This window comes from Chenopodium quinoa, unplaced genomic scaffold, assembly GCF_001683475.1.
Source record: "Chenopodium quinoa cultivar QQ74 unplaced genomic scaffold, ASM168347v1, whole genome shotgun sequence".
NCBI classification, from domain to species: domain Eukaryota; kingdom Viridiplantae; phylum Streptophyta; class Magnoliopsida; order Caryophyllales; family Amaranthaceae; genus Chenopodium; species Chenopodium quinoa.
Genome location: NW_018743199.1, coordinates 1,349,134 through 1,421,222, shown reverse-complemented (window position 1 = coordinate 1,421,222; position 72,089 = coordinate 1,349,134). Strand labels below are relative to the sequence as shown.

Below are 72,089 nucleotides of genomic sequence, written 5' to 3'. Positions count from 1 at the left end.
ACTGATCGGGCCCCCTCTATCACTGAACCGAGGCATAGAGAAGTTCATCTAGACTCTTCCCACTTCCAAATTGAGGTTGTTGCTCTGTATCAGAGGCAGAAGCCTTGGTGGAAGAAGAGAGATCCCTGGTTTCAGCTGCTGGACGAAGAAGCTGAAGCTGCCCGTACGGCCGAAGAGGTTGCACGGGTTATTGAAGCTTGTGAAGGAGGAGAAGGGTCCTCCAGGGCTGCTGAAGAAGAAGCTGCAGCTAGGGCAGCTGAAGAAGACGAGGCTTTGCTGAAGACCTCGGTGAGCTTTTAGACTTAATTTTGTCTGCTTTTATTGTTGTTTTTGTTTGTTTTGTTTTGTTTTTTTTTGTACTCACATTCTTCCTCCCCCCTGTCTTTTACAGTCCGAAGAGAGTAACAGACACAGAGAAGGGAAAGCCCCTGTTCGTCCCGAAGACCAGATACAAGAAGAGTCTTCAGACTCAGACATGGACGAGCAACCGCTTCAGTAAAGGCGCCGAAGAATGGCCATCATCGGCCCACATGACTTTCAGCGGAGGCCGATGACCATCGACGTCAAAATAAGGGAACCCGAGGAAGGCAATGGATCACCGAGGGTTCCCCGACCACCACCTCAATCACCTCCAAAGACCCCTCCGCCACCTCCCGAGATGGAGGTGGATCAGAAAACTCCCGAACCTAAGGGAGGGGTCCAAGAAGAAGTTCAAGAGAGTGCTGCTGAGCACAAGAATGAGGATGCCGTGATGCCCAGTGCTGAGGGTTTCACGGCAGACATTGCAAGAGAGGTTGAGGCCTTCGTCCTCACCCCTGAAGAAGAAGAAGAAGTCATAATAATTGACTCTTCTGAGAAGAAGGAGGATGCTGAGCCATCCAAAGTTAAAGAAGCTCCATCGTCATCCTTTCCTTCCTTCCAGACTCTGCAATCTGGAGAAATGGGTTTCTCGGCCCCCCGAATTCCAATCCCAGATCACATCTGGGACCTCATATGGGGTCAGAACCGAGAAGGTGCTGCAGCCTACTTCGGCGATTTTGCTGGCATGTCCGAAGTAGATAGGGCAAGAATCTGGTCGCTGAAGGCCACTGCTGGGATGGGCGAATCCAGCAGATCAGTTCCTGACCCAGCCAGGTCTAACCAACTGCTGATGATGCAGGTGATTTTCCTTACCTTTATCTCCTTTAAAATTCAGCTCTTCAATTATCATTATTATTATTATTATTTTTTATTTTAACTTGTGCTCCTGTTTTCAGTTCGTGCACAATCAGACTCTCACTGTAGAGCTGATAGATACCCTACAAGATAAGGTGGACGCTGCCGAGCACGACAAAAAGGTAGCCAAAGAGGAGTTAAAGCTTGCTAAGCTGAAGCAAGCAGCAGCTGAAGAGAAGCAGCAGAAGGGTGAAGAATATGAGAAAAAAGCTGCTGAAACCCTCAAAACCTTCTGCGATGCTATGGAGAAGGAAGTTTTTCCCCCACTGATGGAAGGGGAAAAATTCCTCCAAGAGCACATGGGAGTGGACATCTCCAAATTCAAGGCTACCATTGAGAGCCGAATCCAAGAAGGAGCTGCTGCACAAGCTGAAGTGCAGCAACAACTAAAAGCTCTTGAAGCCACCAGAATGGCTGCTGAAGAGATGCTCCAAGCTAGGGATGTCCAACTCTCAGAGGCTGCTGCTGCTGCTGAATCTTAGAGAGCTAAGCTCCAAGAAGCTGAGGATCAGCTGATGGCCAAAAAGGAAGAAGTGGCCCAGGCTCAGACAGAGGCTTCCCAAGTTCAGCAGGAGCTGAATGAGCTGAAAGGTTCCTCCTCCAAGCTCGCCGATGAGCTGAAGAAATCCAAGGAAGACTTGGAGGAGACATAGAAGAAGTTGGCTGATGCTGAGGCTCTACTCAAAGTCCGTGTCTATACCCAAGAAGAATATGAAATGGGTTTCAGAAACGGGTTCAGAGTGTGCCGAAGAGTCTGCCTTCATGCTGAGCCGAAGTTGGACTGGTCCAAATGTGCTGAATGGGTCCACGATCCCGAAGACCCTCATATGAAGTATGCAACTCCAGTCGAAGCTGAAATCCTTAAGGCCGAGGAAGCCGAAGAAGAAGCTGAGAGAATGGAGTTGGAGGCTGAACAGAGGGAAAGGGAGGCTCGGCAGAGTGCAAAGCCTGCTTCTTCTGCTGCTGGGGCTGAGACCACCATGGGGCCCAACAATGCTGACCAGTCTGATCCTCGGGCTGAAGCATAGGAACTCGGGCAGTCGTCTTCAGAATCTTGCGGTTCATCATGCGCTCAACATTAGACTTGTCGCTTTCTGAATTTTTTGCCTTGTTTGTTTTTTTGCTTCAGCTTGCCTTGTCGTACAAAACAGTTTATTTTTTTTTGCTTCTGTACGTATTTCGGCAGCTATTATTTTCCGCTTGTGGGCGGCTGCCGATATAGTCTTTTAACTTATTTGAACTTGTAGCTCAATTTCTGAGCATGAATTATTAATTTGATGTTCTTTTCTTCAGCTGCTTTGTTTTTGAATGCTTTACTGTTTCTTCAATTCTGCTGAACATAAACTTGCACTGGTTAAGGCAATATCCCAGAATTGTCCATGGACTCATATCCCACAATTTCTTTATTTCTTAAAAATGGGTATTCGAAACACAGGGCCAACTGAAGGCAATGCTTCGGATAATGGCTTTCTGGGATACAAGGCTCAGTTAAAGCAATATCCCAGAATTGTCCATGGACTCATGCCTTTGGAGAACAAATCTTACTGAAGCTTGACTTCAGCTGAAAGACTAGAGTTCTTTAAAAAGACGAGTTTGTCAGCAATCTGAAACCCAGTTACCCGAAGGCGAAGGTTTCAGACGAGGCTGAATAAACAATTTCCAACAGTTGCTGTTATCCTTGATTTTCTGTCCATCATTGAAAAATGGATATCCGAAACACAGGGCCAACTGAAGGCAATGTTTCGGATAATGGCTTTCTGGGATACAAGGCTCAGTTAAGGCAATATCCCAGAATTGTCCATGGACTCATGTCTTTGGAGAACAAGTCTTACTAAAGTTTGACTTCAGCTGAAAGACCAGTGTTCTTTAAAAAGACGAGTTTTGTCAGCAATCTGAAACCCAGTTACCCGAAGGCGAACGTTTCAGACGAGGCTGAATAAAAAACCCTTAAAGAGTAGATAGAACCGAGAAAACTTTGAAAGGATAAAAAGTTGCAAATGTACTTACAAAGATTGTTCTGCCCCGAAGGGTTTACACATGATATTTTTTCAGTACATCAGCGTTCCAGTGATTTTTCAACTCAGTTCCATCCAACTGCCGAAGTCGGTATGTCCCTGGCTGAAGCTCATCACAGATTTCATAAGGCCCTTCCCATGCAGCTGAGAGTTTCCCATGGATTCGGCCTTTCTGAACTGCAGCAGCATTCCGAAGGACAAGGTCTCCAATTTTAAGAGGCCTTGCATGGACCCTTCGGTTATAAAATTTGCTGATTCTCTGCTTATAAGCAGCCATTCTGTCTCGGGCTGAGTCTCTTACTTCGTCGAGGAAATCGAGCGATTCCCTCATCAGTCGCTCATTCTCAGCCGAGAAGTGGTGCACTCGTAGGCTCTCAGAGCCAATTTCCACTGGAAGAACGGCTTCGGCACCATACACCAGTTCAAAAGGTGAATAACCCGTTGCCTCTTTTTCAGTTGTCCGAAGGGACCAAAGGGTTCCAGGGAGCTCCTCCAGCCACTTGGACTTTTGATCTTCCACCCTCTTTTTGAGGGCATTCAGGATATGTTTATTTGCAGCTTCAGCTTATCCGTTACTTTGCGGGTGGCATACCGCTGAATATGCCAGTTTGATGCCGAACTGAATTGTATACCGCTTCAGTGGTAAGTTATTAAATTGCCTCCCATGATCGAAGACAAATACTCTTGGGATGCCAAAACGAGTGATGATATTCTGCCAGATAAATTTTTTGACAGTTTGCTCTGTAATGTTCGAGGCTGCTTCGGCCTCGATCCATTTACTGAAGTAGTCAACACCAACTATCAGCCATTTTTTCTGGTACACAGCCTCTGGAAATGGTCCTAGTATATCCAGTCCCCATTGGGCAAACGGGAGTGGATTAAGGATCGGCTGAAGATCCCTTGCTGGCTGGTGGATAACTGGAGCGTATTTTTGACATTTTTCGCATTTCCGGACCAGCTCCTTAGCATCTGCGATCATGGTGGGCCAGTAGTATCCAGCCCTCAATGCCTTGTGGGCTAAGGTCCTTCCCCCAATGTGGTTCCCACAGATGCCGAGGTGAATCTCCCGTAGGATATAATCTGCATCTGTTGGTCCCACGCATTTCAGCAATGGGGCTGAGAAGGACTTTTTCAGAAGTTCCCCCCTGAAGACAATGAACCTTGAGCTGGTTCTCTTCATCTTGGAGGCCAAAGCTTTATCTTCGGGAGTTTCTCCCCGAAGTTTGAAAGCTAGGATGGGGTCCATCCAACTAGGCTCTGGGTAAGCGCAGCACACTTCAGGTGCTTCGTCGACACTTCTCTCTCGACGCACTTCTACATATACAGATCTGTTCAGCTCGGTAAGAGCTGAACTGGCAAGTTTGGAGAGTGCATCGGCTTGAGTATTCTGACCCCTTGGGATCAGCTGAACCTCAAAAGTTTTTAGCTTTGCAATGACTGATTTGGTCTTGGCAAGATAAGCTATCATGGAGGGCTCTTTGGCCTCGTAGCTGCCGCTAATCTGATATGCAACTAGCTGAGAGTCTGTTTTCAGGCAGACATGATCGGCTTTCAGGGAGATGCACAATTCTAGGCCGGCGATTGCTGCCTCATATTCGGCTTCGTTGTTCGAGGCTTTAAAAGAAAATTTTAGTGCATACTCGAAGGTTTTGCCTTCAGGAGAAGTTATCACTACTCCTGCCCCCGAACCGTTTTCGGTGGAAGATCCATCCGTAAACACGGTCCAGACTTTCTTTTCATCGTCCAACACTTCTTGGTATGAGCATTCGGCCAAGAAATCCGCTAGAGCTTGAGCCTTAATGGCAGCCCTCGGACGGTAGCTGATGCTGAATTCGGTGAGCTCGAAAGCCCACTTGGCTAGCCTACCAGATTTTTCAACCTTGCCGAGAACTTTTTCCAACGGCTGATCAGTTAAGACCACTATCTGATGACAATCAAAATAGGGCCTCAGCTTCCGAGCAGCTACTACTACCGCAAAAGCGACTTTCTCGAGTAGAGGGTAGCGAGTCTCGGCATCCGTCAGTGTATGACTGACAAAGTAGATCGGTTGCTGACTTTTGCTTTCTTCCTTCAGCAGTACTGCACTGATGGTGGCTGGGCTAACGGCCACATACAGGTGTAAAGTTTCTCCTTCTGCTGGGCTAGCCAGCGTCGGGAGTTGAGCCAGATGCTCCCGAAGCTGTTTAAAGGCTTCTTTTTGCTCTACCTCCCAAACGAGCTCTTTTGTTTTCGGGAGTTTCAGGGCTTTGAAGAAAGGTAACCCCTTATCCGAAGCTCTGGAAATGAACCTCGAGAGGGCTGTCATTCTTCCGGTGAGCCGCTGAACATCCCGCTTTGTTTTCGGCTCAGGAATGTCGAGCGCTGCTTTGACTTTGGAGGGATTGGCATCAATTCCCCTCTTGCTGACTATGAACCCAAGAAATTTCCCTGACTTCACGCCGAAGACACACTTCTTCGGATTCAGCTTCATTTGATGCTTTCTTAAGGTGGCGAAAGTTTCAGCCGGGTCTTTAACATGGTCCTCAGATTTTTTTCTTTTGACGATCGAATCGTCGACATAGACTTCCATGTTTCGTCCCTTTTGATCGGCGAAAACTTGATCCACCAGCCTTTGATAGGTTGCCCCCACATTTTTCAATCCGAAGGGCATCATTTTGTAATTGTACACCCCAGCGTTCGTGACGAATGCCGTCTTTGCTCGATCGTCGGGGTGCATAAAGATCTGATGATACCCCGAGAATGCGTCCATAAAACTAAGCAAGGCATGGCCACTTGTCGAATCGACTAGTTGATCGATCCTCGACAAGGGATAGAAATCCTTCGGACAAGCCTTATTTAGGTCCGTGAAGTCAACGCACATCCTCCAGGTACCATTGGCCTTCTGAACCATCACCACATTTGCCAGCCATTCTGGATATTGGCAAGACTCGATGAAGCCTGCCTCCAGCAATTTTTTAACCTCGGCTGCGATGTCTCGGTTCTTATTAGCGGAGTAATTCCGCTTCTTTTGCTTAATTGGTCGACACGTTGGGTCAACATTAAGCTTATGGGAGATGAGGTCTGGACTTATCCCGGGCATATCAGCTGCCGAGAAAGCGAACACATCTCTGTTGTCCCAAAGGAGTTGAATAAGTTCACAACGGGTGTTCGGATCAAGGTCCATCCCGATTGTTACACATTTCTCAACATCTCCTTCGGCCAACCGAATTGTTTCAGTCTGTTGGTCCATATCCATTGTTGATGGACTTGACTCTTCAGAATCTGGCCTGCTGCCTATGTCAGCAGGTGTCCCAGTCTTTTTGTTCTTCGGCTGGCTCTCTGAATCTTTCGGTTCAGCTGAAGAGCTAGCTTTTTCCCTTACTAGCCCTTTTTCTCTGGGCACAGATCCTTGGGCCGAAGCACTTAGGCCTTTCGGCTTTTTTATGTTTGGCTCTCTTTCTTTTTCTTTCTCCTCCTCATCCTTGTCGTCATCTGGGCGACTACTGGATGGCTTGAGGTAGTTGCACCTTCGGGCGTCCCTTTGGTTGCCCTGTATCCTTTCGGGGAAGCCAGCGTCTGAGACGTAAATCATCAGCTGATGATAAGTTGAGACGACCCCTTGGATCTCATGAATTATGGGTTTCCCCAAAATCACGTTGTACACTGAAGGAGCGTCAATGACTAAAAAATCAATCATGACATTCCTGGCTGCCTCATCGCACCCGATGGTGACAGGGAGTGTCACCTTCCCATCTGGGTAAGTTGAAGCCCCATTGAACCCGGATACCGGGTAGGGTACCGGCGTAAGGTGCTTGGGCTTCAGCTTGATTTGATTGTAGGCCTTTCGGAACAGAATGTTCGCTCCGCTGCCACCGTCAACAAGGACCTTACTGACGTCGTGGTTGGCCACCGTGGCGATGATCACCAACGGATCCTCGTGAGGGAACGTTACCCCCCGGCAGTCGGCGGCTGTGAACGTCATGTTCGGCACCGGCGACTGGGGAGGCTGAATGTCAGCGTTGTTCACCTGGTGGGTCAGAGCCCTAAGGTGTCGCTTATGCTCCCTCCGAGAGCATATTCCTCCCGAGATAACATTAATCGGAGAGAATTTTCCCTCTGGCTTTTTACTGTTCTTCCGGGGGAAGTCGAGGTCTTGCCGAGAGTCCTTTGCTGACTTCTCGGACTCCTTTTTCTCGCGGTGATCCGCGATGTACTTTTTCAAGTACCTCTTCCGGACCATGTCCTCTATCTGGTCCTTCAGTTGGATACACTCCTCAGTGTTATGTCCCGGAGATTCGTGGAACTCGCACCACTGATTTTTATTTTTTCGCTGATACCACTCTGGGAGTGGTCTCGGCTTTCGGTAACTCTGCTCCTCCTTCGTCACGCTGTAAATTTTGGCGCGTGGAAGAGAGAGCGGAGTGTAGGACTCATATCTGCCTGTATATGAGGCAGATTTTTCCTTCTTTGGGTCGCTGGCCGAAGATTGCTCCGAGGCCTTTGCCTTTCCCTTTGCCTTATGGCCTTGGCCTTCAGACAAGGGTATTTGTTTTTGCTTCCCTCCCCCAAATTGAGGTTGGGTTTTTGCTTTGTTCCACTCTTCGGCTCGGATGAACTTATCCGAGGCATTCAGAGCTTCCTCCAAGGTCTGCGGGGTATGCATGACCATGAAGTCTAGGAACTTCCCGGGCTGAAGGCCATTCTGCATTGCAAAAACGGCTAGCCCCTGGTCCAGCTGAGAGACGTTGGATGACTCGTTGCTGAAACGGGTCAGATAGTCTCGGAGGCTTTCGGTTTCCCCCTGTTGCAGACTCATGAGTTCTGCAGTAGTCTTCTCTCGGCGGTTTGCCGTGGAAAACTTGCTCCTAAATTTGGAGGACAGATCATCCCACCCTGTTATAGAGCCTTGCTTTACTCCCTTGGAGATCCATGCTTGCACGACCCCCTTGAGAGTGGTTGGGAAATATTTGCACCAAGTCGCTTCGGATCTGGGGCAAAGATGCATATGAGCCTCATACGAGGCAATGTGGTCCTTCGGATCTGAATTTCCATCATATGTGATGTGCGACGGTATTTTAACCGTGGGCACGTGCTCTTCCAGTATCCATTGCTCGAATGGCGAACTGGCGGGTAGCATAACGGCCTTGCCCTTGTTCCTGGCCGAAGGGACCGCGCTCCGCCCTCTTAGAGAGGTAGGAGTGGTTTTCGTCCCTGGCTGGGAAGTCTGGGCCTCGGCCGCAGGGAACGAGAGGCGACTGTGCACGCTCGGTTCCTTGCCGCCGAGTCGGTCGAGGACGCTTCGGCGAACAGTCTCAGGTTGTTCTCGGTGAGCATATTCTGGCCGAGAAGCTGAACTGCTGCTCTTATGCGTTTCTGGTCGGGAGGTTGAGGATCCTTTGAAGAATTGAGGGTTCTTTTTCCTCTCTCTTTCAGTTTTCCAGGTATCCTCTTCCCACTCTTCCAGTTCCCGGAAGGAAGGAAGCTTCCCACCATCATGGTCTAGCTTCCTCCGTTGATGCCGGGTATGCGGAGGTGTTCGATCACGAGGTGGCGGCATATTTTGTGCCCTCATTGCCTCCATGAGCACTGCCAGCGCTCTTGCCACCTCCTCCGAGCTGGGCCCCATCAAAGGGGTCCTCGGCTGAGTGTGGGAATGAGAGCGCACAGTCGATGGTTGGCTTTGGGGCACTGAATGTGTCCTATGATCGGACTGACCCCTGCTAGACCGAGAGTGACTCGGCCTATGATGAGAGTTACGAATTACGGGTGAAAGAGAATCCTCCCTGTATGATCCTCCCCCCGAGCTGGCACCCTTGGGAGAGTTCCGGCCCGGTGAGGGTGATGGTGTGGGGGTTTTAGGCTTTTCGCCTGCTCCTTGACGGAGGCCTTTGCTCTTGCGGTTCTTTGCCATTGATACTAAGATAATTGCAAGATGATTTTGGTTAGAAACTTGGCTTAAAGATTTTTGAAAGTCTTCCCCACAGACGGCGCCAAATTGTTTCGGGTGAAAACAATGGGACCTTGTCGAAGGTCCGATGAAGTGGAGAAGACTGGATTCGGTCCAAGTGATGTTGGGCCGAAGGTTTCCTGCACAGTAACACACGTAAACTAGCCTCGGGGGTGTTGCCGAGGAAGGCCCCTCCGATGCTAAAGTCAGTACAGTGTGTAGAAAGAGAACACTATGCAAGAGAATTAATTGCTTGAGGCTCTGCTTGAATGAATGTACAAATGTAATATTGATGACTTTTATACCTTTGCATATATGGAGAAGTTGGGCCTTAGCCCAATTGGCTTGCCTTGAGGACTGATCTTTGACTTTAGCACAATTGGAGAGGTGAACCTTGACCTTGGGTTTTTAATTGGATCATTCAGTGACTAGGCCCAATTGGACTAAATTGGACCCAAACAGTACATATGAAGTAATGTTGATATTTTCATTTTAAATTAATACTCCGTAGTTACACTTGTTTGTTTTGTTTGTCGGTGATTAATGGAACATGAAACTATTACTCGTATTTCATTTAGGTGAGCAAATCGAAGTATTAAAACATTTTGTAAACTTTTGCTTCTTACAATATGTAGGTAAGTCATTGATTCACCTAGTTTATCTTTGATTAATATAATTTCCTATGAGAAGTAATAAACAATAATTGGCTTATTGCCAATATCTTTTGACTAATATACATAGTATTTTACTATTTTCTTATGAAAAAAAAAAAAAAAAAAAAAAAACCTTCATGTGCATTACAAAGTTGTGAGTTACGAGAATAACTTCCTACATCAAACTAAACATGCATTAAATAGGCATCATCAAGCTTCCTTCAAATATATAGACATTCTTTGGACCACCCCTCTTATCTTCAATATCTCTAGAAATGGGAGTTGATTTGATATTATTGATGTCTCAATATCTAGATTTTCATATAAGAATTGGATTGGAGCCGAATCCATCTATATTTATTGATTTGGATTTAAATCCTACCTTTTAAATTCAAAGCAAGTTCATATCCGACTTGTATTTTCTTTTCACTACTTTATTTTAGATTTGGAGTAATTATAAATGTTGTGCATAAGTCCATAACTTGACTAAGTAGTTCAGTTTAGCCCAAAATACTGAATTGAACCATAAACTAGACTACAAAAATTTTAAGAAAGTAGACCTAATTGAAATCTCACAACCATACCAATTCATCTCTTATAATTCTTGTCATTAATACCGATTATAAATTGAACAAGCCAAAGAAAACACTGAACCCCTCAAATCACATGGTGTTGTTGAATGTTGACTTATTACCTAGAATTAGATAAAAGTGACCTGGTAGCTCCTTTCCCCAAGTCTTGGGGCGTGAAATACAGACTTTGCTATTTTTAAGATGGACCTATTTTGGAAGACGTGACAATTATCTGGACCATGTTATTATTTATTAGCCCAAAGACGAACATTAAACAACATACGTACATAAGCTGAATATATAATGGGCTAACCCATTATAAAATGAGGTTTATGGTCCAATCATGTTATCAGATACTTCGTATATTCTGCTATATGATAATATTGGGCTTCTGCCTTATGAGGAGTTAAACTACAAATGACCTTCGCTGTTCTATGAAAGTCTTTTTAAAAGAAAAAATTAGCAAGGTAATATCCATAACAAATGTTAGTTATTAGTGAAATTTTTATCGGGTTTATCTTTATATAGATAGGGAGTAATAGACTAATTAGTAGATTAATAGTAGCATGCATTCATGTAATTTACCGACTACGGAGTAGGACAAATTAGTTCATATTGAGTACTCGTAGTAAATTATCCATCGTTAAATTGTTTCAACCTATTTTAGATTAAATAGTTTTAAATGAAAGAAAAGTTAGTGAGTTTAAACACACTCCCAAATTCAACTAATACGAACACGACCTTTGTTTATTGTTATTCAAATTAAATAGAAATGGCTATACAAAATATTAATATCCACCGTCTTATAACTCTTACAGTTATTAGACTATCTTGTAGGTAGGTTGAAAGAAGTTAGAGAGGGAGGGGTGTTACACGCTTGGTTGCTTACAAAAGTGGTCTTATGATGGTTAGACAGTCTTACGATCTTATACAAATGTACCTTAGGCAGTGGAAAATACTCTGTATTAGTAGTTGCTTGCTAGCTTAAACAACTAGATCAGTGATACAATCTTTAGATTTGTCAAAACCAACTTGAATTATACTAACTTTTACTCCTCCATTCCTCCTCATCCTAATCAATGCATAATAGTAATATACTAATATAATGTCAACTTGTTTGCTTGTTGTATATAGTCAACCAATCAAGAAAAAGAAATAAAGATAATGATTTTGCTCGATCATACAACAAGGGCGTTGCGATACTCAAGATAAAAGACATGAATTACGAAGAGGATTGTATAACCCACTAATAATGAGACCAGTTTACCCTTTTCTCTCAAAGTTGTTGTTAATTAACCCAACACCCATTAACTAAATAATCGTCGATGTGGTTTAACTGATTACTTACATTATCCTTCGGAAATGACCAGGTACGTTTGCTCATTAATTTGTAAACATTATGTTTGATCAGGTATTGATTTTGTAGACAAGATCTCTACCCTAATTAATGGGTACATCATGTTAGTCCAATGTTTAATAGACTTTTGTCACAATGAATGAATACAAGATAAAAAAAAATTAGAGTTCAATGGCTGAACTTTGAGCTCCTAATCAGGTTGAAGTTTTGACTCGTATCTGGCAAACTTGATAGTTAGGGTACTTAGTTGAAATCATTCATGTATATTCTAAGGGCGTGTTCGACAAAATACAGCTATGAAGGTAGTTGTCTATGTAGTTGTTAGCTGTCAACTAGCTATTAGATGTGAAGATAGATAATTTAGGTAAAAGTGTTCGGTAAAGTAGCGGTTAACCAGCTATTACATATAAAAATCAATATTTTATTTTTTAAACTATAGATTAATTTTTCAACAGCTACCTCTAATTTGAAAAGTTACAAAAAGCAAATATTTATAACTTTTCATAAAAGCTACTCCCTTTGTGTTTTAATAATTGTTACAGTTTGACCAAATACGCATGTCGAGTCACTACTTTGACCATTAATTTATCTAATCACGTGTTAATAAAATTATAGGAAAATCCATTTTATGAAAGTATACATTACAACGAATCCAACAATATGTAAATAGTAATAAAAGTCAAACTATAACACTTATTAAAATAAGGGGGGAGTATCTCAAACCACTAAAAGCTACCAAAAGTTAATCAAAACAGATAGATTTTTTATTTTTTATGTTTGTAGTCATATTCATGAATCCTAATGCTACATTGCCAATCATTCCAGGTTTATGTTCATGAAGTTTTTCATATTTTTCAATGTTACAAGAGTTTTCATTTCAAATTATGACATATACATAAGAGTAATGTATAGAAAATTTACATTATTGTAGCGGAGGTTTTTTTTTTTTTGGTCAAAAAAATCCTCCAGTGGCTCAATTTCGAATTGGAGAATGTAGATTCTCTTTCTTCTCTCTAGAGTCTCTCCTTCCATGTACGAGGATTCACAAGTGAAGAGTTTCTGAATGAAAATAGCCAGTTTAGCCTCAAGATAACTCTTTATTTTGGTTTTACAAGTGTTCGGTCCAACTCACAAGTAAGCAGTGACCAAATGTTTATCACAAAATAATTTTAATTTTGTAAATCCAAAAGCTTATTTTATGAACCATAAAACCATTTCACAAAAATTAAAACGAAAATTCGCAAGAATAGGAATCAGATGGTATAAAATCGGGATGCCCATATTGTCGTAAATAAGGCTTGGGGCGAACACCCAATTCGCAATAAGATATGCGAAAAATGACCACTCATCATATCCCGTTAACTGCCTGAAGGATCATACTTAAATCAATAAACAAGTTTCTGGTTATAAACAACTTCACCAGCTAATACCTTCTTTCTTTAGTCAATGTGGGACTTAGCCAACATTTTGTTTTTGCTTCACTTGTACTATCTCCAATTAATCTGTATCACTTAGACACTTAACATCATGCACTGTATCATCTTCCTCCTTTTACTCCACATTAAAACAGTCGGTGTCGTTGACAAGTCCTCGCCATGTCTTCTTCATAAACTAGGAGGCTAGGACAAGGAGGTACTATACGCATCTTCAATATACATACTCCCTTAGTAATTGAAGAAGAAAAAAATAAAAAGCAGCTAAATGATATGTGACTGACCTTAATTACTGCACATGTTATTAGCTTCTCTTCCTAGCTATGGACCATGATTGCAAGTTACAACAATCCGGTCTAGTCGTAGAAGTTCAACCACTTATATTTGCAGTTGCATCAAGCTCATGAGCTGAGTCGTATTAAAATGAGCTCATTCAAGGGATTTTAAGAGTGTATATATCATCATCATTCACTAAACTTAACATTAACCACAATCTAGTAGTCCAACTCTAAGTTTAAGTCTTAACATACTTTGTGAATGAAATAATTTTCTAATATGATAGATTAATAACCGAGGCAATGTCAATTTAGCATATACAAGTATATATTAGTACATACATTCTTGTTCAGCAATTCAATCCCATAGTAATACTTTTCTCACATGAATATATACCTGATTATTAAAATGTGTATTCCGTAATAAATACTCCGTTTATTGTAGAGCTGATTGAGTTGGAATACACATACAACTTTGTATTAGATGGGTAATCTATCGATTGAATAGACCTAGCTACATTTTTCACTTTCACTTCCATGTATGTTATTAGTACATACAACTCTATACAAGTACTTATTTGATCTAATGGACTAGGATAGGCCGGTGAATGAAAGGTTAAAGATTTATGTCAATAAGATGGGAGAAATAAGAAAACGTAGAGTTATTTGTCTATGAAACAAACACCTAGGCTATAAAATGTACATTCGCTGAACAATAAGTACTACCTCCAATCCATTACGCATTATGCTCAATTTTTAATTTTTTATATTTCACAATGCGTAGTAATATACTAATACCGTGTGTATATATATATATATATATATATATATATATATATATTTTGCACAAGAAACCTTATAAATATAAATAATTCTTGGGTACATTTCAAAAGAAAATTCAATACAAGATTTGGATAGTATGTATGGACAATAATCCAAAGAAATAATAGAGGTAGGACATTTATTGTTTTAGTGGGGGGTTAGTAGTGAGTTTAGAGGTACGTGTATAAGAAAGTTTGTCGATGAAAATGGAGCAATGTATAATGAAGGACAAGAAATTTGTAAATAAAGGACATTTTTTAAGGACAAATGTTCCCTGAATTATAATACCCGTTGCCTTCGGAGCACTCAATATGAATTATGAGGTCCCTCTCATTGTTCAACAAAAGGGACATCCCAAAACTCATGATTTTTCGAAGCCTTGGATTCTAATTAACTTGAGTTTTGACTTATTAGGGCCACATGTATCTCTTGTTATCTAATCATTTTTTTCTTTCATCTGCTCATCTAGCACTTTCATAACCTAATTCATTTTGGAACTCTTGCATTAAAAATATTAGATGTTAGTGTAAAAGTCACAAAGAACAGTGATACAAACGAGATTCAATAACATTGTTATATGTATGCGTGATTTAATTACATAGCATTATGAACTTTCATACATATATTTCATGCCTTTGCAATAAGATGCATACATATCACAATATACAAAATCACCAAGGATGATGATGTAGACGAGATTTAGTAATTCAATATTGTTATTTGTAAATTTGAAGTAATCACGGAGTATTATGTCATCACCTACAAATGTTGCCCTTACATTAATAAGATGCATAAGATAAAGGTGGAAGGAGAATATTTCCATTTTATGCTCAAACCATATTTTTGTGCCAAACAATCATGTGAAGATTAGCATGCATGAATTACTCTAATATAGCAACCAAGTAGGGCAATAGTGCATAAATGCGTGCGTGGAATTTAGGCCAATAATATTGTTATTGTACAAAGTTATACAGCTAATTAAACATATTATTAAATAGATTTGGAAAAAAAGAAGGTTTATTAGGAATGGTTTACGCTCCAATATCACATAAAAATGATTCGCATGGGACAACATAACTCATAATCAAAAGCCTTTTCGTGCAAATCAGGCAAACAATATTATCAAAGGAACTTCATTATGTTAATTAATTTTAAGTTTGGTGCAAAAGTAATCGCATTATTATTGCAAATGATCAAAATCTTCTAGACAAATGAGGTAAAAGTAGAATCATTATGGAAAGAAGTTTTGACCTTGTGTAAATTCATCATACATTTTTCTAGAGAGCCAATGCTTTTGATGTGATATTAACTAAGAAAAGTTAAAATATCTTTATAATCGCACTTTATTAGCAAGCTTTCTTTTAACCAAGAATCATTCTAGGCAATAAACTAGCTAAATGACAATGGAAATATAAAATAGATTGAAGCTTTGAAGTTCAATAAATATTTTAGCTTTCACATGGAATACTTTTTTTTTTTAATTATTATTATTACGAAGTATTATTGTTATTATTTATTTGACAAGAAGAAAAAAGATTTCATTGATGAAATATAGTCAAATGGTACTTACAAACAATTCCTAGCTTTCACGTGGAATGTTAATTAGCTAACTTGCTCTTTGCTTATACGAAGTATATGAGGACTATGGGGACTAACAAATTCAAAACTGATATTCAGAGCTAAATATCTTAAGAATCAGATTAGTATAAGTTGATCATCTCCTAATTTTATTTGGATCTTCAAAATCATATACATTAATCCTGTCCATGATTAATTAAGTGAATGATTTTGCTAATTAACTTACATAGAAGCATTTGTACGATAACACTTGTTTATTTTGTCCAGAAAATCAATATCTGAAAGACTGAAACTATACGTTGAATAAAAATTACCAAAACTATGTTGCTAAATTTGTACTACTGCTGTCAACATTATACTTATTGATAGTCATTTACGGTCAATATTCAATTACAAAAGCAACAATTCATTTATTTAGAAATAGAGAAATTATGGAGTATATTCAATCTTTGATAAGCAATTAGAAACAAATATTCTCTTATGATGAGTATTGTTAATTTGATTATTTTTTTTTACAAAATTTGATTATCTTATTGGTTTTACACTTGTACATAAGTACAAAGAACAAAACAACTCAATTTTGTTTCTAAATTGCATCTAATAATTTATAGCTTGTGTTAGTCCAAAAAAAAAAAAAAAATCAGTTTCTAAGATTAAATTCCTGATAAAAAGCAGAATTTCAACAAAATTGTGGTCATTTACAGAATAGAATCCACCCAAAAATAGCAAAGTGAAAAATAAAGACAGACAAGAATAATTCGAAACGAAGACGACGCTCATGGAGTCCATGCAAATTACGAATCTTTTTTATTATTATTTTAGATTTTGTAGAATACAAAATCCTATTAATCAAATATTGTGAATTAAATTTGGAGTTTATCAAGTCTATGCATATGTCTAATTTTTTTTTTTTTTTAAAGCTTATAACCCTATTTTCAATTTAATTATCGGATCAAAACCATCCCAATCATTCCTTCTACTCATATAGTTCATCAAAAAATTATTGAAAACAAGTTGATCTGAGACAAAAAAACATAAAGATAAATAATAACTTTGGCATAAATATAAATTCGGATGATTAAACACTTGTTCTACAACCTTGTTACAATCAAGACGTACCAAGGGTTGGGGAATTACCTTAATTATGTAGAGAAACCCGATATTCGTTGAAGTTCTAGAGGACTTCTTCAATCGGTTTTGGTTTAATTTGATGAAGAAATTGAATGAAATAATAAAAATTAAGCTACGGAAGGATAAATCCAAAGAGATTGCATGATCCAAACGAAACCATAAAATTAAAAATTGAATTGTAAGTTGGGATCAATGCGATCCCTTTGGATTCCTCCTTCAGCTGCTGCAGAAAACACAACTAACCCAACAAAACACCACTTCTTTCTTTCTCTCACTCTCTCTCTCTCTCTTTATTGTGGCATAAGAATGAGAGGAGTTAAAACATATAAGGGTCTACTTATATATATATGTACAAATAGTTGTATAAAATTATTAAAATAAAAAGGGTTCCAACGCACTTAAAAATGATATAGTCCTACTGTTTTCATACTGTATAATCTAAGCTCATGTGTTGAGAAATCTTCTTTTTCTAATTGAATATATGTATCAACAACTATAAATAGGGAGACCATTATTCTACTTGGTCCCATTTACCCTTCCAATCAAGTATTGTTTGGTTTATGGCCGTGATCTAGGTCTTGTTCTCTTTATCTTATTATAAAGTATTGTTTGATTCGGTTTTTGGGTTCTGGGCTGATTTGTTTATTAAAATTGAATTTGTTGTTTATAATTGATTTTCTTTGATTGAAATTGAGAGTTGGAAAATTTTTATTGATCATATATAATTTTTTTTCCTAAATTTATATCGATCTAAATTGATCTACTATAATGATTACAACTATATTTGTTTTTTTCCCTTACTAAACTAACATTATTTTCATTATTAACTTAAAGAGAACGTACATGACTCAATTCCGATCATCAACAATTTTCATCATGTCCTATTCTTGCATCTTACACCCTTTGGCGTAATTGCGTAAACAATGGAATAAGAATGAACCCTAATATGAGAAACAAGAGAGCTTTAAGGCACATGTCAAAAGAACTCCAAATTTAAAACGACTCATATAAACAATAAAACAATCCATTGATATTTTTCAAATATATACGGTAGTTGTAAAAAAAATTAGTGTTAAAACTAATTTAAAACTAGTTGTCTCTAAATAAACATAAACAACGTGTGTTTCTGTGTGATCGGATTTCTTATTCAAGGGTTACTTGGGGTTTACTTGGTCAAGGGTTACTCGGTTGGTCTGAGATTACTTGATCGGCTAGGTCGCTAGGGGTTACTTGGTCGATCACTGCACGAGTTATTTGATCGTTCATCAGGGGATAATATGTTTATGTTATCATAGTTCGTTATCGAACACCTCGTTTTACTCTCTAGCCCCTTGAATATCATTCCCATATGCTAAGCATCCTATATATGTAAGTATAAAATAACCTTGATTTGATTTTGTTGATACCCTAAAAATTGTCGGTATTTAAGTTATTATTGAATAGGACCACACACGATTGAGTGATTGACATGGTGATATGATCCAATAATTTTTATCCCGTACCTTTTCTCATATCAATTTCAGTTTTGTGAATAATCAAAATCTACTTTGCTTTAAATAGATGTATCTCTCTTTACATCTCTTCTTCAAATCCCTTCAATACTTGTTTATTTACTTCAATTCATCATGTAAAAATGTGTAGTCTCTATATAATTTCGTTTTTAATTTCCTTTTGAGTTTCGATCATACCAATCTAGCTAGCTAATTACCTCCACAACAGATAGGCATATAGCACAATGTAACAACCAATGCAAAACCCATTAAATTATATTCCAAAGAATACAAAAATTATGGTTACAGCTGCTACAGCCTAGCTAACTGCCAAATCATTGACAAAAGTTAAAAATATAAAATAGAACTTTATATTATATCAAAAGAGATTTCATAAAATCTGGTAGATCATAATCATACCATACCTTATTCTCTAAGTAGCATCTACTATTGATTTCTTTAGTGATTTGCCAAATCATACAAAGACATGTTTAATTAGCTAGTGAGGTACCTATAAATTAAAAAGTAGGACCCTCTTCTTTATTACTCTAAACCAAACACATGGGATTTTTTACCTAAAAGTGGGAGGTCTATTAAGCTATTTAGCTTGACCATTCTACTTTTATTGTTCAAAGTTATTAACTTCTTAATTAAAAGCTAGATTGGTGGGTAGTTGTATGCTAATTGCTAATGTTAGTATCATCATTTATTATCTTGCTTATCCTATACTTAGGCTAATTTAAGGGAATGTGGTCCTAATCCATTTATTTTATGTCCCCACCTCCTTTAATCCATTCTCCAACTTTAATTTAATTGTTCTTTCCATCAATAGGGAATAAATTCTTCTCATGTGTGCTATATTTTCACGCACATTAAAGAGAGATTGAAAGAATAAAGAATATGATGCAATCGCCGTCCATCTTACATACCTTAATGTTTGGCAATTTCATTTATAGTATTTTATTCTCGAATAGGTGAGGATAGTGTCGTCGATAGATTTGATTCCCAAGTTCTGAATAAGAAAAGAAAATGTATACGGAGTATATGTTAGCGTGAAAGAACTATTATGATGACTCAACCCACATATATATATGCATCGTACGGAGATTTTGATATTGGCCTTGAACATTGCACACCTAAAAGCGAATTAGACAATATCCACCTTAATTATTAGCTTGAAATAGAATAAGATATATCCGTCGACTCAACTCAAAAACTATGTCGTTGTGGAGTGATGACTAACTATCAAAAACTACTAATCAACCGTAGATATATCTACGATGTAAAAAACTAAACATCAAATAATTATTACAAAGAGAATGGGTTAGAACTTAAAAATATGCGGAGTAAATACATATTTTAGTAGGATCGATGAAATTCTTTGGTACTTTATTCGTATAAGAAAGATGAATATTTTACTTTTAACCCCCTTTATTCTTATGAGAGATTATATGCTTCTTTTTAGCGTGACAAGGTTACGCATATGATTGTATGATAATTGATGACACATGTATAAATAATCATATGAGCAAATGATTGCTTAAATGAGATGGTAATACCATTGACTGCTCTAGATTCAATGTATTTTGGGATCTGATCCAAAGCTACCGTTTTATTTGGTGAACTGTTAAAAAGTCAAACTTGCATGATGCTACAACGTGAATAATAGATCTAGAGGACATCCACTCAATCCAATAAAATTAATCTATATTAAGCCTAAATCTTCTTTTGGAGATAAATCTACATAATAATATTAATAAAAGTAATATATTAGGGCATATTGGCACAAAGACTAAACCAAAGGATGGAGACCGATAAAACATTTTATTGAAAACGATGGATAGCTCAGGTGGTTAGGGCTCATCCTGATTTTAAGTGATCCCGAGATTGATTCTTATCACTTGCCCTCGCTCGTGACTCTCTAAAAATAAAAAACATTTTATTGTTATTATAACAGTCATAAAAGTAAAAAGAATGGAGATAATTTAACTTTTCATGTTTAATCAAATAAGCTCTTAGTTCTAATTCACCAAAAGATTAAGATTAGATATTAGTTAATAAACAAAAAAGTAAATTATAAAGCAATTGCTAATCATTGTGATGATCCTTGTGGGGGTATCGTATGCATTATTTACAATCATGGTTTGATCACGAGTTGCCCACTAAACAGATGCACATGGTTAGGCAATAGTGATTAGTACTCAAATTATAGGTTCCATGTATTAAATCTAATTACTTTAGCTTATAAAAGATTATTAAATTATATTATAGGGATGAACGCCCTAATTATAGGTGTTAAAATCCACGGCGATTTTGCACAACTTGGATTATAGTAGCTAGTACTCCGTATTAGTCAATTTAGGCTAAATTTTCAAGTTAATGTAGGTGGTCGTGGTCAACAACACATAAAGTTAATCATTTTAGTGGAACTAAGTTAGGGCCACAGTTTTGAACGTTTGCGAAACCCTAATCAAAGGACTTAGTTAAGGTTGACCTATTCGAATGAAGTCTGAACTTTAGTTTTTTTTTTTACACTTTTACATAATTAGCTTATTATTTGTGATAATGGTATCCTAAGTCATTCAACATGACCTAAAAGACACAACACAAATTGAGATTTCATTTAAGGTAGCTAGTACTTTGTATAATTTTAACTTGTACTAGATTGTAATTTCTCGATATATTAGCTAATTAGATTTTTCTTTTTGCCCCGTGCGCTACCATACTTTGTTTAATGGACCTTTTCACCCACTAGTATGTCCTACCAACCAAAGCCTCGATAACCAATTACCACAAATTTGACTTGATTCTTCATCTTTAAAATAGAATATTAGCACTAAAGCTTTCCTTGTGCAGTCTTAGAGGCCACATATTAACATGAGACATATATACGAACCTCACATATTTATGTCATGCGGCTACATCTAAATTAGGCTTGAATTATATTTGGTTGTCCAATCTAAAATGAGGAATGGTCCTCAACCTAGCTATTGTCGGCCTTGTCCGCCTCACGATCATCCATTTATAATTAGCCTTGTCAATCGTTTTCTAACCTCCTCTCTCTCTCTCTCTCACACACACACACACATCTTTAGGCCATTTCTTTTTCCATCATATAATATTTTTGAATTGCATTATTCTTTCCTTGTTTGCCCTCTACGGGTTGTATCAACCCTACCCCCCTCCCCTCTTCAATTTGGTTGAGAATTTTCATAATTTGAATTTCCTAAAATTGTTTGTTAGAGTGTATATTTAATTTAGAAATCTCCTCCCACAAGTCTATAACTATAATTGATTATTTGTACAAACTACAGATAATCAACGACAGATGTTGTGCGACAGCGGAAGCAAAGGTCGTAAACAAACAAGAAAACAATAAAGAAATTCAATGCAAACAATAAGAACAACACCAAGAATTTACGTGGTTCACTATCGATGTGATAGCTACGTCCACGGGCACCGAGATCGAATGATTTCACTATAAACTGCAAAGATTACAAAGATGATTCTTGTATTTCTCAAGAACGGCTTTCACTCTGTCTCTCTTCACCCTAATACTGATATTAGGGAGGTTTTATATTAATCCCTAATTAAAAGATACTTGGGCAAAAAGATAATAAAATAAGATAACCTAAAACCGCAAAATCCGCGTTCCGTATTTTTCCTTCTCCGCCCGGTCAGACCGGGCAAGGTCTGCCCGATCGGGCGCGAGAAGAAGACTCCATACGAATGCTTCAACGTATCCAACCCCCACCGCCCGGTCAGACCGGGCAAGGTCTGCCCGATCGGGCGAAGGCTCGCCCGGTCGGGCGAAGGCTCGCCCGGTCGGGCGAAGGCTCGCCCGGTCGGGCGCGAGAGCAGCTTCTTCAACGAATTTGCCAGGCACCTCTTCTTCTTCCGCCCGGTCAGACCGGGCAATGTCCGCCCGATCGGGCGGACAAAGCTACGAAGTACGAGTCACCTAATATACTTATCAACAATCTCCACCTTGACGAGAACTCGTAGTCAGCAAACGACCCCATCAAGACATAGTGAAAAAACATCTCAAGCCAAACCCGATGCAGGACTCATGCATAAGCCATACATCCCGATAAGTCTTCAACCAAGACCCATCACATACTCGTCTCCAAGTATAACAACTCATAATGCTCCACCTGCATCACAAGCCCCGGGCAAGCTCCACCTTAATGCCAACACACCTACACCAGGAGCTCCCCAACTTCGCCCCTCAGGGCCTACTACATCACGTAGTAATCAATATTTAGCAAGTCTAAGCAATGTTTAAACTTGCTAAACGGAACAGGCTTAGTGAAGAAATCAGCCGGGTTGTCAGCAGTCCCAATCTTCTTCACCTTAATCCTCTTGTCAGTACGTAAGAAATGATACCTGACATCAATGTGCTTCGTCCGATCATGGTGTACTTGATCTTTAGCTAAGCAAATCGCACTTAGACTATCACAATACACTGTAGCAAAATCCTGTGCAATACCCAGTTCACCTACTAGGCCTTTGAGCCGAATAGACTCCTTAGCTGCAGAAGTTAGAGCCATATACTCAGCTTCAGTAGTTGACAACGTAACTGATGACTGCAATGTAGACTTCCAACTAACCACAGAACCACCCAAAGTGAACACATAACCAGTCACAGACCTCCTGGTATCCACATCAGCTGCATAATCAGAATCACTGTACCCAGTGACCAAGCATTCCTTACCATTCCCGTACACAAGACCAATATCAGCTGTCCCTCTCAGGTAGCGAAAAATCCTTTTCACCCCTTGCCAGTGTTCCCTCCCAGGTCGAGCCATAAACCTGCTTACAACACTAACAGCATGCGCAATATCCGGCCTAGTACAGACCATAGCATACATCAAACAACCAACCGCGTTTGCATATGGAACTCTAGACATATAAGACAACTCCTCCTCTGATTGAGGTGACATAGACAAAGACAACTTACAACTAACAGTAGTTGGCGTACTTATAGGCTTCGATTTTTCCATCCCAAAACGAGACAAAATCTTTTCAATGTAGCTTTTCTGAGTCAAGAAAAGCTTACCTCTAGCCCGATCCCTGTAGATCTCCATACCCAAAATCTTCCTAGCTGCACCCAAGTCTTTCATGTCAAACTCCGAGTTAAGCATCTCCTTTAATCTAGCAATATCAGATTTATTCTTTGTGGCAACCAACATGTCATCAACATATAACAAAAGATAAATCATGGAACCATTATCCAGCTTACTATGATACACACAGCAATCATATGAATTCCTGTCAAAACCTTGTGAAACCATAAAAGAATCAAACCTTTTGTACCACTGTCGGGGGGATTGCTTAAGTCCATACAATGACTTTAGCAATCTGCAGGCATAGTGTTCCTTTCCAGGAGCTTCGAATCCTTCGGGCTGCTTCATCAGAATCTCCTCCTCCAAATCGCCATGAAGGAAGGCCGTTTTAACATCCAACTGCTCCAGCTCAAGATCAAAATGTGCTACAATTGACAATAACACACGGATAGAAGTATGTCGAACCACAGGTGAGAATATCTCAACAAAGTCAACCCCTTCTACCTGACTGAACCCCTTAGCAACTAGCCTAGCCTTAAAACGTATTTGCTCAGTTTCCGACAACCCTTCTTTCTTCTTGTAAATCCATTTACAACCCACAAGCTTCCTCCCTTCCGGTACCTTTACCAGTTCCCACACTCTGTTCTTGTAAAGGGACTGCATCTCTTCACCCATTGCGGCAAGCCATTGCGCAGACTCACTACAACTAATTGCTTGTTTATATGTGGCAGGTTCAAATGACTCTACATCATCAGCTACACTCAATGCATAACCTGTCATCGCATCAACACAGCAATTTCTTCCCTCCATCTCTTCAATCAATCTAACAGGCTTCTTGATAACTCGTTTAGGCATCTCAAGAATGGTGTCAGGTTGACTAGATGACCCCTGATTAGATTGCTCCACCTCATCCCCAGAGTTAGAATGAGTAGGAGTAATCTCAGGTTCAGGAGTACCCGGCACTGGAACATCAGCATCATCATCAATATATTGTACCCGAGGTAAATCAGCAATGGTAGACTGATGTACCTCAAGTACCCCATCTGTCTGTAATAAATTGTCTCCTTCCCTTCTCAAATCTGAAATCTCTGCATTTTTAATTGAATACATGGTGTTTTCATCGAAAGTAACATCCCTACTAAGAATGACCCGACCCTCCGAAGGTGAAAAAATTCTAAACCCCTTCACACCATCCCCGTACCCAACAAAACACCCCTTCTTGGCTCGTGGATCCAGCTTACCCTCAATAACATGATAATAAGCAACACAACCAAAAATCTTCAAATTCGAAAAATTAGGCAACTTACCACTCCAGATCTCAAACGGAATCTTGGAATCAATTCCAGAATGAGGACCCCTATTAATGACATAACAAGCTGTTAACACAGCTTCACTCCAGTACCTCCTCCCAAGCCCTGCATTGGAGAGCATGCATCGGACTCTCTCTAGCAGTGTCTGATTAACCCGTTCTGCTACACCGTTCTGCTGTGGTGTCTTCCTGACAGTATGATGCCGACCTATACCCTCATCTGCACAGAACTGATTAAACTCGTCTTTGCAAAACTCTAGCCCATTGTCCGTTCGTAGCTTCTTGATCTTCCTTCCTTGTCGATTTTCCACCAAAGCTTTCCATTGCTTGAAAACTTTGAAGGCCTCATCCTTTGACTTAAGCAACCTAAGCCATGTGTATCGGGACTTGTCATCAACAAATGACACAAAATAGTGGTAACCTCCCATACCTTCAACTCTAGATGGACCCCAGCAATCTGAATGGATGTAATCGAGCACTGCATCAGTAATGTGAGCACCCTTGCTGAACTTTGACCTGTGTTTCTTACCAAACACACAATGCTCACAAAATTCAAGGTTGGCAACCTTGACCCCGGATAGAAGACCCCTCTTGGACAATAGCTGCATCCCCTTCTCCCCCATATGACCAAGCCTCATGTGCCAAATCTTAGTCATCTCCTGGTGAGATACAGATGCGCAAACCGCAGAACTAGGCAGTGTAACACCCTCAAAAACATAGAGGGTGTTCCTTTTGATACCCTTAAGTACCAACTCAGAACCTCTGAAAATACACAACTCCCCATCTGAAAACACACCATTGTACCCCAATTCATCCAGGGTACCCAATGAAATCAGATTCTTTCCTAAAGCAGGAACATGCCGTACATTAGTCAAAGTTAACCTCCGCCCATCAACAGTCCTCAACCTCATGGAACCAATACCTGTGACCTTACATGGAGCATTGTTACCGACTATAACCATACCCCCATTGCGAGGTTCATATGTATCAAACCAATCTCGACGTGGACACATATGGAACGAACACCCCGAATCTAGAACCCAGTTATCAGATAAATCATCAGACCTAGCAGAACTGACTAATGCTAAATCTTCCTCTGAATTATAGCTCTCATTCGGTTTCTCTTCAACTACAGCAGCCTGGGACTTGTTTTTCCTCACCGGACAATTATTCCTAAAGTGACCCGGTTCTTTACAGTAATAACATGTTTTAGTAGTAGTTTTACTAGATCCATCCTTGCCGTTTCCAGCACCCGACCCAGCATTGTTCCCCTTGTTAAACCCCTTATTCTTTTTAGACTTTCCGGACTTAACAAATAACCCACTACCATTATCCCCATTATCACTCGTAGCTTTCATTCTGAGTTCCCTAGTATGAAGTGCTGCCTTCACTTCTTCTAAGGTTATAGAATCCTTACCAACAACAAAAGACTCTACAAAATTCTCAAAGCTAGACGGTAGAGATACAAGTAAAATCAACGCAGCATCCTCATCATCAATTTTAACATCTAAATTACGTAAATCAAGCAAAATAGAGTTAAGTTTTTCTAGATGTTCCCGTAAGGAAGTACCTGACTGCATCCGGAGGCTAAACAACCGCTGTTTCAGTAATAATTTGTTGGTCAACGACTTAGTCATATACAATGACTCCAGCTTCAGCCACAATCCAGCCGCCGTTTCCTGATCAGCAACCTCCGTGATGATTTGATCATCAAGACTAAGTAATATGGTAGAGTGTGCCTTCTCTTCCATAACTTCTAACTGCGAGTCAGTCGGTCCGTCTCCTGACTCCGAAGTAGTACTCTTTGGAGCCAACGGACGCCATATCTGCTGTTGTTTTAACAGAGCCTTCATCTTAATTTGCCATAGCCCGAAACTATTTTTCCCGGTAAACTTCTCAATTCTTATTGTTGAATCTCCTGCCATTGTTATCTTCAAGAAACTCTCCAAGGATTGAACCTGAGCTCTTGATACCAATTGTTGTGCGACAGCGGAAGCAAAGGTCGTAAACAAACAAGAAAACAATAAAGAAATTCAATGCAAACAATAAGAACAACACCAAGAATTTACGTGGTTCACTATCGATGTGATAGCTACGTCCACGGGCACCGAGATCGAATGATTTCACTATAAACTGCAAAGATTACAAAGATGATTCTTGTATTTCTCAAGAACGGCTTTCACTCTGTCTCTCTTCACCCTAATACTGATATTAGGGAGGTTTTATATTAATCCCTAATTAAAAGATACTTGGGCAAAAAGATAATAAAATAAGATAACCTAAAACCGCAAAATCCGCGTTCCGTATTTTTCCTTCTCCGCCCGGTCAGACCGGGCAAGGTCTGCCCGATCGGGCGCGAGAAGAAGACTCCATACGAATGCTTCAACGTATCCAACCCCCACCGCCCGGTCAGACCGGGCAAGGTCTGCCCGATCGGGCGAAGGCTCGCCCGGTCGGGCGAAGGCTCGCCCGGTCGGGCGCGAGAGCAGCTTCTTCAACGAATTTGCCAGGCACCTCTTCTTCTTCCGCCCGGTCAGACCGGGCAATGTCCGCCCGATCGGGCGGACAAAGCTACGAAGTACGAGTCACCTAATATACTTATCAACAACAGATTACACGAATCACAAGTTTGAGATTATTCTCATGAGTGGTGACCAAATCAAAAGTGTCATATAATGAAATCCTCAAAACAATCAAGTAAAGTATTTGTGTGGTACGTACTCCATAGTTATAGTGACAAAGTAAGTAACTTGTTGAGACTTCTCTTTCCAACAATCATGGAATAATTTGATACAGATGGACAGCACAGTACAGTACAGGTTCGAGGGTAGTGGCTAAACGAAGTTTGGCTTTGGGCCAATAACAACAATTACAGAATTTGCACGTTAAGTCCATGATATGGTAACCTTTCAATTCGTTACTACGTGGGGGACCCTTTTTAAAATTTGATTTTCAACCCATTAAGCAATATATGCAATTCTAGTTGGTATTTTGTTAAATGGACCCCCTTCTTCCTTATCACCTTATATGATGCTAGATCTTGCCTTCACTAATGAAGCATCATTGCCCCACTTTTTCCCTCCATTGCACCCTCTTTTTTTTTTTTTTATTCTAGCTTGTGTTGTCAAGGTCTCTCATCTTCATTTTGATGTTATATGTATTGCAATGGGTGCAATTGTGTGGTTGGCCTATACTTGGCGTATGTAATTAATGCTTATGGTAGGAGTTTTTGTTTAGAAAAACTCGCATCTGAGGCTATCATTGCATACTTATGATAAAGATGATATTGATGTAAATCATGATTGAAGGATATTATTTCAATTAGGTATAACAGAGAAAGATAGCAAGCAATTGACATGATTTTCACATATTTGAGCTTATTTGAACTTCTCTAACTTTAAGATATAGTTAAATAAATCCGGTAAGAAAATAATAATTAAAGGTCCAATAGATAAAGAATAATAAGAGCAACCCAATACACATTATCATTAATCCACTAGAAATCTTAAAACTCGTACCATTATTTTGGCATTGGCTAAATTGTTGTTGAATCCCCACGTTTTAGGCCTAACTCCAATAATTTTAGTTATTAATGTGATGGCGTCCAATTTTTGACTTTGCCAATTGGCCATTACTCTCGAGTCCATCGTATAGATATATTGCTCCAATCGCATCAATTCTCATTATTAAAATAGTCTTTTTATGTAACAGACAATATGTATAAGTTGTGATTGGTCCTACTATCTGCATGCTAAATTGTAATTATATATCCTCCGCTAGTATTGTTTTTTGAATGTGATATGATGGGATTATTGATCAATTAACTTTGGTATATATGGAATTGTGGATGAAGATATGTACAAGCTGTGATTTTGACCTAAAGGTATATTTCATCAAAGTCACTACACTCATTTTCCCCTACCTAAATACATAGGAAGGTATTTTAAATTTTCATTATCATTGCTTGATTTGCCGACATACTGGTGGTTATATATAGTTTCTCAATGATGATGATAAATTTAGTTTCTTCTCATAAAACAATTATATTGTGTACGAGGTATAAACAATAAGATTGTGTCATGATATAGTTTGAGTGGTTAAAATTAATATGTTTAAGTAGGTTGTGGTCATGAAGTTACATGCTGGATATAGGAACTATATAGATCACATTCACTTAATTCTCATCAAGCTATTGCAATTTTATCACTTAATTTTCATTATAAAATCTTTTCTGTATAATTAATTTAGAGGTATTATTATGGCTTCTTGTTGGAGATTTCAATAATTATGAATTTGGATATAGCTAATTTTTTAAGCTCACAAAACATACGACCAATCATCAAAATTTTCACGCTCAAAGTTAAGAAAATTGATAGTTGGTAAATTTTATGAGTAGAGACTATCGATCTTAGCTTCCACCTAATAGTTCTGTACACTTACCTTTATAAAAGGAAAAAGAAAAGTTGTAGACTAAACAAAATAAAGGAAGCAATAAAGATAATATGTCAATAGATAAATGCAAATGCCTTGTCTTTGGTAGACAATAATGGTGGCTCCAATTCATGTCACACATAAAATTAGAAGTGATTGTAACATTTTACATGTATGTATAGAATATAGTGATTAGTAAAGCATAACGACTATAAATGTTGCGGACCAACCATGCTTTTAATTGTTTCCATTGCTAACTTTGGCGGTTCTTCATTTTTAACGTTCTACTTTTTTTATAGGCGAATACAAGTTTATCTGTCATATAAACGAATTTTTGTTAATTTAGTGACATTTCTGTAAATATATTGAAAAGACGTGGTCATTTATTCAATATTTTTGATGAGTTGTCCAATTACTGTTTATAACTTGCTTTTTCTGTTTAGTGAGAAAATAACACATATACCCCTCAACTAGTAAATGAAAAGACACACGTACCCCTCTACTAGTACTTGAAAAGACGATTATACTCCCAAATAAACAAAATTTGTTTAACTGAGGAATTAACTGGACACAACTCTAATTTTAGAGGAAGCAGAAAAGATAGGTCACTGCCTTTTTCTTTTATCTTTTTCTGATTTATTATTGGGATCCAGAAAGGATGCAAAAATACATGGTGTCTTTGTTAGCATACACCCCACTCCCTTAGATAGGCAGGCCAAATCACTAGCCTACTAGGCTTTACACTCACTTATGTTTTAAAAAGGACCGATTTAATTGGGTTGTGTTTTTACTCTTACCGTTTTCACCTTTAGCTACTCATCACTTGTGATTTGTGATACTTGTCGAGTTTATACTTGTTCCGGTCAATATACAACTTGAAAAGTTCTAATGTAGTCATATGGCTTAGCCTTTCACAATTTCGAATGGATATTGTATTAGGGGAAAAAAAAAATCCAACTTTAATTTTAACTTTGTTCTATGTTCATTGATCTAATTGATTAGATTAGATCGATTGAAGAAGCTACTTCTAACTTTTACATTGCGTTTAGATAGAGAGAAATAGAGAGAAAAAAGAAAGGATGCATCATCTATTATTCGGATATCTAATGCAAGGAGGGAAGGGGTAGAATTGGAAGGATGGATCCATTTCCCTTCCCTTTTTAATAAACTAAATCCCTCCATTATTAGAGTTTTAGAAGAAAAATTGAATGTCATCTTCTCCCTTCCCTCACCTCCCTTTCCCTTCACTATTGTTATCCAAATATAGTGTTAGCGTTGAAATATATCCTATCAAATAACACATGTAAATGTCCCACATTGATAAAAGAAAAGAGGGTTAAACACTTTATAATACTAAGAGGCGAAATCACCTATTGTCTTATGGTTTTAGGATAGAAACTCCCTTGGTTTGTGAAGTGGATTCTTTAAACATTTTTAAGTATTCTCTTCTTTTTTTTTTCCTCAGCTTCCTTGTTCTTTTTTTCTTTTTTCTCTTTTTTTCCTTTACTAATATTGAACCAAACAAAGCAAGTTTGAAAATATAACTTTCTTTGTATATATGTATATGTATGACTATATGTGTGTGTGTGAATATAATGAACACATTGCTAATGAGCTATGTAAATTTGTGTGTAATCTTAACTTCTTTTGTGTATGTGAGAAACAAGTCATGAGATGCACTATGCGTAGGGGTGGGACTTCGGTCTGGCAGTTCAGTTTGACCTCAGTTTGAAACGGTTTTGGTTTGAAACGGTTCGGGTTAAAACGGTTTCATTTAAACGGCGGGTCGGTTCAGTTCGGTTTTGATTAGTCACAGGTCGGTTCGGTTTCGGTTTATTTTTGTACGATTTAAATTCGGTTCGGGTCATAAACGGTTCGGTTTATAAACAGTTCGGGTCATAATCAGATCGGTTAGAAACGGGTTGCTTCAGGGGCGGATTTACTCGGGTCAATGCCGGTTCGGTTTTTAAACGGTTCGGTTAATAATCGGGTCGGTTTGAAACAGGTTGGTTCAGGGGCGGGTTTACCCGGGTCAATGCCCGTTCGGTTTATAAACGGTTTGGGTCATGATCTGACCGGTTTGAAACGGATCGGTTCAGGGGCGGTTTTACCGGGTCAACGTCGGTCCGGGTTCATATCGGTTCGGGTCATGAACGGATTATTTTAAAAATGGGTCGGTTCAGGGGCGGGTTTACCCGGGTTAATGCTAGTTCGATTCATATCGGTTCGGTTTATACTCGGTTTGGTGCTAAAATCGTTCGGGTTAGTTTGGTAATCGGTTAAATTGGATCGGGTTGAAATCGAGTTCTAAAAAGTGGTTTTGACCAGTTAGCGCGTTTTGTTTTATATCAAGTTGGGACTAGTATTTCCATTTCATTAGCGGGTCGGCATAGGTTGGTGAAAAAAATAATGGATCGAGTAGAAATTGGGTTTTAAGAGATTTTTGACCGGTTAGCTATTTTCGTTTTATATAAAGTTGGGACTTCGTCACTTTATTTTCAGACATCGGATTATATACAATTACACAAATCTTCATTTATTCAATTATTCTATATCATGTTAATATGTTATGTTTCAAGTTTGGTTATACTCTTGTTGTTGTTTATTCGATATTATCATATTAGTCTATTACAAATTTATAATGTATTAATGTATTATTGTTTCATTATTAAATATATATTATTAGGTTATCAGCTTCTTGTTGGATTGTTTTAGATATCGTGTCATGACCATGTTTTGATGAGTTGCTACTTTGAATACGATAAATCGATTCAGATATCAGATTATATAGAATTACAGAAATTCTCATTCATTCTATATCATGTTAATGTGTTATGTTTCAAATCTGGTTATAGTCTTGTTGTTGTTTATTAAATATTAGTCTATTACAAATTTATAAGGTATTAATGTATTATTGTTTCATTATCAAATATTATCAGGCTATCAGCTTCTTGTTTTAAAGATCGCGTCATAACCATGATTTGATGAATTGGTACTTTGAATACGATAAATCGATAATTGATATTGTAATAAACTAATAAATTTAATGTTACGGAACTATATTTGGATGTTTAATTAAAATCACGATTATTCAATTTCCCATTAGTCTAATAAAGTAATAATTGACAATTATTTGTAACTATTCCATAATTTTGGTGTTAAAGTTATATTGCTGAATTACTTTGTTGTCTTACCCTCTCTAATCACCTTTTAAGATTACGTGCCTACAAGGCTGCAACATATATATGTTGCAACTTGCAAGTTAAAGAAAACGGGTGGGGAAGTAGAAGTATTCAATTAGATCGATCATCAACTGTTTTAAGTTTTAATAATCAGATACATTTATCGATTATCTATACATACCAATGATAGTATGATACCAATCGTACCATACATTATTATTTATTACATATACTGATATACATATAACTAATATACATTAAATATGTCATATTGAATCAATTCCAATTTCCAAACATTTGTGTTTCTTACAATTTATAAGTTACATAAAGTTAAGAGTACAGTAGTGTTTTTATTAGTACGTAGCTATGAATAAAAAAAACATATTATCCAAATCCATTATCCCATGATCCGTGTCACCGTCTTATATTAAATATCAGCCATTGATTTTCATGTCATCTAACGACCTATCATCGCACACATTCCAATTCACGATCCGTGTGTTTTCTTTTCCACCAATCAGATCACTCTTACCATCGTCTCTTTAGTACTCTTTTTGATTTCTCTCTCGTTTTCTTAATCCTCTTCTGCAATATTATCAATTTTTTGAAGCCATGGCTGCTAATATGCTCACTGCTCTCTCGTTTTCTCTCTCATCTCCTCTTCCTTCTTCCTTTCTTCTTCTTCCTTCTTCTCCCTTCTTCCGTCTATGTTCTCCTTTCTTCCATCTTGTTTCTCCGTCTCCGTCCACCGGCACCACGCACGACGGTTTTATGGTCAAATTCGACCACGAAACTCTAGATCTAGTTGTTTCATGATCGAATTTGGCCTTTTAAAACCAAATTCGAGGCCAAATTCAGGATTAATATATAAGGTGTTTTCGTTCTTCCTTTTTTTATTTTCTGTTTTTCTTTTTAATTTTTTTTCAAGTTGTGGGCAACGGAGGGGGCCGAGTTAGGGTGGGTGCGGCGGCGGTTAGACTGGGTTCGGGTGGGTGGGGAGGGAGGATTTTTCGAGGGAGGGAGGGAGTTTTATGGTGGGTGAGCAATTAGAGTGAGTTGGGGGGTTTCGAGGATGTTGGGTTTCGTGGGGGTGGGTGGGGTGGGGTTACGGTGGGTTTGGGTTTTTTTTCGATTTTTTTGTATGGGGTGGGGTGGGGTGTGTTACGGTGACGGTGGTGGGTGTGGTTGGGGTTGGGTCTGTTTTTTTTTTTTTTTTTTTTTTTTTTTTTTTTTTACAGTGACGGTGGTGGGTGGGGTGGGGTGGGGTTTGTTAAGGGGGTGGGGTGGAGTACGTTACGGTGATGGTGGTAGGTGGGGTGGGGTATGGGTCTGGGTTTTTATTATTTATGGTGACGGTGGTGGATGGGGTGGGGTAAGGTTTGGGTCTGGGTTTTTTTTATTTATGGTGGGTGGTGGGGTGGGGTGGGGTGGGTTACGGTAATTATGGTGGGTGCGGGGGTGGTGTTAGGGTGGGTCTGGGTTGACGTTGGTGGGGTGGGGGTGGGTTACGGTAACGGTGGTGGGGTGGGGGTGGGTTACGGTAACGGTGGTGGGTGGGGGGTAGTGTTAGGGTGGGTCTGGGGTGACGGCGGGGGTGGTGTTAGGGTGGGTTACGGTGGTGGGTGGGTGGAGGGTGGTTGGATTGGGTGGGTGGCCAAATTTTTTCATTTTTTTATTTAATTTATAACTCCTAATTTAGTTATACAAGAATATAATTTTAATTTTATCATAGCAAAAAAATTTACAAATTTAAATCAATAATTATATGTAAAAAAAATTGTACTGTTAAATTACATTAAACATCAAATATATTTCGTGGAATTCTAACAAATTGTTAAAGGCTGTAAATAGTTCAATTTGAATGGAACGGGTTGTAAACGGTTCGGTTTAAATAGTTTGTAATCGGATCGGTTTAAACGGGTTGCGGTTTGAAAATAGTTCGGTTTAAACGGTTTAATGGGTTATAACAGTTTGGTTTAAACGGTTAGCGGGTTGTAAATGGTTCGATTTAAACGGTTTTTTCCTACGGTTTAAACGGTTTCGGTTTATAAACGGTTCGGTTTAATTAGTTAGCGGGTTAACATTAATCGGTTCAAACGGTTTCGGTTTATAAACGGTTTGGTTTGTTATTGGTTTACGGTTCGTAACGGGTTAACATTAATTGGTTCGGTTCGGTTTCGGTTTGACATTATACGGTTCAGTTCGGTTTTCGGTTTAAAATTAGCGGGTTATAAACGGTTCGGTCCGTGATGGTTCGGTTCGATAACGGACGGTTTTACGGTTCGGTTTGAAAAGTCTCACCCCTAATTATGCGTGTACATATCTCTAACAATAATTTTGGTCCAACAAAATAATCCACAAGAAATTGACACCTAAAAAAGGGGAAACACCCCTTATCAAAGAATATGAGGTTGAACCTAAATCAAAATCAATCTGATGAAAGACTATGAATAAATGATGGAAATGTCAATTCACATAAATAGGCATTCTAAAATCAAAGCGAGAAGATGGTGGTAGTACTATAATATATGACCACACAATCACACATCTACTACGTATAATTTTTATGGTCCATTGACCATTGGTTCTTTAACACTAAAAGTCTCAAATGCATGAAATTTAAATGGATGCATATAAAATATAAAATATGGTTTTATCAAACTAACCAACTATATTATAGCACTGTTATAAGGACATTGCATTAATTTTGTCATTTATTTTTACAATCGGCTTTCATTCACGAAACATTTCCTCCTCAACTAAACAGTTGAATATTGGCACAAGACATAGGGTAAAACCGTAAAAATAATAGATTAAATTGAAATTACATGTTTAGAGAACTTGACAACAAATTACAGGTCAGTACTCCGATATTAAAAAATATTTATCATCAATTTAATCTATTACTTGCGAAGTTGCATATTTTTTATATTGTATGTTAGTTCACCCCTTTTTTAAACCTTATTGACATGATTTTGACTATACTTATATTCACCTATAATTATTACTCCATAATTTTTAATTGGTGCCTATGTAATGACTATAACTTCTCAATCAATCTCAATTATTAGTATTAATCTCTGAAGGTATAGTAATAACATCTAAATCTAGTACTCCGTAATTTTCATTTTTCAACTAAGTTTAATAACTACGGAAAGATAATTGATCCTAAGCTACATATAAACCAAATTACTAGCCTTTGTGAAAAGACTTAACCACACCTCCAAGCCAACAACATATAATCATTCTAAATTTAGTGCATCTTCTTTGCCTTTACCTTTTGTCCAAGTCTCTTTACCAAATCCAACCTCATGGATTTGCAAAACTCCTCTTCTAGAGCTTTCACCCTCATAATTATCTACCTTTCCTATTTCTTAATCCCCTCAAACAATCATCACATTAACAATCCTTACTTAACCATTTATTCCCATCAAATTATCCTTAATAAAACTATAATTAGCCAACTAGTTAAGCCCAAAATCACATATTTTCTAGTACAACATGCCAAATAACCATAATAGTGCCATCTTCCAAGCCCCATGCCCAAAACATGCATTCATCTACAACAAAACTTTGTGTTCATGTTCACCAGGCTATCTTTACAACGTTTCTACTAAATCATGCCCTTTCTTTAACATTTCGCCTTTAGAGTGGTGGACGAGTTCCTCAGTAAAGCACACCAAAGTCGACGATGGTTATCAAAATGCGATCAAATATGAAGTATATTATCTTTGGTGTAGCGTTGTTGTATTGTTGATGTGGGTGTTACTATGTGCAATCGTGAGGTTTGGGAAGCTTAAGGATGGAAGAAACGCTTGGTTTCAGATTCGCTGGTGGATTAGTCGCCTCGATTTTACGTTTTCTACAAAACATTGGCTTGTAAGTTTTCTCCTAGCTTTCCTTTTTTCACTTCACTTTTTCTCTTTGCTTTGGTCCCCTTGTGCTTTCCTTTGTGCTTTATACCATATATTGGGGTACAAGTTTATTAGACATAATATATGACACTATATATTGTCTTTTGGCTTTGTTAAATCTAATACTTGTACATCACTAATACAGTATATAGTACTAGTATTAATTAACATGTTTTTGAATTGTACTCCGTAATTGAGAGTTGGTTTATAATTTAGCTTGTTGAGATCATTTTATAAGGTCACACTGCCATATATGTGTAATGGAAATTTTAAAATAGAAATAAAAATAATTTTCTTAAAATTTATTGACTGTACTAAATTAGTGAGGCAACTCGTATGTAGCTATGTCATTTCTCATTCATGATCAAGAAATATTTGCTCACTGCGTGCAGGCTGATCAAAAGGTAGTTAAGAAGCGGAAATCTGAACTAGGAGGAACATTCACAATAGCTAGTTGGATACTTTTCATTGGTTTGCTTGCTGGGTGAGTATATCTACTCGTTTTCTAATGCATCATACATCACAATATCTCACATCAGTGCATACTATACTCCCTCAGTCCCAAAATAATAGCAACATACTAATCGAATTGCATTTTTCTGAAGACTACTGTACCAGATCATAACTACGCTTGGATTAGAAGTATATACCATGAAGGCAGCAAATGCACCAGATTTAGTATCTTTTATTAATGATTTAGAGTTGAACATAACTACCATTTCTAGCATGACTTGCTCTCAGTTTCGTGGTCCGAGCACCATAGTTCTTGGCACCCCAGGCTCCATAGGCTATAGCATAATCCCTTTCTCAAACTTTGCAAACTATTCTTCCCAAAACTCCAGTATAGGTCCTGTGGTGACTCTCAGATGCCGGAACTGCCCACTCGCTTATGAGAATGTGTACGTTTCATGGCAATTTTTCGATATAAAAAACAAGTTTCCTGCCACAGCTGTTGGCTTCCAGTTCAATTTCTCTGCAAAGAGTCATGTTGATGAGCACAAATATGCAAATTTTGTCAGTGGAAGAATAAAGAATGGGATGAAATCAGACAATACAAGCATAACTTACAGAGGAGCTAACACACATGTATTGAAGTTTAATCTGTTTCCAAGGGTTCATCTTAATGTAAATGGTCTTAAGCTTCTTCAGCCCTCATTTCATGAGTTTCGGCCTGGCTCTTCTGCTCGCGATAAAGACAAGCTCCGGTCATTACTACACAGTCCAAAGAATGGACTAATCAACACTACATTGGCACTCCGTTTTCTGACTGAATATATGATTGAGATTGATGATGGAAAAAGATATACTGGACTAGGTAACCTTCTTTATGATCATGATTTCTGGAAAATCTTAGTCCTGTTAATTTTGAGTAACTGCAATTAGCCAAAAAAATACTCGAATTATGGCCTTTGCTCACTTTGAATTCTGTTAGACATCTCTCATTTCTTGTGCTGTCTGAAAATTACAGTGAGTTTTCTTGCGGATGTTGGTGGTCTATATTGCCTCAGTATTACACTATTTCTTTTGCTCTTGACTCTGGTACAGTTCCTCCCTCTCTTAGTGATATACTCGTATTCTCTTGCCATCAATAAATCCATGTGACAATATCTGTGCCAATCTACATACATGACTTGTCAATCTTTGGTGTACTCAGTTTGAATCCCGGATCAAACGAATACGCAATGAAGATCAGGTTATGCAAAACATCAAAAAACGAAGAATTGCTGAGGATCACTGGCATAAGGTACACTCATGTCGTGCTCATGACTGTCGTACATAGAGCTTTTCTTCAGCATATGTCAAAATTGTTATCATCCTGCTTTATCCTGAAGATCAATGTAGACTGACTCTTAAACACCTGCACTGATCAGTTACGAAGATTCGTGGCATATACGTTTGGTTCTCGCTTGTTAGATGAAAGATACAACATGAAAGAGGAGCCAACATGCTGCATTGGAGGAAATGGATTATCTATAAGTAAATTCAGACAGCGTGAGATTAATATTCAGTCTTTCGGCCTCATAAGACAACCTCAGCCCAGCTGATGCACAGGTTTGTGCTGTATTCCTAAATAATCCGCCACATTTTACTAGCAAAATTCTTATTCTTCCACAATGTGCTCAGGTTCTTAGAGATGCATCCAGAATCACTAAAGGAGTACAAACCATCAACTCCTCGAAACCATCAGACATCTTTATAAAGGAGTCATCTATGCTTAAAGAACATTATATAGCACCGCCACCATTTTTACAAGGTAAGCTTACTTCAGGTCTAGAAACTGAAGCTGTTATTTAGTTTGAAATAAGTCCAAATAAGTTGAATCAAACAAGGCCTTGATCTCGGTTTTAATTGGAAGACCCTCGATTGTCATGGTGATTTGATCCGTTTCTTTTCTTTTTATGCAGCAGAAATTAATGGTGACTCGCCAGCTGATGTACAAGTTCTACGAAGAGAGCTTCGAAATCTATACGAATACAATGCAATGCTGAGGGACAAGTTAGTTAGTGTTCAGATTAAGCTAGATGATTTGACAGCACACATTTCATTTGCAAGAGAGGCTTGAAATCGGAATGCTTGTTGCTAAAGAATGCATATTGATGGCCACATAGTTCGTTCATTAATAATTCATCAATGATATTAATATCTTAATTTAGAATGACTTAGCCACAGATGAAAATAATAAGTCAAATCAAACACTAATTACAACCAAGAACACATAATACATGTATGAGTCAATCAGGTTTACGGTTTATCTTAATTACAACAATTATCAGTAAAGTGGAAAAATATAATTACCCAACGTCCAAATGTAGCATTCAAATAATCTACAATGGATAGCGAGGGGAACAAATTAGTTTAGGATTTCACATTTCTAAACAATGCCAATTTATCATTAGCACCATTTTTAGGCCTAATCAAAGTGAACCCAAAATTAATTTAATATTAAAACATCAAAGGAAAACAAAGCGTTTTAAAATAGAAAAAAGCAAGAAAAGAACTCAGTCCCTTAGATGTTCAATGAAGTGCGATCATTTCCGCAAAATCATTACAGGTCTGTATTGACTCATCACCGTTACATTTCTTGCCAATTAAAAACCCAACAAATAAAAATTAAAGGGTAGATTATGAATTTAGCTGCTTTCAATAATCTTAATCGCTGAAAAAAACGAAGAAGAAAGTAAGAGAAAACAACACGAATTAATGTTGCTTCAAGGGAACGAGTCAATGGGAATTCATATTCTCCACATCAACCAACAAATGAAGCCTTCTTTCAATTTAACCAAAAAATAGAGAAAATTTGAAAAAATGAAAAAATTATACCGAAGTATTACGCTGGAAATCTGAAATTTACAGGAAAAGAAAAAAAACAAGGATAGAGAATAGTATAAACCCTAGCTGTATTGACAGACCTGGAAAAGCGACGGATGAATGGATGATTTGACGAAGAAATGGAGAGGTATTTATAAGGTGGGAGACGGCCGGAAGAGGTTGGAAATTAGGGCCTTTAGGGGTTCTGATTTTTTTAGGTTAAGTTCTTCGCTCCAAGGCCTCTAATCTCTAATCTCTGGGCCATATCCGGTCGTGCCTCGTGTATTTTTGGGTTGGTTAAGCTCAATCATGGCTCAGCCCATGAGTTTTGAATTTTTAAAAGATTAGCTGGTGCACGACCTAGACCCTCGAGTTGGACCGTGCCGTATTTGCATGTCTAAGCCAAATTTTCTTAATTTTAGCGTGCTTTGTCATGCCGTTCTTTATCGTGCTTTCCCAAATAAAGGCGGCTTAAGCCCGACAAGCAAAAAAACGTGTCATACTGTGCAGTGCATGCCCATGCCATGCTTTTTTCATGTTGGATCATGCCAAGCCTTGGCCCTGTGCCATCTTTACTCCAAGGCCTCTAACTATCCAATTAGTTTTACACTTTAATTTTGGTCTTTTTTTTTTTAATATTACGGAGTATTATTTTTGCAAAAAACTTACAAGTACTTATACTTCTCTTCAAATTATTTTAATTATGAGTACTTGTTTATTTATACTTGTTGAAAATTCTGTATTATACCAAATTAGGGTATATTATAACATATTTAAAATTTTGAATTACGTATTCTTACTACGTAGTTTATCAAATCCTTTTGGTTATTTTTGTAAGATAAAAATATGTGAAATTTTAATTTAAAAAGATTACATGTTAAAATAAATATTTGGGCAAGTAAAATGGAATAATGGATAAAATTTCCCATCTTTTGTTCAAAAAAAAAAGTATAATAGATTACGTCAAACCAAACATGAAATATTTTGACCAAACCATAATAAAATTAGACTAAAGGGTTCGTTTGGCATCATGGTGGTTTTTTGGTTTTTAGTTTTTTGTTTTTCAAAATCATATGATATATATCACATATTGAATAAAAAATTAGTCAATTTTATTAAACTCATGATAATTTTGTAAACTGACAACTGAAAAGTAGAAACACTTTTTTCTTCTTTCTTGTTTTTGTTTGTTTTTTATTTTTTAGAAAAAACTAAAAATCATCAGTCAATACTATATACTAAAGTAATCACCAAGAATATTCTAGAAGTACACATGTCACGTTTACATTAAAAAAATTCCCGCCAAAAACTTTTTATTTTTTATTATTATTTTCCTTAGAAAATAAAAAGATAATTAATAAAAACAAAAAGAATATACAACCTTATTTCCAAAAAAAAAAAAGAATATACAGCCTAAATAATAGAACAATAACAACAAATTTAAATAAATAAAATTTTAAAAATATATACAATTTATAAACAAATACAAACTTATAATACTATTTAATATATAAATATAATTTTTTCCTGTGAACATCCGAGCGTTGCTCAGATAACTAGTTGAAAACATAAAACAATGTCAAACAATTTATATTTATTTAATGTGAAGATTAATTTAATTTAATTTAATTTAATGTGAAGATTAGATTATATTTATCATTTATATGCCTAGCTAAACACCAACCATTTTAGAAAAGAGTAAAACTAAAACAAAGGGCCATTTTAACAATCTTATGAAGAGATCACTGTGTCACCTTTTGATTTATATTAATGCATCTCTTAAGTTTTCACACTTGTCGTGGCACAACTTTGTCCATCAATATGTTTAATGAGATATTAGTAAAATGATAATAAAATTGTAATATGAAAGTAGATTTGTAACAAATCCAATAACATGTTACATGACCATGTAGTAGTAAAAAAATTAGTCAAATGTAACATATAAATAGTGCATAATCTCAAGTAATGAATTTAAAAAAAATAAATTGAGGGAGTAAGAATACATTTTTCTAAAATAAGTGAAGTAAATATATATGTACTTCGTAAATAACACATACTCCGTTGGGCTGAGCGAAACTATTTAATAGGACTGTAATCTTTGGATTGACAAGCTCGGCCCAACCCAAACTAAAGTGCAAGTCTTGAAGATATTGTTCAGTTTGGAGAAGAGTCTAGAACATTGGTGAAAGACCTTTGTTGACTTGATCATCCTTAATCCTCCCAAAATTTACGTAGGTCCATAATCCATCAACGAAACCATTGGTCAATTCAAGAACCTCCCAGAACTCTCTTTTCCTTCTTATATAAATATCTCCACATTCATATTCCTCATTTCAACATCATCAAAAGAATTTCACAAATTCTCTCAAACACTCTAATCAATCATCAATTCACTGTTCAAATCAATCAAAAAAAAAAAAAAAAAAAAAGCAATCAACAATGTAGCTGATTCCAAGCTTCTTGGGAAACCGAAGGAACAACACCTTCGACCCCTTCGCAATGGACCAGTGGGACCCATTCGAGGGCTTTCCCTTCGCCGGAAACCTAAACCAGTCTCTCTCCTCTGGCAGCACCTCCGCCCGCGACACCGCCTCTTTCGTCAACGCCCGAATTGACTGGAAGGAGACACCTGAGGCGCACGTGCTCAAGGCGGATCTTCCTGGAGTGAAGAAGGAGGAGGTGAAGGTTGAGGTGGAAGATGGGAAGGTGATCCAGATCAGCGGAGAGAGAAACAGGGAGAAAGAGGAGAAGAATGACACGTGGCACCGTGTTGAGCGAAGTTCTGGAAAGTTCTTGAGGAGGTTTAGGTTGCCTGAGAATGCGAAGATGGAGGAGATTAAGGCGAATATGGAGAATGGTGTTCTTATTGTTACTGTTCCTAAAGTTGAGGAGAAGAAGCCTCAGCTTAAATCAATTGACATTTCTGGCTGAAATTATCCTCTGTTTTCTATCAAATGGCATATCGTATTATCGTCTGCTTTCGGTTCCTCTAGTTTGATTTAGTGATCTATGTTAATAGTATGAATATATAAATAATAAGTATGTTTATGTATTACTGATGCTTACTATGTAATCTTTAATTTGATCTTAATAAATTTTATTAAATCTTGAGTTAAATTGGATTGTATTGCAATGGAATGACTCTGATGGTTAATTGCTAAATAGGTATTCTGTTTCTGATTAGAGAAGAAAGTGATCAATGTGATGGACATTTTTAATTTTCTTGAAAGCAAGAAATCTGAGGTGTTTTTGGTTGTCATTTAGTCGAGTTCATAAACCAAGTAGTTATGGATTCACTAGAATAATCCATACAATTTGTCATGGATTTGGTTAGAGGTTATGTTGAAGAATTTTAGCTCAATAAAATGATTGGATAAACTTAGGAAAATTGGATCAAATTTGGCTTGCCACTAATGCAAATATGACATAATGAAAGTTAGCCTGTTTAATTACCCTAGCTAATACTTTGTAGTCTGTATCATTTTTGTGATTGATTGACTTAATCAACAAAAGAGTGCAAAAGATAATTATAAATACTACCCCTATTATTATGCATAACAAATCTCATAATGAGATTTATCTACTACATGAATACAATAACAGGGAATACGATTTCACAACTTATGTATAACTCTATAAGGATTCCATTTTAAAAAAGTGTGTCAAGTTTTCAACATAGATCTCTATAGAAAATTAGAGGTACATTATTAAAAAAACAAAACAAAATCAATTGAACATGGACTAATACATAAAACAAAAATAAGATTTGTATCCTACATCTAATCATATGAATGGTATATATTCTACATCTAAATAATTGCCTCATAGGAATGTACAATTTGAAATGCTTGCTACTTAACATATATACATAATAGATAAAAACTAAGAAAATTATCACAAGGTAAAGGAGATTGATGCTCCCTATGTAACTAAAACAACAAGAATTGTGCACTGGTAATGAAACATCCAAAATAATCATGGGGATGCAGAAGTCATGACCTATTAGTTTTATTTGTTTGGTTGGTTTTATTTTATTTTGAGAGAGAAGTCATGGTCTATTAGTTACAAGTAATAATGAAAGCTTGTGTAGTTGTGTATGATTATGTTTGTACTCTGTTAGTCTGTATTGTCCTTGTAGTTCATTCACAAATTAAAACCCGAAAAAAAAAATGAGGACAAATTGGTCATTTTGGCAATAAAACCGCCATAGGGGGAAAACAGGAAACCGAAACAATTTTCCATTTCCCCTCCAAACGAATTTGACAACAACCCTCCTTTTTCTCTCTCCTCTAGTTGCAGTTAGGAAGGTAGGTACGGTTAGAGAGAGAGACCGAAAGCAGAAACACCTAAATTCAATTAAAAAAAAAAAAAAACAGTAAAACTAAAAATGAATGACCAGCCGATGACTACCGAAGACCCTAACGACCTCACCCTCCCTGACGCCGCCGCCGATGCCGCCGACGCCGACGAACTTCCGGCCGCACCATCATCGAGCCGAGTAAGGGGCCCTTGGTCGCCGGAAGAAGACGCCATACTTAGTGAACTTGTTAGCAAATTCGGAGCCCGAAATTGGAGCTTAATCGCCCGTGGAATTCCGGGTCGCTCCGGTAAATCTTGCCGGCTTCGTTGGTGTAATCAGCTTGACCCTTGTGTCAAGCGTAAACCTTTTTCTGGTAATTTGTACTACTTTTTTCCTCTCTCCTTTTTTTTGTTTTTTGAATTTTTGTTTTGTTTATGTTTGCCGCTGGTTGAATTTTGAAAAGGTCTGTTTTGATTGGTTTTGATGATTGTGGGTATTTCTGATTTGTGTGTTGTGTTGTTGATGAATCAATTGGGTTGTGATTTAGTGGTTTGCATTTGATATTTGAATTGTAAAGTATCGTAATTTTCGTATTTTTTTATCTGATTTTTGGTAGAATTTGATGTTAGTTTTCTGTATTTCGTTGTTCTGATCAAAATGTTTTCTTGGGCAGCAATTTTACCAGTTTGTTTGCTAAATTTTACTTCTTTTTTGTGTGTAGTGTTAAACACAGTAGGATGTAATTAAAATTGCTTAATTTTTTTTTAATCAAATGCGGTTTCATTTGTTTGATTTGGGGTGGATTTCTCGGGTGCTTTGAATTTGAGCTGGTTCCATTTAGGTCTGGAGTCGAGTAATGGAGAGATGCTGGGTGTTTCTAGTTTTAATCAATAACTAAAATTCAGCTTGAAGGTTTGTTGAAAAGCTTTTTATAACACATTAGGTTGATTGAGGGCACGAAATTTGCAAATTACACCTAAGCCCCGTTTGGTTTAATGTAAAATATTTTCAATGGAAAATTAGTTTTCATGGAAAACATATTTTCAAGGAAAAACACAATTGCAAATTAGTTTTCCTTTGTTTGGTTGCATACAAGAAAAGTCCAAGAAAAATAAAAAAAATAAGAGTGGAAATGTAAGGATGAATGAGAGGGAAGTAAAAAAAGGAGGTAAGGAAGAGAGGAAAATGTGGCTTCCCTTGTTTTGAGAAGGAAAATGTTTTTCATCATTAAGGATGAAATTTTCCGCCCTTGGAAAAATTGTTTTCCACCCTTAACAAACCAAACAAAGGAAAATGGGAAAAACATAGAAAACTCATTTTCCATGAAAACCTTTTACATCAAACCAAACAGGGCCTTAGTCTGTGATCGTTTCGATGATATGACTAACAGGGCACCATATGATCTAAGGGTGGAATATTGTGGAACATCAAAGTAGGCAACCTGGCATTAGTTATATTTGCTTGAACATATAGTTTGTTTATTTAGCTTTTCAATGCCTTCCCTCGGAAATGCAGGATGTTTTCGTCTTAGGTTTTAACTGATTAGCCTTGTTGACAAGCTTTAGTTGATGCTATAATAAGGTGAAACCCTTCATTATGGTGTTACGGGCTCTTGGTTAACCCAGCGGGGTCATAGGGCTATTACTGATGAAATATTAATATTGCAATAGTTTTTTTTTCTGTTACCACTTTTCTATAGTTTAAAATTTTGTATGATGTGTAGTGTAGCTAAGGTAAATAGAAAATCATTTCAACAAAATTTAAAAGTAAAGGTTTTTTATTTTTCCCCCTTTGTTTGTCGTGTATGTGTGTTGCCTACTTCATCGCCAATGCATTCAAATGAAGTTTATCTCATTGTATTGTTTGGTCTTTGATGAAGAAATAACCATATTAGCTGTAGCGTCAGCCAGTATTGAACTATTGGCCCATATGTTCTGGCATTTTCTTTAAGATTAGGGATTTTTTTAAACAATTAGTTATGTCCTGCATACAATAAAATTTTGCTTGGCTTATGCTGATGTATGATCCCTGTGGTTTATCCTGTCATGGCTTGAATATGCATTTAGAATCTGAGGAGCTACTGTATAAGGACAATGTTCTGGTTTTCTTTGGCTTGTTCTCTTAGTATGTGCTCATTGATATAAATTAGGAATTAAAATTGTTGACATCAGTAATTCAGTAGCCAGTAAGCCAAGATTATTGATAAATATTAGTTTTTTCTAATGCAAATCTCTTGCAAATTTTTGTTTTGTATACAAGTGAGTAGCTGAAGTTTCAGTTTGCTAATGCTTATTGATTGACAGTTGCTAGATTTTATATGTTTGGTTGGGTTGCATCAATTGCATTTTTTCAATTACTAGGATTGGGGATAAAATGTCCTCTTAAAAAAAAGGGATTGGGGGTAAAATGACCACAGATTATAGTATAGTCTTTCTTTTTGTTTGCAATTGGTGTCTAATGCCCAATTCAGTGCCATCCTACAAGTTATGAGCAAACTAGATGTTTGGACTTGATATGTGTTAGTGAAACTCCTTCACAGTCATTCCTATCTTGGTTAGCCACATTTCTGTTTTTGAACAGCTTTTCTACTGAAAAATTTATTATAATTTGTCTGTATTTAATGATTCAATTAGCATGACAACTTAATAACTAACTATCCTATATTTAAGGATATATTCAAGAAAGCATAACAAACTTAGTCAAACTAGCTGAGTATTCAGCTTATTACGACACTAGTAGAGATTTGTTACTTTGCAATACAACGGGCATTATCGTCACAGAAAAATAAAAAAGGAAGGTCTGTTGGCTAAAGAATGCGGGACATACGTACCGGAATCTCACTAACTTCATTTATAAAATAATGATCTTATTTCAAACAATCCTTTTGTGAATGTTTCTGTCTTCCTTCTATGTTCACTTGATTAAGATGCAGTTAGTGGTCTAAGGCATTTTTGAGGGCTTTTGCAGGTCAATAGTGTACATAATTTGACTCATTCTTTGATCAATTGAAATACTCGGTATTGGAGCTCTATATCAGAATACCAGATGGAGTGAAGATATATGAAAGTAGCAAATGTAATGATCGCTAATTAGAATGCTTATTACATAATAGCATTTGAATGCCCTGTTCTAGTGCAGGGTAAGGCCGTATGCTTCCAACTCCCCTTACCTGATCAGGCAGGTATCTCTTTAGTAAGCTTTGGGGTCCTGTACTATTGTTACATGCCGTCATAAATACCTTTGTGTAAGCATGTATCATAGGCATAGAAACAGATGGTTTGCAAATGAACTGTTGTATCGATCACTGCAGCCTGAATTGTGGTCAATGATCTGTTTGCCCATGATATTTGTGTTCGACAGTATTATTTAGTACTCATATATTTCGATGTCTAATTAGAAATATATCACTGCAGAAGAAGAAGACCAGACTATTATTTCAGCACATGCTATTCATGGAAACAAATGGGCCTGCATAGCAAAGCTTCTCCCGGGAAGAACAGATAATGCTATCAAGAACCACTGGAATTCAACTTTGAGACGGAGGTATGATTTTGGGAAATCAGTAGGAGATTCCAGCTTTGACAGAAACAAGGCATCATCCGAAGAAACAGTTTCTGGTGAAACCAATTCATTTAAAGCATATGATGGAAAACATGATGTAAATATGGTTGTTAACCAATGTCCTCACCCCGATTACCAGTCTCCAGTCAATGAGAATCTAAACCAATCCATGCAACCTGAAAACCAACCTTCGATCATGTATGAGAATCCCCCCATTGTAGTTGCATATCCTCCCATGATTGCATATCCTCCCTTTTATGCTCATTATGCTGAACCTATTGAGCACCCTAAACCCTCTCGTCCAGTTGCACGTGTTGGTGCTTTTAATGTTTATCAACCCTCGTCTAATTTAACACCTGCTGCTCCACCTCCCAAGCCTGTGCCTGTGCAGGGTCCTTTGGTAAATGCCTTCCAACCTGACTTTGGAATCTCCAAGTTTCTTGATGGAGTTCAGTGTGAGCCAATTATTCCATTGCGGTGTGGCCATGGATGTTGCTCAACTCCAACTGGTGCAAAAACTCAAAGCTCACTGTTGGGGCCTGAATTTATTGAATATGAAGAGCCTCCTTCCTTTTCAAGCCATGAATTAGCGTCAATAGCCACTGATTTGAACAATATAGCGTGGATCAAAAGTGGGTTGGATAGTGGCTGCACCAGAAGAATGGAGGATCCTACTCAGAGAAGAGATACTCAAGGGACTGACAATTCAGGGCAATGCGCGCAGACCAACAATGTGCGTTTTGAGGAAGGACGGACCAAGCTTATGGGTATGATGACAGAAGTGCTCTCAACTAAGATACCAAGGCAAACAGTCGCACTGCCTGCTGAAGTTGGGGTTTGAGCTGAATACGACGAGTGCTGTTACCTTCTAAGTAGCATTCTCGAGATCATTCTAATGTTTCAGTCATTAAACTCAGGGGTTGGGTTTATTTAGGTTTTGTGAAGTGTCAGATGATTGATATTAGAGATTCACATACTAGCGGAACATCTTACTGGCGAGATTTGTGCAGCGCAAGTGATGAGATCTATAGTCTTTTTGTTATATAGTCATGCTGGTATACAAGGGATGGGATCTATAGTCTTTTTTGTTAATTATAGTCGAGCTTTAGTACCCGAAACATGAATGTTCTTGCACTCATTAGTTATCTGTTGAATTAGCCAGCCAGTTTAAATATGATGGAGTAATTCTAATAGAATATAGTTGTGGATCTGGTACTTCACAGTAGTAAGACTTCTATTTTTAAATTCATAATTACTCTCTGATATACGGCCGTAAATGAAAATGATGCAATATGTGTAAAACCTCGGAGAAAGTGTAAACTAGACATTTTAATATGGGTGGTTCTGAAGTTGGCTCACTTGCTACAAGAGGGTCCATATTTCAGAGTTTGGGTTTGTCGGCAAATTTGGGTACTAACCCATTTCTCTGATCATACAAGGCCCACAACTGAAACGTCCATATCTTACTATCTTGCCTCTTGAACTCTTGAGATCAGATCAAACTGTATTTCTCATTCTTTTTAACGGCAAATTTAAAATAATTTTGTGAAGTATTCTATGTTTGGTGCCTGGTTAAGATTCACTAGTCCACTTTGGCTCTGGTGGTTTCAAGACTGTTGAAACCTCAGGTCAAGGGTTCAAGGACCGGTGAAAGAGAGAATGTGCAAGTGTTCTAAATGAGGTATTACAAAATACCTCACTTTTTTATTTTTTTCAAAGGTCAACAAACTAAAATTCTCAATTTTGACCCTTTTATACAGTACAATAATACACCAACCATATATTAAAGTGATAGATTAGATAGAAAATACATCACAAAATACACTACTTTGATTTAATTTACAAGATTACGTCATTATTAGATTTTAATTTACATTCATGCATATTTGCGATGCTACTATAGCCTCATTTTCACCCAACATTGAGACTAGCTAGCTATATTATAGCTTGAACATATACATACTAAGTAGTAGTACACAACTATTTCACAATACTTACTAGATATTAGTACTACTTAATTTACTCCGTAGTTACAAAAGGTAAAAAACCTACGGTATTTATTAGCCTTACATTTTAACCTTTGTATTAAGTTTGATTAACCAGAGACATCAATAGACTTGAACTCAGGCTGTTTCTCCTGCATCTTAGGCACAGTAACAGTAAGCACACCATGCTCCATATTAGCCTTAATCTCATCCATCTTCACATTCTCCGGCAGCCTAAACCTCCTGATGAAACGTCCAGAGCTACGTTCAAGGCGGTGCCACTTATCGGTCTCCTCTTCACTCTCCCTGTTCCTCTCTCCACTTATCTGTAGCACCTTCCCGTCTTCCACCTCCACCTTCACCTCTTCCTTCTTTAGCCCCGGAAGATCCGCCTTGAACACGTGTGCTTCCGGCGTCTCCCTCCAGTCAATTCGAGTGTTAGCGAACCCTCCTACCGCCTTACCCGAGGCGGTAGAGTTCGTGATCGAAGTGTTGAATGGAAAACCCTCGGTCGGGTCCCATATGTCTAGTGAGAATGGGTCGAATACGTTTGACCTCCGGCCGCTAGAGAAGCTCGGTATTAACGACATTATTTTTTTTACTGTGAAATAATTTTGATGAAAGAGTAGGATGGTTATGTTATGAATCAAGTTAACATAAGGTAGTATGTATATAAAGGGCAATTAAATTCAACTTTATTTCTAGCATAACCTTTTGAGCATGCAATGCAAGATGTATCATTTTTTCCTCTTGACACTTGTATCACATGTGGCAGTACAATATGCAATTGTTTTTGCAATGTACATGACGTGTTGACCAGGCCTTGTCACTTGTAATAACCATGCAATTTTTGTTGGCAACCAAAAAAGTTGCGTGCAATTTGGAGTTTTGGAACTCAAGCTTATCGATTTGGTTAGCTAATTTGTTTGATTGCATATATAAAAACTTAAATTTTTAGTTCTTTTGTTTTGTTTAGGGATGGCAATTTCTGATCCGATCTGATAACCCGGTTTGAAGTTATTGAGAGAAACTCGAACCCGACTCGATTCGAATTCAAACAATATGAATTCGACTTGATTTGACCCAAATTTCATATTTCGTAATAACATTAACTTTTTCTATTTACGATCTGAAATCTGATCCGAACTTAACCTGCAAATCCGAATTATCACCTCTAGTTTCATTTATTTTTAAATTTTTTGATTAATCATATAAAGAAAGTTGAAATTGTAAATAAAAGTCAAGAAAAATGTAACCTCCTAAAATATTTAACATTATAAACTTCTTATATATTTTTGTTTTTTATAATAGACGTATATATTTTTGTTAGCCAAATGTCTTTTTAAGTACTCCACAACATATATTGTGTGTTAATCGAACAATCAATTAACTTTTTATTTCAATGCAATCTTTCTAAAATAGGTGCACAAAGTTAATAGCTAACTAGCTTTATCAAGTAACCAAGTAGGTAAGTTGGTATAATGGTATGGTTTCGAGTCGTTTGTTTTGATGGAAAACATGTGTAATGGAAAATCATTTCTATTGAAAATAATTTTCAATGACCCTTTTAATAAAAGAAAAATACTTCGTAGTTTTCTTCCCTACCTTAACATAGTTACCTCACAACAAATTACCGCACCTTTTAAAATGACATTAGTGTGTGTCCCGGGCGATGCCCCGCCCAAATTGCTAACTTGATAATTATGTTCAAGTGTTGTATAGCTAGCGTGTGATTTGGGCGTTGTTCCGGATGTTACGGTTTTTTTTACTACATATGTATTTATTTTCTAATCTTGTGAAAAATAAATAAATTAAATAAACTCTAATTTAAAAGGAATATATAATGATAAATATGCGAAATTTAAAACACAAATAAAAGTTGGTGGAGATGGTAAGTGTGTAGCACTTATTTGTGTGAGGTTGAGGGTTCGATTCTTAATAAAACATTATGACATGTTGTCATATACGTTGAAGAGTGCCACGTGTTACCTTTCCTTTAAAAGGAACGCCTTTTAATATATAGTATAGATGGGTAAAAAAAAAAAAGAAGGGGTAAATAAGGTATTTGGTGTAACATTTGGTTGGGCCCAGTTGGTAAGTCGCGGGCTCCCCCGACGGCTCGATAAAGAAATTTGGTGAATTTGGAGAAATGTAGTCATATATATTTGTGTATGTTTAAGTTGTCTGATTATAAGTGTTGCTTGTAAGCTATGATCGTTAGTATAGTTTATTGAGAAAAGGGGAGACAAAAAATAAAGGAAAAGAGGAAAAGAAAGACATAGCATATCAGGTGTTTTGTGTGTGTGTAGAGGTGGCCAGTGGGCCGGGTTGGACCCAGCCCACCCTAACTCGCACGGCTGGTGGGTCACGTGGGTCCGACCCGGTTTCAATCCGGCACAGCCCGGCACAGCTCGGATTTAATCCGGGTTGTGTCGTGGGTCCAAAATTTTCGACACAACCCATTTCAACCCAGCTCAGTTTAACCCGTTTGATTCGACCCAAATCGCACAACCCGTTTTGACTCATTTAATTCGACACACCTAGCCCGTGAACCCACCTAACCCGACCCACCTGGCACAACCCAGCCCGCACGGCCCACCCGCACGAATGACCCACCCAACCCGCACGAGCCAACCCACCTAACCCGCACGCATGACCCACCCAACCCGCACGCATGACCCACCCAACCCGCACGGCCGGCACAACCCGCACGGCCCGCACAACCCGCACGGCCCGCACGGCCTAACATCCATTTTTAAAAAAAAACGGCTAGTTTTTTGTATCTAACGGCTAGTTTTTTAAGTGTATGATCATCCATTCTATTTTTCCTATAAATACCAATTTCATTTCACTCAAATTTCCACACAAATTCAAGCTTTCTTTCTCTCTTACTTAAAAATTCTTATTGTTCTCAAATTCTCAAGTGTTATATAGAGTTATATTTTTGTTAAAAAAAATCTCCTTAATATTATTATTAGTATTCTTAAGATTCTAAAAAAAAAAAAGTTCTTCTCCATATTATAATTAGTAATCATACAAAAAAAAAATGAGCTCAAGAGGAGGAATGGGAAGGAGTCAAAGTGGTGGTCGAAGTGGTAGCCAAAGGAGTGGTGGTGCAAATTTTTCGTATGAAATTAATACGGAAAATTTAAACCAATTTGTCAATGAATATGGAGATTATGGTTTAGGAGATAGGCAAAATATTCAAACGTCTCCACCACAACATTTCTCCCACGAGTCCCACCAATCATCAAGTTCAACTATGCCACCTCCATCGCAACCAACATCTCAACCTTCATCTCAAGGTAATTTCTAATTAAATTTTTATTGTTATGAATATTTAAAAAAACTATTATTAATGATTATAAAGTTAGTTTAGTTTCCAATTTTCTATGATTTACAATTAGTTAATTACCATGAAAAATGCGTTTAAATAAGTATAATTAAAATATTTAAAATTTAAAAGCTTATTTTCATGAATAGCATTTAAAAATTAATTTTAAAAATTTGATTTATGAAAGGTGGTGGCGGTGAAAGTAGAGGTCGAGCACATTTTTCTTGGGTGTGGAAACATTTTGAACGAGTTGAGGTCACACCCCCGGGATGGCAACCTGGTCAACCAAAGAGGTTCACGTGTACATGCCTAGTTTGCAAGGCGCTAGGTGCAAATGTCAAGTCATATAATTGGAAAACGGGAGATGGAACCGGAACCTTGAGTCGGCATTTGCAAAATAAACACGACTTGTTCGAAAATGGCCCCCGTCCTTCGGGGGTGGCGTCCAAACACAATTGGGTGGATACATGAACCAACCCGGCGGAGGTACACCTTTCATTTATAATAAAGATAGAATGATTGATGAAATGAGTACTTTAGTTATTGCTAATGAATACCCTTTTAGTTACGGTGAAAATGCAAACGTTGAGCATTTTAATAAAGTTGCATTACAACCTGCATTTACTCGTGTCCCCCGAAATACCCTAAGACGTTATACACAAACTTCTTATTATAAGTATAGGAGTGGTTTGATTGAATTGTTTCGTACTTTTGATGGTCGTGTTAGTTTTACAAGTGATACATGGACTTCTAGTTTTGGCGAACCTTTTCTTTGCATTACTGCTCATTGGGTGGATGATGATTGGTTTATTCAAAAACGTATACTATGTTTTCAAGCTATGGAAGAAAGGCATACCGGTTTTAACATCAAAGTTCGTATTTTGGATTGTTTAAAAGAATTTCACTTGAATAATAAAGTTTTTTCTTTGTCTCTTGATAATGCAACTGCAAACACAAAGTGTATTGACTATTTGAAAAATGACTCCGAGTTGAATTTGTTGTTGGGTGGTAGTCTCTTGCATGTTAGATGTTGTGCTCATATTTTGAATTTGTCTGTTCAAGAGGGTCTCGCTGAGTTGCAACCATTGCTAAACCCAATTAGAACAGTTATAAAATGGATTAGGATTACTCAGTCAGTTAGAAGAAAGTACATAGCTATGTGTAAAGAGAGAGGTCTTAAGAAAAGACAATGGTCTATTGATACCCCTACCCGTTGGAATTCTACTTTCAAGTTGTTGAGTGATGCTATAAAGTATCGTGATATTTTGACCCAACTTTACAATGAGACTCGTGTTGATCCTACTGAGTTAATAACCGAAAGTCATTGGACTAATGCTTCTTTTGTTCGTGATGTTTTAAATGCTTTTGATAGTGCAACTCATATTTTCTCTTATATTTATGAGCCTAACGTTCATTTAGTCATAATTGAGTGTGTTAAAGTTGTTCACACCATCGAAGAGCATATGAAGATTGATGGACTTCGTCCCGTTCTAGATAGCATGAAACGTAAGTGGCATACTTATTTTAGTGAATTTCCAATCATTTATGGAATTGCTGCTATTCTTGACCCCGGTGTCAAAGCTGAAGGTTTGGAAAATCTTTTAGAATTTTATTATACAAGTTTAAGTATCGATTATGATGTTAGTGAATATATTAACAAATGCAAATCTGTTTTGGGAGACCTTTATGATCATTATGCATCTATTTATGGTTTTGATTTGGCAACACCAACTACTACTAGCACTTTGGTTTTCTTGATAAAGTTATGAAAAAAAAACACAAAGCATCTACATCATTCTCATCATCATCTTCTTCAACACTTGCTATTAATGATTATTTGTCATATCAACATGAGACCAACAACAACTTTCAAATTATAAAATGGTGGCAAGAACATAAAAAAAGTTTTCCTATATTGGCGAGAATTGCAAAAGATATACTTGCAGTTCCCGCTTCATCTGTTGCTTCCGAGTCTGCTTTTAGTGCAGGTAGAAGAGTGTTAGATGAAAAAAGATCTCGCTTAACTCCGGAAAGCATTCAAATTTGTGTTTGTAAGAAAGATTGGGATCAAGCTGAAAGAAGAACTCAAGGTTTAAAGGAAGACGAAGACGATGAAGATGATCCTGTGATGATATTGGAGTCGTCAACGGATGATGCAGCTTCCGGGGATGATGATGCAACAAACATGGGTGGCTAGAAAAGTCTAAATCAGGTACGCTAAGAACTACGTGGGCTTTGATTCTTTCGGGATACGTAGGCAACTTATTTTTCGAAAATTACAATTTAATTGCAAAATTAAATTTTAGTTTTCTAAAGATAGGTCCAAGCCCCCCCCCCCAAATTTCAAAAGAAGTACAATATAAGAACTACGCTGGCTTTGATTCCTTATTTTATAATATAAGGATACGTAGGCATCTTAATTAAGAGCAAGCCATCAAATTGTTAATTTTGTAAAAATTAAAACACCACACAACCCACCCGACCCTAACCCACGAACCCACCCGACCCTAACCCACAAACCCACCCGACCCTAACTCACCTAACCCACAAACCCACCCGACCCTAACCCACTAACCCACCCGACCCTAACCCACCTAACCCACAAACCCACCCGACCCTAACCCACTAACCCACCCTTCGACCCACCCTAACTCACTAACCCACCTTGACCCGTCTAACCCACGAACCTAGCTCGACCCACCCATGACCCGTCTAACCCACAAACCCAGCTCGACCCACCCACGATCCGTCTAACCCACAAACCCAGCTCGACCCACCCACGACTCGTCTAACCCACGAACCTAACCCTGGTGTGTCCAACTTCTCCGACCCAACCCACGACCCGGCCCACCCTACCCTACGTGTGTCGTGCCGTGTGTCATGAAACCCCAACCCGCGACCCACCTAACCCTAACCCAGCTCGCACGACTCGCACGGTGGACACCTCTATGTGTGTGCATGAACAAATGTACTAATTTAATAATGATGCAGATTTGTGGACCAAAGACTAATTTCAGGGAACCAATGATAGCAAGGGATGAAAAATGTTGTTAGGTTAATTGCCAGAACTTTGGTGTCAAGTTTATTGTATCTTTTTATGCTTTAGTTTGCTGTTTATTATTTGACAAAAAATAAAGGAAAAGAGGAATTCTGGCATTGTGCAGATCGGTTATTATCTTTCATTATGATGTAAGAGGAATTCTAGTTTACATTGTCTTTATCTGTTTTAAGTGCAAAACTATGAATACAGATTCATAAGCAGGATGATATTAGGATAAAACTTGTTCGTGCAGGAGTAAAGTATTAAGTTTGTGATGAGAATGGTAATGAAGTAATTTGTTTCAGTGTTTTAGTGGTTTAGAGTTTCATTGTTCTATGAAGCTGAATATGCAAGGTAAGGGAACTTACTGTCAGAAAGATATCACAAATGAGTAGATTTGGAAATGTAAACTGCAACATTCTGCTGTTTGTTGTTTCACTCGAAAGAAGTGGAAGTTAAAATGCACAATGGTTATAAGAAAGGAAGACTAAAAGGAACATAAAAAATAGGAGCATTATTTTAATTAAGGTAGAAATGTTGTTGAAAAATGTAATAAACACTGCTATATAGGATAGCAAAACACATAACTATGAAACTAAAGGTGAAGGTGGGAAATTATAACAACTTAATTCATATTATATATATAGGCATCCTGATTTAAGGATGCAAATAGATACATCATAGTGACCTGATGGTTCTTTCAATTTCTGACTGCTAGCATTACTATGTACAAGCAAAATACTACAGTTCTGCTAAGAGGAAGTGTCTAAGACAGTGCTGCTACTAAACATCAGTAGTACCTACATATCCTTAGTACTATATACATAGTTGATGTTTATAGGGAACACAAGATGTCCAAAATGTTCCTTTTAAACATGCACAAGCTACTTCAAATTTAATAAACTTTCACATCATAGTTCCTGATTCCCACTAATACCTTAATAGCAAAAGATGATAACTGCATATATATATTCTAGGTAGCCTTCATTCGGGAATTGCCTTGTTGCTTCTGGATTATTCTTTGCTCTCTGAACCTTCTTTCTCAGCAGTGTCCTTAAAAAGTGCTGTACATAATTAGCAATGCAATCAGCGGACCTGTATCTGAAAGCAACACAGTACCAACCTAACAGAATGACCTGTGCTCTGAAGTATAGTTCCTAGTTCTGCATTTTTTTCAGCTAAGCAACTTTTTATCACAGTCTAACCCCTGTAAGTGTGTGAAATCATATCCTAATTTCATTAATATTTATTTAGGTATATACGCAACCCTGCCATTTTGAGCAATATTATCCGTTCACAACCTTAATACATGAATTCTCCTTAGTTCTTTTCTTAAATATTATTATCATTACAGCAATTTATGATACAATGCACCAAATTTAAGAAATAATTAAATCTAGCAACTCTAAAAAAGCTAAGCTATAAAAAATTACACTACACTGCACAAGCTGCTAAATGCACCAAACAATAATGCTAAAAACACATATAAGAACACAATTCCAGATAGCTAAGCGACATCATGAACTCATAAAGCCCGGTAAGAAGTATATACAAAAAAAAGTACATGCCAGAAACAAAAGAGATACCTTCACAGATCTCCTAACCCCAACAGAACAAGCAACTCTGCAACAGCAGACCCACAAGCAATGCAATCAGCAAGCCTGTAACCCGGAAAAAACACAAATTTAAACCGGGGACAAATAAACTCCAAAAACAGTGGAAATAGAAGCTGTTCTCTTAAAATACAATTAGGCAAAGCATACAGCTAATATGTAACAGATCAATTTAGAACAAATAATCAATAAGCTCTTGGAATCTATACGCCATAATCAAAGCAGAGGCAAAACAGCTATCACCCACACAAACAATCTAGATCAAATTACGGGTAAACTGTCTAAATTTATTAATAATAATTTCATAAATTCAAAGTCCTATTTGTCAGGGATTCAAAATTTGTAGTCCAAATTACATCTGCGAGATCATAAAGAAACCAAAATGTAATGAAACCACCTCTCAAAAGAATACCTATGCACAGGCAACTCAGATAGCTCAAAGGCAAAGAGAATTTGTATTGAGCACAAATAAACCACCACATCCAAAAACAAACCCACCCCTCAGGCTATATATAGGCCACGGCAAATGCAAGCACAGCGAAGTCATCCCTTAGTCTTCTAAAACTATAATTTTTTAATTTTTCAGGAAAAGGACACTGGAGTAGAGCCCAAGTAAGGCAGTCCAAACCAAAAACCATACATCACCGACTATAACCTCCTAATCCTTAATTCAGAAACAAAAAACCAAACCTAAAACAGAACATAATACAATAACCCAAGCCTACCAATCAAAGGCACGGCAACAAGCTAACCAAGAAAAACATACCAGCCATTCCTGCACAGGCAGCCGGACGAAAGCAGCCTACTCCCGCACCTGAGCATCCCAACCGCAAACTCCCAAAACAAGAGCGATACAAACCAAAGCAAAGGCTAAATCAACACAAAAGCAAGTCAGAACCAACTCTGGTAAGGAAAAGCAACAACAACAGCTGTCATTGGAATCAGCTGTCAGTTCCTTGAATTCAAGGGCACCTCTGTAATAACACCAGCAGGAACTATTCATAAGCTACAGTTAAAATTTTGCATTTTTATAAGGTTTAAGGATTCCTTTATTTAAAGAATATAGGTACGACAACTATTTTAGAGAATTTTGTTTGTATTCTTAACTTAAAAGTATTTGATAGTAATACGGAATATGTACATAAATGCATGTAGCAAGATTGATAATCAACAGTAAACTTTTGTTGTGCGACAGCGGAAGCAAAGGTCGTAAACAAACAAGAAAACAATAAAGAAATTCAATGCAAACAATAAGAACAACACCAAGAATTTACGTGGTTCACTATCGATGTGATAGCTACGTCCACGGGCACCGAGATCGAATGATTTCACTATAAACTGCAAAGATTACAAAGATGATTCTTGTATTTCTCAAGAACGGCTTTCACTCTGTCTCTCTTCACCCTAATACTGATATTAGGGAGGTTTTATATTAATCCCTAATTAAAAGATACTTGGGCAAAAAGATAATAAAATAAGATAACCTAAAACCGCAAAATCCGCGTTCCGTATTTTTCCTTCTCCGCCCGGTCAGACCGGGCAAGGTCTGCCCGATCGGGCGCGAGAAGAAGACTCCATACGAATGCTTCAACGTATCCAACCCCCACCGCCCGGTCAGACCGGGCAAGGTCTGCCCGATCGGGCGAAGGCTCGCCCGGTCGGGCGAAGGCTCGCCCGGTCGGGCGAAGGCTCGCCCGGTCGGGCGAAGGCTCGCCCGGTCGGGCGCGAGAGCAGCTTCTTCAACGAATTTGCCAGGCACCTCTTCTTCTTCCGCCCGGTCAGACCGGGCAATGTCCGCCCGATCGGGCGGACAAAGCTACGAAGTACGAGTCACCTAATATACTTATCAACAATCTCCACCTTGACGAGAACTCGTAGTCAGCAAACGACCCCATCAAGACATAGTGAAAAAACATCTCAAGCCAAACCCGATGCAGGACTCATGCATAAGCCATACATCCCGATAAGTCTTCAACCAAGACCCATCACATACTCGTCTCCAAGTATAACAACTCATAATGCTCCACCTGCATCACAAGCCCCGGGCAAGCTCCACCTTAATGCCAACACACCTACACCAGGAGCTCCCCAACTTCGCCCCTCAGGGCCTACTACATCACGTAGTAATCAATATTTAGCAAGTCTAAGCAATGTTTAAACTTGCTAAACGGAACAGGCTTAGTGAAGAAATCAGCCGGGTTGTCAGCAGTCCCAATCTTCTTCACCTTAATCCTCTTGTCAGTACGTAAGAAATGATACCTGACATCAATGTGCTTCGTCCGATCATGGTGTACTTGATCTTTAGCTAAGCAAATCGCACTTAGACTATCACAATACACTGTAGCAAAATCCTGTGCAATACCCAGTTCACCTACTAGGCCTTTGAGCCGAATAGACTCCTTAGCTGCAGAAGTTAGAGCCATATACTCAGCTTCAGTAGTTGACAACGTAACTGATGACTGCAATGTAGACTTCCAACTAACCACAGAACCACCCAAAGTGAACACATAACCAGTCACAGACCTCCTGGTATCCACATCAGCTGCATAATCAGAATCACTGTACCCAGTGACCAAGCATTCCTTACCATTCCCGTACACAAGACCAATATCAGCTGTCCCTCTCAGGTAGCGAAAAATCCTTTTCACCCCTTGCCAGTGTTCCCTCCCAGGTCGAGCCATAAACCTGCTTACAACACTAACAGCATGCGCAATATCCGGCCTAGTACAGACCATAGCATACATCAAACAACCAACCGCGTTTGCATATGGAACTCTAGACATATAAGACAACTCCTCCTCTGATTGAGGTGACATAGACAAAGACAACTTACAACTAACAGTAGTTGGCGTACTTATAGGCTTCGATTTTTCCATCCCAAAACGAGACAAAATCTTTTCAATGTAGCTTTTCTGAGTCAAGAAAAGCTTACCTCTAGCCCGATCCCTGTAGATCTCCATACCCAAAATCTTCCTAGCTGCACCCAAGTCTTTCATGTCAAACTCCGAGTTAAGCATCTCCTTTAATCTAGCAATATCAGATTTATTCTTTGTGGCAACCAACATGTCATCAACATATAACAAAAGATAAATCATGGAACCATTATCCAGCTTACTATGATACACACAGCAATCATATGAATTCCTGTCAAAACCTTGTGAAACCATAAAAGAATCAAACCTTTTGTACCACTGTCGGGGGGATTGCTTAAGTCCATACAATGACTTTAGCAATCTGCAGGCATAGTGTTCCTTTCCAGGAGCTTCGAATCCTTCGGGCTGCTTCATCAGAATCTCCTCCTCCAAATCGCCATGAAGGAAGGCCGTTTTAACATCCAACTGCTCCAGCTCAAGATCAAAATGTGCTACAATTGACAATAACACACGGATAGAAGTATGTCGAACCACAGGTGAGAATATCTCAACAAAGTCAACCCCTTCTACCTGACTGAACCCCTTAGCAACTAGCCTAGCCTTAAAACGTATTTGCTCAGTTTCCGACAACCCTTCTTTCTTCTTGTAAATCCATTTACAACCCACAAGCTTCCTCCCTTCCGGTACCTTTACCAGTTCCCACACTCTGTTCTTGTAAAGGGACTGCATCTCTTCACCCATTGCGGCAAGCCATTGCGCAGACTCACTACAACTAATTGCTTGTTTATATGTGGCAGGTTCAAATGACTCTACATCATCAGCTACACTCAATGCATAACCTGTCATCGCATCAACACAGCAATTTCTTCCCTCCATCTCTTCAATCAATCTAACAGGCTTCTTGATAACTCGTTTAGGCATCTCAAGAATGGTGTCAGGTTGACTAGATGACCCCTGATTAGATTGCTCCACCTCATCCCCAGAGTTAGAATGAGTAGGAGTAATCTCAGGTTCAGGAGTACCCGGCACTGGAACATCAGCATCATCATCAATATATTGTACCCGAGGTAAATCAGCAATGGTAGACTGATGTACCTCAAGTACCCCATCTGTCTGTAATAAATTGTCTCCTTCCCTTCTCAAATCTGAAATCTCTGCATTTTTAATTGAATACATGGTGTTTTCATCGAAAGTAACATCCCTACTAAGAATGACCCGACCCTCCGAAGGTGAAAAAATTCTAAACCCCTTCACACCATCCCCGTACCCAACAAAACACCCCTTCTTGGCTCGTGGATCCAGCTTACCCTCAATAACATGATAATAAGCAACACAACCAAAAATCTTCAAATTCGAAAAATTAGGCAACTTACCACTCCAGATCTCAAACGGAATCTTGGAATCAATTCCAGAATGAGGACCCCTATTAATGACATAACAAGCTGTTAACACAGCTTCACTCCAGTACCTCCTCCCAAGCCCTGCATTGGAGAGCATGCATCGGACTCTCTCTAGCAGTGTCTGATTAACCCGTTCTGCTACACCGTTCTGCTGTGGTGTCTTCCTGACAGTATGATGCCGACCTATACCCTCATCTGCACAGAACTGATTAAACTCGTCTTTGCAAAACTCTAGCCCATTGTCCGTTCGTAGCTTCTTGATCTTCCTTCCTTGTCGATTTTCCACCAAAGCTTTCCATTGCTTGAAAACTTTGAAGGCCTCATCCTTTGACTTAAGCAACCTAAGCCATGTGTATCGGGACTTGTCATCAACAAATGACACAAAATAGTGGTAACCTCCCATACCTTCAACTCTAGATGGACCCCAGCAATCTGAATGGATGTAATCGAGCACTGCATCAGTAATGTGAGCACCCTTGCTGAACTTTGACCTGTGTTTCTTACCAAACACACAATGCTCACAAAATTCAAGGTTGGCAACCTTGACCCCGGATAGAAGACCCCTCTTGGACAATAGCTGCATCCCCTTCTCCCCCATATGACCAAGCCTCATGTGCCAAATCTTAGTCATCTCCTGGTGAGATACAGATGCGCAAACCGCAGAACTAGGCAGTGTAACACCCTCAAAAACATAGAGGGTGTTCCTTTTGATACCCTTAAGTACCAACTCAGAACCTCTGAAAATACACAACTCCCCATCTGAAAACACACCATTGTACCCCAATTCATCCAGGGTACCCAATGAAATCAGATTCTTTCCTAAAGCAGGAACATGCCGTACATTAGTCAAAGTTAACCTCCGCCCATCAACAGTCCTCAACCTCATGGAACCAATACCTGTGACCTTACATGGAGCATTGTTACCGACTATAACCATACCCCCATTGCGAGGTTCATATGTATCAAACCAATCTCGACGTGGACACATATGGAACGAACACCCCGAATCTAGAACCCAGTTATCAGATAAATCATCAGACCTAGCAGAACTGACTAATGCTAAATCTTCCTCTGAATTATAGCTCTCATTCGGTTTCTCTTCAACTACAGCAGTCTGGGACTTGTTTTTCCTCACCGGACAATTATTCCTAAAGTGACCCGGTTCTTTACAGTAATAACATGTTTTAGTAGTAGTTTTACTAGATCCATCCTTGCCGTTTCCAGCACCCGACCCAGCATTGTTCCCCTTGTTAAACCCCTTATTCTTTTTAGACTTTCCGGACTTAACAAATAACCCACTACCATTATCCCCATTATCACTCGTAGCTTTCATTCTGAGTTCCCTAGTATGAAGTGCTGCCTTCACTTCTTCTAAGGTTATAGAATCCTTACCAACAACAAAAGACTCTACAAAATTCTCAAAGCTAGACGGTAGAGATACAAGTAAAATCAACGCAGCATCCTCATCATCAATTTTAACATCTAAATTACGTAAATCAAGCAAAATAGAGTTAAGTTTTTCTAGATGTTCCCGTAAGGAAGTACCTGACTGCATCCGGAGGCTAAACAACCGCTGTTTCAGTAATAATTTGTTGGTCAACGACTTAGTCATATACAATGACTCCAGCTTCAGCCACAATCCAGCCGCCGTTTCCTGATCAGCAACCTCCGTGATGATTTGATCATCAAGACTAAGTAATATGGTAGAGTGTGCCTTCTCTTCCATAACTTCTAACTGCGAGTCAGTCGGTCCGTCTCCTGACTCCGAAGTAGTACTCTTTGGAGCCAACGGACGCCATATCTGCTGTTGTTTTAACAGAGCCTTCATCTTAATTTGCCATAGCCCGAAACTATTTTTCCCGGTAAACTTCTCAATTCTTATTGTTGAATCTCCTGCCATTGTTATCTTCAAGAAACTCTCCAAGGATTGAACCTGAGCTCTTGATACCAATTGTTGTGCGACAGCGGAAGCAAAGGTCGTAAACAAACAAGAAAACAATAAAGAAATTCAATGCAAACAATAAGAACAACACCAAGAATTTACGTGGTTCACTATCGATGTGATAGCTACGTCCACGGGCACCGAGATCGAATGATTTCACTATAAACTGCAAAGATTACAAAGATGATTCTTGTATTTCTCAAGAACGGCTTTCACTCTGTCTCTCTTCACCCTAATACTGATATTAGGGAGGTTTTATATTAATCCCTAATTAAAAGATACTTGGGCAAAAAGATAATAAAATAAGATAACCTAAAACCGCAAAATCCGCGTTCCGTATTTTTCCTTCTCCGCCCGGTCAGACCGGGCAAGGTCTGCCCGATCGGGCGCGAGAAGAAGACTCCATACGAATGCTTCAACGTATCCAACCCCCACCGCCCGGTCAGACCGGGCAAGGTCTGCCCGATCGGGCGAAGGCTCGCCCGGTCGGGCGAAGGCTCGCCCGGTCGGGCGCGAGAGCAGCTTCTTCAACGAATTTGCCAGGCACCTCTTCTTCTTCCGCCCGGTCAGACCGGGCAATGTCCGCCCGATCGGGCGGACAAAGCTACGAAGTACGAGTCACCTAATATACTTATCAACAACTTTTATGGCACAAATTTGTTAGTTGATTCTTGCTTGATTTAGGTACTTTATCAAGCAATTTTGTGATTGTTTTCAATCTGTATTATGCAGTAACTATGTGAAATTTCCTCAAACTTAGTGTATCTTTCTGATAATTATGGGGTATCAGCTATTGCATGTCTAGTGTATAGTTGCTTTGATACCTGTATGTTTGTGGTAAGTTGTATGGATGACACATTCAAGTAGTGAAGAATAGAAGGGGTATGAGTGATGATTAGCAAGATGAAGAGAAACTTTAATTTTGATTATACCGTTTGAAGCGAGAAGTGCTAAATGCATATGCATTACAAAGGGCTGTTATTAAAAGTCGAAAACAACATAATCCGATGTAGGAACATATGTCCATTTTTTTGGTAAAATAAGGGCTCTTTATTTGCTGCATGAATCTATGGTATTGTTTGATTGTATCAGCTCCTCATTATTTCAGCACCACAAAATGATAAAATGTGACTAACTAGTCGATCCAATGATTCATATGAGGACTCTCCTTTCATTAGCCAACACTGCGCTTTCTCTTTCAAAGCATTTACCCTTTCTCTCATTTCTTGACCTTCTTTTTCCACCATTAATCTTCTAATCACACTCTCTATTTCTTGCCTCTCAAGTTCTTTCTCTAATTGCAATCCAACCTTCAGAACATCGCTAATGTGTCTAGCGTTCATCTTCTGATCACCAAAAAATGGAAGGCAAATCATGGGCACCCCTTCACAAATACTCTCGATGGTTGAATTCCATCCACAGTGAGTCCAGAATCCTCCAATGGCGGGATGAGCCAAAACCTCTTGCTGTGGTACCCAAGAGACGATGTGGCCCCTTTGGCTCACTATGTCTAAAAATTCCTCTGGAAACAACTCATCATTTTTCTCTGAGCCATTAATCAGCCTCGGTCGAGTCACCCAGAGGAAGGGCTGCTGGCTTTTGGCCAGTCCCCAAGCTACTTCTAAAAATTGCTCTTTGCTTATTGCTGCAAGAGTTCCAAAGCTAACATAGAGTACTGAATTTGGTGCTTGTTTGTTTAACCAAGTTATGGAGCTTTGTTCTTGAGTGACTGTGGTACTCGTAGTAGTTGGAGAGATCTTGTGTAGTGGACCTATCAGGAAAATAGGAGTAGCAAGAAAATTTCCATGAACTCTGTCTAGTATTGAGCCTTCAAGTTCCTTGAATGTGTTGCAGATTATACCCTGACAATTTCTCTTGGTTTCTTTAACCATGCCAAGAAGTACATCATGATGTACCTCTGGAGGAAGGTCTTTTACTTTTAGAGGTGGAACCTCTAACACTGGTTCTTCCTTTTGGGTATCTGAATAGATTAATTACACCACAAAAATTGAAGATAAGCGAAGACTAATTCTTGTGGAACCAAAATACAAAAATTTTACTCTCTGTGAGTGTATGCTTGGGAGTTGGGAGCACTTTTGTGAGAATTAATATCTAGTTAGACTTTGTTGCTTATCCGAACCTTATGCTATCCTTGATATTTATTTTGATACTAGAACTGATGATGAGCTAAATGTACAAATTCTATACTTACACAGTAACACTGACTCTTGCCTTTTCTCATTTCCTAAATGGCTTTCTGTTAGTTACAGATTTTCTGACAAATTAGTTAGATTTAGATAGATTAAAATTTAGCATTGATTGTTGTTTTGTTATGTTATGTAGAAAAAAGGAAGTACCTTGGAGGGGGAAGTAGCCTTTTTCCTGCAGTAGTGGCAGTGATTCGTAAAGAATGGAAGCCAAAAGGCCACCAGTTCTTAGTGCCAGCCTTGGGAGGTTCAGTTGATCAGCTACAACCCCTGCGAATTCCCACAAGGGGTCTGATATCAAGCATGCAACGGGCTCCCTGTCCTTGGAAGCGTCCTCCAGAATCTGGGACAAGCAATTCCGAAAAGACTCCAAACAACTCTTATTGAGAATAGTTATGGTATCTAAAGAACCTGAAGAAGGCGTTTTGGCTTTTGACAGGACATCTTCAATGAAGTGGAAGTTGAAGTTGGGGAACTCAACAGGATTTGGGGAGTTGAAATGAGTGTGAATTACAGTGATGGAAAAGCCCTTTGAGTAAAGGGCATTTCCCAAGTTCAGCATTGGGGTTATGTGGCCTGTATACGGCTGTGGAAATAGTACAACTCTACAACAGAGCTTGCTTTTTTGTTGCTTCTCCATTGGTGCTTTAGATGATGGCTATTGGCTACCAACTGTAGATGTTTGTGCTGCCTTGTATTAACAATATATAGAATGATCCAAATGTACGATGTTTCGTATAAGGTAATGGCTCTAATCTGCTTTTCTTTTCTATGCTTTATGTCTTTCTTAAGATGTCATTGCTGGATTGATAAACCTTTTGACAATAGTCCTATCGCAAGAAGAAAAAATTTCTGGTGCCATGCTGTTTGCCGCCTTTCTAATGCTAGACAGATTTATCGATCTGTGCCTTATTCTGTTTCCATTTCTGATAAATATGTCACCTCAAGTTTTTTTATCAGTTTGTTGAATAACTCGAGTTCAGTTACCACTTACTATCAGTTGTTGGTAGAAGAAGAGTTTGATTTGAAAACGTTTGTAGACCAAACTGAAAGAGTAACTTGATACGTTTTTACTAAGTTGATGTTTTAGGTCTATTCTATTTGTGGGAGGTTGATTATTGCTCTGTAGGTAGTGCACCAACCTTGTGGTACCCTAATGAATTGATAGATCGATGTTGTCTTTGTTAATGGCCATTTCGTTATCAAACCTGGGATAGCATATACAATGGACTTCATTTATTACCTAGTAATCGTAAATTCGTAACAATGCACCAGCCTTGTGATCTTGAGACTTAGTGAATATTGTGAGTTTTAATTTGTGACTTGTACACTACCTTGATGAGTTTCCTACTAGTGGTCCATAAGAAAATGATCGAGCAAAGAAACTTGGCTATGAGGGTATTGCAATATTGCATGTTTGGATGAAGATGAGGACACTTGCGAATTGCTCTCGATTGTTATCTTGTAATTAATTATTGGTATGACTCGTATGAGTATACTACTCTTTAATTAAGATCGAAGTTATATGTCTTAATAGATCGTGAGTTTTAATTGTCAATTTTGAAAAAGATATACAAGTATATAGTAAAATAAAATAAATCTAATTGAAACTTAATTAAGTATTAGTTTTGGCCCGTGCAATGCACGAATTCATAATAATAAAATTTATTATTAATAATCATAGCTAATTGAAATGGAGTTAATTGAAATTAAATGACTTATGTAACCTCATTTTATTTATGTATTTATTTTGAAGTATGAATCTATTTAATATCTCCTTTTAAAATTTTTATATATCAAAGAATTTAAATTTTAAAAAATAATAAGTAGCATTTTGGAGGGAAATTTTTTCACAAAATTTTGCCAAGTGTTCAATCCGGGGATTACTTTAGTATACGTAAAGATCAGTCGTGAGTTTTCACCAAGTTCATTTGTTCTAGCTCTTGTGAACCAACAAGACTCCTCAAGCCTATATAAATCATCAAGCTCCATAGATAATTTAAAATTAAAAACTTACTCCTACGTAGAAATGTAGAATGCTTCAATCTAGTTTCAACTAACTTAAATATTTTTACACCTTGAGAAACAGTGAAACACCAAGAAGTTAATTAACATGTCAGCTAGATGAAATGACACAAGTCGCACAATAAAAAAATCTATAAGTGTATGTTTTGCTACAAGAGTACAAGTCACAGAAAAGCTATCTAAATATCAACATCTTAGATGTACATTGAGCAACTCCAATGGTTGTAGCTAAGGACTTGCTTACAATTTTATTAATTCCTAACTACTAGCTTGACCATTGGAGTTAGAAACTCAATTAGCTTGGCTAAGCAAAGCTAATTTGCTTGGGAATTAAACTTGCGAAAATAAAATGTTTATTGCACCAATTAAGCTATTTTCATGTATTTTCTATCTAACAATTACTACTAACCTAATAGCTAGTCATTGGAGTAAAATTATGGAGTAACTAAAATGATAATTAGTTTTAAAAGTTTATGTGGCATGACAAGTTAATTGTCAAATTAGCTTGTCATTGGAGTTGCTCTAGTTTAACATGACACCTTGTTACGCATTTAATTAGTCAAAATGCTAATAAGGGGAAGTCTAATGTCTAAATTAAGAAGATCAAGTCAAACCGACGAAATGTCGACAATTAACCGTCAGAATTCGAAAGTCAATAATGTGTTGTTGGCAAAGTATGGGCGAGTACAGTATTTTATTAATGATCCATGCAGATGCAGGTGAATCATATCACATTATCACATCTTTGTTTCCATGAATTATTGAGAATTTGAGATGACATAAACAACTATTGATTTTTACTTTCATTTTATTGGATTCTTTGCTTGATTCCTTCTAACCAACATTAATACTTTATTATTGAGAATTTGAGATGATATAAATAACTATTTTACTACTTACATTATTGTTAAATTTAAAATTTATTTCATACTCCCTTCGTCCTTTATTTACATGTCTATTTTTAATATTTATTACTCACATACTAAAGAGAAATAGACGTGTAAATAATCTGAGATGGAGTCACTAAGTGAATCAAAATTATATTTTTTTGGTCTTTCATAAACATTTTCTTCCTTCATTCCATATAGTCCGAGTTACAGGAAACTCTCTTTATTTTTTTCAGGTCATATTTACGTCCCTCCATTAAAGTTAGATTTTACAATTTTTTTTGGTTTTGTTTTTCTAAAAACCAATTATCTCAATTCTCCTACTCACTGGCGCATCATCTCTAGGTTGTCATCTCACTTACTCAAACTAACATAGTAAATTCTCCTTTGTTACATCTTTTATATCTATCTCTAGTACACTAATAGTACCAATACAATTCATATGATCACACTTTCATTTCTAAATTTGGTTATACTCACATGCATAATTACTACTGCGTACTTCGTATATCATAAAGTATAGCGCTATATGATTATAAAAAATATTGTACCATAATATAGCGATTACAACCACAAGTTTCGATGCCCATGGTTAGAAATATCTATTGTCATAACTATCTACAAGTAGAATATTCTCAACTGAACTTAGCAACCTAGAACCAACAAGTATCCTTAAAGGGTACAAAGTAAAGATATGATATAGTTTGCTTCAAATTTTCATGACATCACATACAAGATACCAACAAAGAGTGGATTCATACTTCATTTGCAACCACTAGTACGTTACAATATTGGCAATTCGTCATTCGTGTACTAGCAATTCCATAAAAGCATATCATATAAACTTAGATAATTCACCACGTTAATGTCACTAAATCCATTTTTAAAGAGCCTAATCAAAATGACAATTTTGCCCTTTCTTTGACCATGTATTCCATTTTAAAGCATGATTTGACTTTTCACAATTCTTTTCTTAAAACTTTCACATATTCCATTTACAGTGGGGGATTTCTTTATATATTAAAAAAAATTAATAATAATTAAAAAAAATAAAATAAAAAATGGAGTAATTATTAGTAATGGTGAAGGCGTGGAAATAGTGGGGCGTCACACGCCGTACGTGACATGAGTAAAAAAGAACGGTGCTAATAATTTAATTCATGGTGAAGACAAAAAATTAAGTCTTAGTTTATTAAAATGATTTTATAATAAGCTAAGGATTTTGTGTTTATGTTGATATTTTCTCATATGCTATGTCATGTTGTGTTCTCAAATTGAAGATTTGATTATGCAATAAATCATTATTCTACGTACCATTCAAATCGATGGACGAGTACGAGTTGTTTTTGTGTCATTTACCACTTAGCAGAAAAAAGTGAGATTTAAAGTATGTTGCTTTAGGATTTAATAGCTCAGTTATGTTTAGCCTTTTATTCCTAATAGGTGAGTTAATTTGTAATTAAAGATGACGAGTCATTTGATGCTTTTAGGTGTTGAGTTCTAGCTTCTTTTTTCTATTTTAATATCTATCATGTACTTAAGCTTGATAGGAGTCAATAATAATTGCAAGTTATTTAATACGGTAACATAAGCTTAGTTGACTTGGATACCTGTTAATTTTTTTTTTTTTGGAAAGAACCTGTTAAATAACTTGGTGCATGCGAGATGAACCTTATCTGATGAGAATTTATACCTAAGTTAATAGGATTTGAGCGGTGTGAAAAGTTAGAGAGAAAGCTAAGTAGATCAGAGTAGACGGATTTTTATTATAGTGAATAAAAATAATAATAAAAATAAAGCAGTTAACATGTACGGAGTAATATATTGCATAAATTTTTTTTATTATTAATTCATTATTATTTCTTGTAGATACGAACTAGATTAATATAATAAAGCTATGCACTTCATATTATATTTATAACAGATTAACAACCTATAGTAACACCTCACTTTATTTTAATTACATTTTGATGGATGCTCAACTATTAGATTATTTTAGATGATTATTTTAGTTTAATTAGCTAGCAAAGAAATTGGTTATGTTATTATCATGAACAAAAATTCAAAAAATGTATAATTAAATAAGTTTTATTATCAATTTCCTCATTGGCATTGTCACAAATGACTAAATGAGTAGAGCTTTCGGTCATCAGTTGGTGCATTTGACACTTCAGATATTCTCCAAAGCAATTCATTATAAAAAATTCAGAGCCTTCACTTTAACATTTTTTATGTTATAAACTTATAAGCTAGATGGTGGTCCGGTTGGGGGGTCCAAATGATAAATTGACATCTTTCCTACCTTTCACCTATTTGGTAGGGTTTGATTCTCTTTGTCACCTTCTTTTATTTTGCTAAGAAGAAGATGGTAATTGATTCAAGTATGAGTATATATATTATGTATGATAAAGTGATAGTCAGTCGGTCGAAGAATGTATGCCAAAGAGTCCTTTAAACAAAATGTATGTGATGTGTTTTAAATATGTAGTCTTGACAATATGACGATTACATTCAGATGAAAGGAGTAATTATTTGTCAATTTAATTAATATAAACACCTATATTAACAAAGACCATAGGATATTAGCATATACTCCAAACATACTCCAAACATATTGTATAAAATAGGCAGTGTATAGTGTATAGTACATGGGATCTCAGTTATCACGAGAAGGTTTAGGTATTCACATGGTAGACGTGCCTCAAGTGATACTATAAATCTTTATTCAGTCAGCTTTTTATGATGAATATAGTTTTGATCATTAATTGTCACACGTTATACGCTAGCTATGATACTAATCTCATTCAAATGTTGAATTTTGACTCAACAAACTACAAAGTTGTTGAGTATAAAATGTATAATTAATTAGTCTTCTATCTTGTTTAATACAGTTGTATATATATGCATGCAGCTTTATTTGCTAGATAAACCAAATTTATAATTTAGATTCTGTTTGGGTCCAATTTAGTCTAATTGGGCCTAGACATTAAATGATCCAATTAAAAGCCCAAGGTCAAGGTCTAACTCTCCAATTGTGCTAAAGTCAAGATCAGTCCACAAGACAAGTCAATTTGGTCAAGACCCAATTTCTCCATATATGCAAAGATATAAAAGCCATCAATATTACATTTGTACACACAACACACACAACAAAGCCTCAAGCATTAAATCTCTTGCATAGCTTTCTCTCTCTAAACACTGTTTGACTTCGGCATCGGAGGGGTCTTCCTCGTATCCACCCCCG

The 72,089-nt window shown here is 37.6% G+C and overlaps 5 protein-coding genes and 1 long non-coding RNA gene across 7 annotated transcripts; 3 read left to right on the top strand and 3 right to left on the bottom strand.

Annotated features, from left to right (window-relative positions):
- Positions 1 to 35,477: 35,477 nt before the first annotated feature.
- LOC110733383 lies at positions 35,478 to 40,032 on the top strand. Of its 2 annotated transcripts, none has more exons than XM_021913421.1 (8): positions 35,478 to 36,334; positions 36,762 to 36,853; positions 36,975 to 37,684; positions 37,838 to 37,908; positions 38,024 to 38,113; positions 38,241 to 38,421; positions 38,494 to 38,623; positions 38,778 to 40,032. In XM_021913421.1, the coding sequence occupies exons 1-6, from the start codon at positions 35,957 to 35,959 to the stop codon at positions 38,412 to 38,414; spliced, it is 1,515 nt and encodes a 504-aa protein (XP_021769113.1). In that variant the 5' UTR covers positions 35,478 to 35,956; the 3' UTR covers positions 38,415 to 38,421; positions 38,494 to 38,623; positions 38,778 to 40,032. The 2 variants fall into 2 exon arrangements, with proteins under 2 accessions (XP_021769113.1, XP_021769114.1); XM_021913422.1 differs by having other exon boundaries at positions 38,775 to 40,032.
- A 1,944-nt stretch (positions 40,033 to 41,976) lies between these two features.
- Positions 41,977 to 42,795, top strand: LOC110733382 (class I heat shock protein-like). The gene has a single exon (XM_021913420.1). The coding sequence runs from the start codon at positions 42,178 to 42,180 to the stop codon at positions 42,607 to 42,609; it is 432 nt and encodes a 143-aa protein (XP_021769112.1). The 5' UTR covers positions 41,977 to 42,177; the 3' UTR covers positions 42,610 to 42,795.
- A 939-nt stretch (positions 42,796 to 43,734) lies between these two features.
- LOC110733381 (transcription factor MYB1-like) lies at positions 43,735 to 48,754 on the top strand. Its single transcript, XM_021913418.1, has 2 exons — positions 43,735 to 44,351; positions 47,392 to 48,754. Exons 1-2 carry the CDS (start codon positions 44,066 to 44,068, stop codon positions 48,378 to 48,380), a joined length of 1,275 nt encoding a protein of 424 aa, XP_021769110.1. The 5' UTR covers positions 43,735 to 44,065; the 3' UTR covers positions 48,381 to 48,754.
- A 566-nt stretch (positions 48,755 to 49,320) lies between these two features.
- LOC110733380 (17.8 kDa class I heat shock protein-like) lies at positions 49,321 to 50,214 on the bottom strand. The gene has a single exon (XM_021913417.1). It carries the CDS (start codon positions 50,112 to 50,114, stop codon positions 49,635 to 49,637), a length of 480 nt encoding a protein of 159 aa, XP_021769109.1. The 5' UTR covers positions 50,115 to 50,214; the 3' UTR covers positions 49,321 to 49,634.
- Positions 50,215 to 56,513: 6,299 nt separating this feature from the next.
- Positions 56,514 to 58,649, bottom strand: LOC110733379. Its single transcript, XR_002513627.1, has 3 exons — positions 58,278 to 58,649; positions 57,485 to 57,559; positions 56,514 to 56,962 (listed from the first exon to the last, which is right to left on the bottom strand). It is a non-coding gene; the product is annotated as an uncharacterized LOC110733379 (long non-coding RNA).
- Positions 58,650 to 64,631: 5,982 nt separating this feature from the next.
- On the bottom strand, positions 64,632 to 66,881 carry LOC110733377 (UDP-glycosyltransferase 76B1-like). Its single transcript, XM_021913416.1, has 2 exons — positions 66,084 to 66,881; positions 64,632 to 65,707 (listed from the first exon to the last, which is right to left on the bottom strand). The coding sequence occupies exons 1-2, from the start codon at positions 66,571 to 66,573 to the stop codon at positions 64,815 to 64,817; spliced, it is 1,383 nt and encodes a 460-aa protein (XP_021769108.1). The 5' UTR covers positions 66,574 to 66,881; the 3' UTR covers positions 64,632 to 64,814.
- Between the last annotated feature and the right edge of the window lie 5,208 nt (positions 66,882 to 72,089).

Excerpts from the sequence above, each read along its gene's own strand:
- LOC110733383 (XM_021913421.1), top strand. The coding sequence starts at position 35,957 with ATGCCAAATAACCATAATAGTGCCATCTTCCAAGCCCCATGCCCAAAA. Across the intron at positions 36,854-36,974 it reads TTCATTGGTTTGCTTGCTGG|ACTACTGTACCAGATCATAA; the intron begins GTGAGTATATCT and ends ATTTTTCTGAAG. Across the intron at positions 37,685-37,837 it reads AAAAAGATATACTGGACTAG|TGAGTTTTCTTGCGGATGTT; the intron begins GTAACCTTCTTT and ends TGAAAATTACAG.
- LOC110733381 (XM_021913418.1), top strand. The coding sequence starts at position 44,066 with ATGAATGACCAGCCGATGACTACCGAAGACCCTAACGACCTCACCCTC. Across the intron at positions 44,352-47,391 it reads CAAGCGTAAACCTTTTTCTG|AAGAAGAAGACCAGACTATT; the intron begins GTAATTTGTACT and ends ATATCACTGCAG.
- LOC110733377 (XM_021913416.1), bottom strand. The coding sequence starts at position 66,573 with ATGGAGAAGCAACAAAAAAGCAAGCTCTGTTGTAGAGTTGTACTATTT. Across the intron at positions 65,708-66,083 it reads AGGCTACTTCCCCCTCCAAG|ATACCCAAAAGGAAGAACCA; the intron begins GTACTTCCTTTT and ends TAATCTATTCAG.
- LOC110733380 (XM_021913417.1), bottom strand. The coding sequence starts at position 50,114 with ATGTCGTTAATACCGAGCTTCTCTAGCGGCCGGAGGTCAAACGTATTC.
- LOC110733382 (XM_021913420.1), top strand. The coding sequence starts at position 42,178 with ATGGACCAGTGGGACCCATTCGAGGGCTTTCCCTTCGCCGGAAACCTA.